At 56.2% G+C, this 70,166-nt stretch overlaps 2 protein-coding genes and 1 pseudogene across 2 annotated transcripts in view; all 3 read left to right on the top strand.

Annotated features, from left to right (window-relative positions):
• LOC142015010 (serine protease 27-like) overlaps positions 1-5,968 on the top strand; it is a 13,058-nt gene extending 7,090 nt beyond the window's left edge. The window contains exons 4-5 of the mRNA XM_074998350.1: positions 5,394-5,563; positions 5,777-5,968. Of these exons, the coding sequence (XP_074854451.1) occupies positions 5,394-5,563; positions 5,777-5,968 (362 nt within the window). The remainder of the gene's footprint in view (positions 1-5,393; positions 5,564-5,776) is intronic.
• A 36,516-nt stretch (positions 5,969-42,484) lies between these two features.
• LOC142015015 (serine protease 27-like) lies at positions 42,485-50,949 on the top strand (annotated as a pseudogene).
• A 2,770-nt stretch (positions 50,950-53,719) lies between these two features.
• Positions 53,720-67,843, top strand: MFAP4 (microfibril associated protein 4). The gene is made up of 6 exons (XM_074998349.1): positions 53,720-53,942; positions 64,632-64,707; positions 64,812-64,972; positions 65,519-65,615; positions 66,711-66,893; positions 67,544-67,843. Exons 1-6 carry the CDS (start codon positions 53,937-53,939, stop codon positions 67,789-67,791), a joined length of 771 nt encoding a protein of 256 aa, XP_074854450.1. The 5' UTR covers positions 53,720-53,936; the 3' UTR covers positions 67,792-67,843.
• Positions 67,844-70,166: the final 2,323 nt, after the last annotated feature.

Raw genomic sequence — 70,166 nt, 5'->3', positions numbered from 1 at the left:
TAGGGCTGTATGGCCAAAGAGCTCCAAACCAGCTGGGTCAACCAATAACATCATCATCCGTGGGCTCAGCGCCTGTCGGTGTCGGACGCCTCCCTCATTATATCCTTCCATCTTTCCCTGTCCAGTGCGGAGTGGCTTAGTTTCTGCAGACTAGCTCCACACCAATCTACTACATCATCCACCCGTTCTCTGTGGAGTCTGCCTCGCCTGTTTGAACCGTCCATTATGCCAAATACCAGGTTTTGCTTTTTTGTTTGTCGTTCATTCTTGAAATATACCTGAATAACCTGTAACTTGCATTGTATAACCTTCTGCAGTAGTACCAGAGAGGGAGCCGGGCTAGTCGATATACTATCAAAACCAAAAAGCAGTCAAGTAGCACTTTAAAGACTAACAAAATAATTTATTAGGTGATGAGCCTTCGTGGGACAGACCCACTTCTTCACACCATAGCCATACCAGAACAGCCTCAATATACAGAATCATAGAATGCCAGGACTGGAAGGGACCTTAGGTCATTGCATGCAGCCCCCTGCCCTCATGGCAGGACCAAGTTCTCTCTAAACCATCCCTGATAGACATTTCTCTCACCTGTTCTTAAATATCTCCAGAGATGGAAATTCCACAACCTCCCTGGGCAATTTATTCCACTGTTTGACCACCCTGACAGTTAGGAACTTTTTCCTAATGTCCAACCCAAACCTCCCTTGCTGCAGTTTTAATCCATTGCTTCTTGTTTTATCCTCAGATGCCAAAAAGAACAAGTTTTCTCCCTCCTCCTTATGACACCCTTTTAGATACCTGAAAACCGCTATCATGTCTCCCCTCAGTCTTCTCTTTTCCAAACTAAACAAGCCCAGTTCTTCCAGCCTTTCTTCATAGGTTATGTTCTCTAGACCTTTGATCGTTCTTGTTGCTCTTTTCTGGACCCTCTCCAATTTCTCCACATCCTTCTCGAACTGCAGCCCCCAGAACTGGACACAATACTCCAGCTGAGGCCGAACCAGCGCAGGGTAGAGCGGAAGAATGACTTCTTGGGTCTTGTCCACAACACAGCTGCTAATGCATCCCAGAATCATGTTTGCTTTTTTTTTTGCAACAGCATCACCCTGTTGACTCATATTTAACTTGTGATCCACTATAACCCCTAGATCCCTTTCTGCCATACTCCTTCCTAGACAAAGAACAGAGAACCAAAAACAGTTATCAAGGTTGAAAAATCAGAAAAATGTAATCAAGGTGGGCAAATCGGAAGAGCAGAGGGGCGGTAGGAGAGGGGGAAGTCAAGAGTCAGATAAAACAAAATATGTAAAAGAGTCCATATAATGACACAGGTAATAGGCCATCCGGTTCAAACAACATGTTAATGTGTCAAATTTGAATATAAGAGAGAGCTCGGCACTCTGTAGGCGATTCTTAAAGTTCCTTTCCAGTAAAACACAGGCTTTCAGGTCATTAACAGAATGGCGCGCTCCATTGAAGTGCTGGCTGACAGGCTTGTGAGTTAAGAGCTTTTTGATGTCTGTTTGTGTCCTTCTGCAGCAAGTTTTCTTTCGGCTGGATCCTCCTATATGATTCCTCATTGGTGACCTTCTGCATCCATCCTATTCGCAGGATCTTTCCATAACAACGCCTCTTGAATGCCAATATCCTTCTCTTCGAATCTTTCGTTATCACCCATGTCTTACATCGGTACAACATGCTGCTGAATACACACGTTTTCAAGATGCTCAGTTTCTTTCTTAAGCCAATCGCTTTGCTTTTCCAGATCTTATCCATCGCCTTCACACTCACTCTTGCTTTCATTATTCTAAATTCTATTTCCTTCTTAGGGTCTAAATCACACGTTATGTTGCTCCCCAGATATGTGAACTTCTCTACGTACTCTGGTTCAAACCCACCTACGCTGATCTTCCTTCCTCTTTCCTTATCTCCAAATATCATTTTTTGTTTTATCGATGTTCATAATCAGTCCGTACCACTTCCCTTCTTTGTTTAACACCTGCGCCGTTTTCACTAGCGTCTCCTCATCTTCCTCAATGATAACTCTATCATCTGCGAACCTCAAGTTGTTCATTCTTTTCCCATGCACAGAGATCCCTTCTACCTCTTCCTTGACCTTGCTCATCGCTCTCTCCAGATGTGTGAGGAAGATACTTGGTGATATTGGATCTCCTTGTCTTGGACCCTTACTCATTCTAAACCATCTTCCTCACTCTCCACCATGTCCACTTCCTACCGTCCTTTTGGTGGCATCCTATGTTGCAGGTCACCAGCTCTTTCTCGGCAGCAAACTCAAGTAGTTTCTCACCTTGTTCGGTTCTTTCTCCAAATCTAAACCTTCCCATGACTCTCTCCCAACTGTCGTTATCTGCTCCGACCTTCACATTCCAATCTCCTCCCATGAGCAGAACATCTTTCTTCAGTATCTCCTCCACCATCTTTGTCAAGTCTTTATAGAGTAGCTCGATCTCTTCCTCCGTGCTGTCCGACGTGGGTGCCTACGCCTGAATGACAAAGATGTTGAATGGTTTTGCTTCGGATCGTGCGACCATCATTCTTGCACTCACCAGTTTGTAGCTTAACAATGCTCCTCTCGCTCTTTTGCTAAAAAGGAATTCAGCTCCTGCCTTGCGCTTTCTCTCATTCCCTGACCAAATGACTTCACAACTGCACAGCTCTCTGGATGCCGTCCAATGCATCTGTGATGGGGTTCAGGGCTCCCCATGAACTGCACCCCGTCCGCAGGCAGGAGTGACTCTCACTCAGCAAGTAGAACAGGAGGTTTCTTAGGCGACAGAGACCCAGTTTCTTACAGAAGCGTCAGTGCAGCAGTCAGGGACAGTCTTTCCAACCCGTCCTGGGGAGAGGAGCCCGAGGGGTGCCCCTCTGGGGTGTAGCTTCTCCCCTGGCCAGGCCAGCTGCCTTCCAGCTCCCTCTCCCCCAGCCTCTAACTGCCGCCCCTGATTCAAAACCAGCTTGGATCCTCCCTCCTCTTTGTTCAGGGCAGAGGTGTTACCTGCCAGCCTAGGTTATAGCCCCAGGGTCATCCTTAGCCGCTGGGAGCTGCTCTACTTGTCTCACACATCCAGCCTGAGTCTCACACATGCACTCCCCCGACTCCATCACAGCATCTGCACCAGTCCAAGCACATTGCATCGGAATCTCACCAGCTTGTTTATCCGGGCGAAGTCCGAGCTGACTTCTTTTATTATTTAGTCGTATTGGCATCAGATTTCACTCGTATTGTTTTTGCATGGTCAGCGCATCAACATTCATCTGACCAACACTTCTGCTTTAGTCAGGCTAGGAGCTGGCATGGAACCTCCACGGGCTTCATGGCCGAGTTACAATCAATATAATATAATATAGTAGGCACCCTTCAGTCTGCATAGACTATGGATCGCGCCCTTTATAGTTTCAATTGAGGACTTCATTTACAGCATCTACTGTGACTATGAAGACCCACACGAGAGTGACAGACCTTGCTGCATCTCTTGCAGATGTGGCGGGTGTCTGGCAAGTCCTTAGTGTGCTTTCTGTGCGCTCGCTTCTCCTCTGCTAGCTGTCTGGTCCTCATCTCGCCCTTCTGAAGGCCCTTGTGTAACCCCTGCCTCCATCTGCTGCGGTCGTCTGCGAGTTCTTCCCAGTTGTCCAGCTCGATGTCTACCTCTCTGAGGTCTCTCTTGCAGACATCTTTGTAGCGCAACTGGGGGCGTCCGGGAGGTCTTTTGCCAGAGGCTAGCTCACCAGACAGGATGTCTTTTGGAATCCTTCCATCATTCATACTGTGGACGTGGCCAAGCCAGCGGAGCCGACGCTGCCTGAGGAGGGTGTGCATGGTTGGGATTCCAGCTTGCTCGAGTACGGCAGTGTTGGTCACTCTGTCCTTCCATGATATTCCAAGGATGCGCCTGAGGCAGCACAAGTGGAAGACATTCAGCCTCTTTTCCTGGCGGTCATACAGGGTCCAAGTCTCGCTGCCATAAAGGAGGGTGCTGAGGATGCAGGCTCTGAAAATATAATATAATATAATATAATATAATATATCTTCCCTTCCCCCACTTCACAGGGCTCTACTGAGGGGAGCCCTGTGTGATTCACATCTTACACAGCAGTGATGACCACCAAATACCCCCCCACAATAATTTCAAGCGTTTCAATTCCTACCTGTTCTGATAGCTTAATTTGTGACTTTACAACAACAATTTGTTTGCAATAGGCAAAACACCACTGCTTTTTCCTCCTGCCCAGCAGCTTTAGCAGAACGAGCAGTTCTTTACACACACACCCCGACATTTCCATTTACATATACACACCCACACAACTCTTCCCATTTGCATCTCTAAAGAACACTGTCCTCAAATTCCTTTAGCAGGATTATGCTCCTGCTGCCATGTGCCTTACATTTATAAAAGTCCTTTCCATGAAGCCTGATAAACAACACCTGAGAAATATAATGTGAAACCCAACAAACAAAGGCAAAAACAGAGGCATGGAAGCCAGAAACGAGATCCAGGAACAGCAACTCAAAATCAAACACCCAACAAAGGAAACATGGAACCCAACAAACCATACCGGACGAATGTATTGCAAACCCCAATAAAGTATAATGGGGAAACAAGGAACTCAGTGAACAATAGGCATTAATGGCAACATGAAACGAGTCAGTAATACCCGACAATGGGAACTGGTAAACGATACCCCAGAGCAGAAATATGAAACCCAATGAATACATGCAACGTGAAACCCGACACCAGTCTCGATGAAAGAAACCAATAGAAAATACCCGATAACGGAAACAAAAAAACCAACAAAAAATACCCACTCATCAGGGCCACATAACACCCAATAAGCAATACCTAAGAAATAAGACATGAAGCAACTCAAAGCCCGCGACACAAAATCCTTACAGGACATGTCAGACACAAGACCCACAGTCGACCGGCAAAGGCAAAACCGGAAGCGTGAAACCGGAAACGGAGGAAACGAAGGCCACTGCCCGAGAAAGGAAAGCCAAGGCGAGCAACCTGCAAACCCAACCAAAGAAATTCCGGTCGATAACCAGCAACCAAGGATGGCGGCAACCACCAAAACCCAAACACCCGACACCAGATCCCAGACTCACCTCCCGTCCCACCACAAGCCAGTCACGCAAGCCTCGATGGATGAAAACTTAAACCAGGTAAACAACTCAGATAACACACATCCCCCGGAGAGCCCAGAGGGGTCCCCTTGGCTGAACAAGGCCCATCGCAGGTACGCAGCCATTCCCTTGGGGCCTGCATGAGGCCCCACCACCACCTCCCGCACCCTCTCCGCCCTTTGGGGTCCATGGCTCTGCTGCCGAGCCCTTGGTGTCCCTTCCCACGGTCTCTGGGTCTCCTTTCCAGAGGACCTGCCCCATCCACAGACGCTGCAGAAGCTCCAGGTGCCCATCATAGACCAGAACACCTGCAAGCAGCTCTACAGCACAGCGTGGGGAAGCAGCTCGCAGCTCAAGGCCATCCAGGATGACATGATGTGTGCCGGCTACGCCGACGGCATGAAAGACACCTGCAAGGTGAGTGCCCCCCGGCCGGGGAAAGCAGAGTTCTGACACCCCCCCGGGCTGACCCGGAGGCCTATCTACCCCAGCGGCCCACCTCTCACCCTAGACTAGACCCCGGGCTCAAGTCCACGGGCCTACCTACCCCAGCACCACGTACGCACCCCTCCCGCCCCCAGTGCCTCTCTCACACCCCCTCCAGCCCCTCATCTCTGCCTCCGCCCTCAGGGGGACTCCGGTGGCCCGCTGGTCTGCAAGGTGTCCCTGGAGTGGCTCCTGGCTGGGATCATCAGCTGGGGCAAAGGCTGCGGCATCAGGAACCGACCCGGGGTCTACAGCCGCCTCACCTCCTACCGGGACTGGATCCACCAGCACATCCCTGAGGTGGAGTTCGTGCCGGCTGAGAAGGGGGGAACGTAAAGAGGAACGCCGGGGCTGGCAGAGCCGGGGGGACCCGTGCGGCCACGGCCCTGCGGCTGCTCCTGGGGCTGCTTCTTGGGGGGCACTAGAGAGGGCACAGCCCTTGGGGCGGGCTGCCCGGGGGACTGACCGGGGCACCTCAGTCAATGGGGCACCATGTGGCAGCCCACAGGCTCAAGGAACTGGGGGAGTCAGAAACTGCTCCTAGCTGGCATGGGAGCCTGGGGGCGATTTCTCCCTGCCCCCCGCTGCCTGGAGATGGGGGCTGCTGCTATCCAGCCCTGCCCTGCCCGGTCCTGTCCTGCCCAGTCCTGTCCTGCCTGGCCCGGCCCTGCTGGCCCACCCAGCACGGCTCTGCCCTCTCCGGCCTGGCCCTGCCCGGTCCTGCCCAGCCCAGCCCACCCTGGCCCTGCCCTCTCCAGCCCAGCCCAGCCCAGCCCAGCCCTGCTCTGCTCTGCCTGGTCCTGTCCTGCCCAGCCCAGCATTCGCACAGTCCAAGTGGGGCGGGCGAGTCTCTTTCAGGGAACCCTCACCTGGCTCCCCACCCCCAACCCCTTAGGGGTGCACACAGGAGACACATGGGGGGTGAGCAGCAAGGCCAGATCCACGCCCCACATGGGCCCAGCAGGGGTGTGTTGGGCGAGAGCTGGGCATGGGGGATGCAGGGCTGGAGGGGCTGGGGCACAGGGCGAGGGCTAGGGTGCAGGAGGGGTGCACAGCTGGGGGGTGTGGGCTGTCCGGGGGTTGGGGGGCAGGAATTAGGGGCAAAGAAAGTATAGTGCAGGGGTGAGGGGTGCAGAGGGGCAGGGTTGGGGTGCAGGAGGGGCACAGAGGTCAGGAGCTTGGGGCATGCAAGGGTTGGCATGCAGGAGGGTACAGGAACTGGGGGATGCAGGGGGGCGAGGGGCATAGGGGATGGAGGCGTGGGACATGCAGGGGTTGGGGTGCAGGAGCACACAGGAACTGCGGTGTGGGGGAGGCTGTGGGGCGAGGAGCGCAGGGGTGGGAGCGTGGGGCATGCAGGGGTTGGGGTGCAGGAGTCCCAGAGTGGGGGAGGGGCAGGCTAAGAACTGGGGGAGTCCACAGGGCCCCAGGAGGTGAAATTACAAGTGGCCCCTGGGACTGCCCTGGGCAAGGGCTGCCAGGAGGAGGAGGCCATGCGGGGGTGGGGGGATCTGTCAGTGCTACCTGCCACGCAGGACCCCCCCCATGCACACACCTCAGGGGCAGGGGTCCCCCTTGCTCCCTCACACTCACGGGGGGCGAGGGGGCAGTATGAGCAAATTCCGCAGCCGCCCTGCAGCTGCCCCCGGCCCAGGAGCTCGGCAGACTCATCCCGGCGCTAGGGAGGGAGTTTTCTCCAGCCCCATCTGCCAGCAGTAATGGCTTTCTGTGGAGTGCAGCTCTACCGCCGAGTCTGTCTGTCGAGCCACACGCAAACCCCTCCGGCCAGTCATCCCAAACCTGCACACGCCCCGTCCAGCCAGCCATCTGCCCCTCCGTCTCCACCCACCACCCTCTGTCCCCAAACCCCCCCACCCGTCCCACGCATGCCCCCCTCGCTCTGTCTGGCTATCCATCTACCCACCCTCGTGGGCCCCATGGGCCTGTCCCCATGCTGGCCCCTCCAGATACCTCTCGCCCCTCCCGAGCCAGGGCTCTGGGGCATTACAGCCAGTGTGGAAGACACACCATTCCCCCACGCTCGCATACACACACTTGGGAAGGTACTGCCTGGTTGTTCTTCCCGGCTCAGCGGGCTCCGGTGCAGCTCTGGGAAATGAAAAGCCAGGCCCTGGGAGTTCACAGTGAGCGGCTGATTCACATGGCCTCCAATGGTCCCACCCAGCTTCCCATCCATGGGTGGAATACATTTTGTTATGCGCACTGAGGCCTGCGCGATGTGCACCACCCGGAGACACACGCTGCCTGCTGTGGGCGTGTTGCTATCCGCTGGACAGCACCTGAATCTCCTGGCAGCTGCTCCAGCGCTCAGCTCCCAGGAATCCAGCCTGCCACTCCTGTGCCGAGACACGAGCCAGTCCGCGCGACAACCTCAGAAAGCAGCCATCCTCCAGCTGCGGTCACAGCCCCGCTTCGCTTTGCTGGGGCTCAGGGCTGAAACCAAAGCCTGAGTCCCTCCGCCTGGGGTCACGCAGGACTTTCTGTGGTCAGGCAGGGCTCAGCGCGGTGCAGGTTGAGAGCCTGGCACTTGTCAGTCCAGGGAGACTTACATCAAAAACAAGATCCACTCCAGCTAGACAGAGTTTTCGGATGGACTGCTTCGCCCTGGGGAAGTGCCAGTCCGTCGCCATTAACCCTCACCGCGAGCGTAAGCCTGCTGGCAGGAAATTCCCTTCCAAAACAAGCAGGCGAAACACCTCCACTGCCCAGTTCAAAGTTACATTGCACTTTGAAATGGGCTTGATTTTCAACCCCCTTGTAAACAACAAACAGACCAGAAAATCAAGACAGACGAGTGGAAATAACACGCAGTAAAACAGACAACGCCGAGATGACAAGACAAAGGAACGTTCTGCTGTTCCTCTCCAACGGGACCTTTCATTTGGAAAGGGATTTGATTTTTTACTCTATTGTAAATGAGACTGGAACGGAATAGACTGTCACAGATAAAATAAAACACATACTCGAGGGATGAAAAGTCAAACCCGTTTGAAACATTTTCATCGGGCTCAAACTCTCCAATGTTTGATGGCAACGAGATTTTTCATTTTGGGATCTATTAATCATACAGAAGGCAACAAAATGGAACACAAGAAAATGGAAGATCAAGAAAAGCGAAGCTGAAATTGAAAGGAAGTTTCCGATATTGTGTTGTGCCGTCGTGTTTTATAATCTACATAGGGCAGGCTAACAGATACCATACTGCGCACTGGCACCTTGCTTCTCTTGATCTTGTATTTTATTTGAAAATAAGGAGAGGAAAAGAAAAGTTGAGGTTGGATTTCCACCTTTTCAAAAGTCATTTTAGCATCAAATTACAAAATAAAAAGAGCAAATCACACACAGGAAAATAGAAATCAACGGCAAACGGGGTCAGAACAAGACATTCCATTTTCTAAATGTTGCAAGAGCAGCCGCCTGCTGTTTGGTTTCTACGCCGGAGGACAGGATGGGAAACACACTGTGAAAAGAGCCAGGCCAGAAACTGACGCTGAAAAACAATCACATTCAAAACTAGAATTTTTCACCAATGTTGTTTCAGGGAAAGGTTTAAAGCTTCAGGGACCGGATTGGTCTCAAAAAAATAACAAAGCTTCCTCTTAAGCACAGCCTCCTCCGGAAGCCACGTCCTGCGCATCACACTCATGAATTGCCCCGGGGCTTCCAGGGCCCCTGAATTTTCTGCTCTTTGCACTAGTTGAAATACTCTGCCTGTAACTTGTGCTGCCGTCAGTGTTTGCAGGAGCGAGTGGTGGGAGCACCACGTGTAGGGCGGAGCCTAGGGCAGGACTCCTGGGCTCGAGGCCAGTTCGTGGAGGGGGTTGGGTGTGGCGAGTAGCTCGGGAAGGCTGGGAGCCAGGACTCCTGGGTTGCAGCCCTAGCTCAGGGAAAGGAGTGGGTCTGACGGTGAGAGGGGTGAGGGATTTGCACTCTCCTTCCACCTCTGCCACCGGTTTGCAGCGTGACCTTGGGCCAGTCAGCTGGCTTTCCTCAGTGTCCCCCCACCCATCACGCAGGGACTGTAAGACTTTCCTACCTCACTGGGGATGCTGGGAGAAGTCACTCAGGGTGAGTGTCAGCCCCGGGGCTGCCCCTCCACCCTGCAGCATCAGACACACACGTACACGCCTGGGGCCGGGTCAGTTCTGCTCTCAACGTCATGGGACCTTCCATGTCGATTGTTAATAAAAAGCCTTTATTGCAAAAACTGGTCTGAGCTGAGCATCTGTGTCCATGAACAAGCTGGGGCGGGGCCAGGAAAATAAGGGACGTGGCTCTCTTTAGCTCCTCTCACAACATCCACTTGCAATTTCAAAGCATGCAGGTCCCTATGCAATGCAATTATTTTCCTAATCAGTCAGGAAATGGTACACGTTCTGCTGGGCAAACAGGTTGCTTTTTTTTTAAAAAAAAAATCAGAGTCTGCGGGTTCACGTTTAGATTTTTTTTTCCAGACTGAAAACCCCAGAAGGAAATTCATTTTGGGTCAGAGGAAATGTTTCATTGCAACAAAATTGAAACCCTTCACCAGGCTTTAAGCATCGGGCGGGAGGGTTAAGTTAAATTCTAAGAAAGCACAAAAAAAAGAAATTGCAAACTGAAAAAAAATGTTTTGACTGCTTTGGAAGGGTTTTAATTTGTTCTGCAGTTGAATGGAAGGAGCTCTCCACAGGCAATGGTATTTTGAGGTAAAAACCATCTGAATCCTGCAGCCACTTGGAACATTTCATAAAATCCAAGAAGATCAGGGTTGGAAGACACCTCAGGAGATCATAACGTCCAAAGCCCCTTTGCAAAGCCGCAATGAAACCATCCCAGCCAGGGTTTTGTCAAGCCCGGCCTTGAAAACCTCTAGACATGGAGATCCCACCACCTCTCTGGGTAACACCTTCCAGTGCGTCACCAGCCTCCTGGGGGAGTAGTTTTCCCTCATATCCAACCTACACCTCCCCCACTGCAACTTGAAACCATCGCTGCTTGTTCTGCCACCTGTCACCACTGAGAACAGCCTCTCGCTATCCCCCCCTCACCCTTCTGTTCTGCAGACTGAATAAGCCCATTTCCCTCAGCTTCTCCTTGTAGGTCATGTGCTCCAGCTCCCTAAGCATTTTCGTTGCCCTCCGCTGAACCCGCTCCAATGCATCCACATCCTCCCTGTACTGGGGGGGCCCAGAACTGGACACAATACTCCACGTGTGGTCTCACCAGTGCCAAGTAGAGGGGAGTAATGACTTCTCTAGAGCTGCTCAAAATGCTCCTCCTAATGCTCCCCAGTATGCCATTAGCCCTCTTGGCTCCAAGGGCTCACTCTTGACTCATATCCAGCCTCTCATCCACTGTAATCCCCAGGTCCTTTTCTGCTGCACTGCTACTTAGCCAGTTGGTCCCCAATCTATAACAGCGCTTGGGATTCTTCCATCTCAAGGGCACGACTCTGCACTTCTCCTTTTTCAACCTCATCAGATTTCTTTTGGCCCAATCGTCCAATTTGTCTAGGTCACTCTGGACCCTATCCCTGCCCTGCAATGTATCTACCTCTCCCCATCTTAGTGTCATCTGCAAACGGGCTGAAGGTCCAATCCATCCCCTCCTTCAGGTCATTAATGAAAATGTTGAAGAAAACCACAGCCAGGACTGACCCCTGGGGATACCAGCTAGATACCGGCTGTCAAGTGGATATCAAACCGTTGACCACCACCTGTTGAGCCTGACAACTCAGCCAGCTTTTTGGAAGTTTCTTTAAATAAAATGAAACAGTCCTCTTGGGAAAAAACTCCAAACTTTTCAATCTTTTAAATATTTTCCATGTCTTTTCTAGTAAAACAAAAGAAAATCCCCCATAGAAAAATTGAAATATTTTGCGCAGAAAGTGTCCAAGCAAAACACTTGATTTTTTCTGTCTTTGTTTGGATAAAAGTGATTGAGCAAAACAAACACAAAATCACAAAATATTTTTTGCGGTAACCAAACCTGTGTCAGTTTTGATTTTAAGACCATAAGAACAGCCAGGCTGGGTCGGCCTAAGGGTCTGTCCAGCCCAGCCTCCTGTCTTCCAACAGTGGCCATGGCCGGGTGCCCCAGAGGGAATGAACCAAACCGGAAATCATCAAGTGATCCCTTCTCTGTCGCCTGTTCCCAGCTTCTGCCCTGCTCATCCTGGCAAAGAGCCATTGATGGATTTATTCTCCATGAATTTACCTAATTCTTTTTTGACCCCTACTACAGTCCTGGCCCTCTGGCGAGGAGTTCCACCTGTGAACTGTGTGCCGTGTGAAGAAATACTTCCTACTGTTGGTTTTAAACCTGCTGCCTATTCATTTCATTGGGAGTCCCCTCGTTCTTGTGTTATGGGAACAAGTAAATAACTTTTCCTCATTCACCAGTTGGAGAAATGGTCTGAGGTAAACAGGATGAAGTTTAATAAGGACAAATGCAAAGTGCTCCACTTGGGAAGGAACAATCAGTTTCACACATACAGGATGGGGAGAGACTGTCTAGGAACGACTACAGCAGAAAGGGATCTAGGGGTTATAGTGGACCACAAGCTAAATATGAGTCAACAGTGTGATGCTGTTGCAAAAAAAGCAAACGTGATTCTGGGCTGCATTAACAGGTGTGTTGTGAACACGACACGAGAAGTCATTCTTCCGCTCTACTCTGCGCTGGTTAGGCCTCAGCTGGAGTATTGTGTCCAGTGCTGGGCACCGCAGGTCAAGAAAGAGGTGGAGAAATTAGAGAGGGTCCAGAAAAGAGCGACAAGAACGATTAAAGGTCTAGAGAATGTGACCTACGAAAAAAGGTTGAAAGAATTGGACTTGTTTAGTTTGGAAAAGAGAAGATTGAGGGGAGACATGATAGCGGTTTTCAGGTATCTAAAAGGGTGTCATAAGGAGGAGGGAGAAAACTTGTTCTTTTTGGCCTCTGAGGACAGGGCAAAGGCAATGGGCTTAAACTGCAGCAAGGGAGGGTTAGGTTGGACATTAGGAAAAAGTTCCTAACTGTCAGGGTGGTCAAACAGTGGAATAAGTTGCCTGGGGAGGTTGTGCAATCTCCATCTCTGGAGAGATTTAAGAAAAGGTTAGATAGATGTCTGTCAGGGATGGTCTAGACAGTACGTGACAAACTGAGTGATAGGGCAACAAAATGGCAAATGAAATTTAATGTGGGTAAGTGTAAGGTAATGCACATTGGGAAAAATAACCCAAATTATTCATGCAATGTGATGGGGGCAAATTTAGCTACAACAGATCAGGAAAGGGATCTTGGAATTATAGTGGATAGTTCTCTGAAGACATCCACACAGTGTGCAGCGGCAGTCAGTAAAGCAAATAGGACGTTAGGAATAATTAAAAAAGGGATAGAAGATAAGTCGAAGAATATCTTACTGCCCCTATATAAAACTATGGTACGCCCACATCTTGAGTACTGCGTGCAGGTGTGGTCTCCTCACCTCAAAAAAGATATATTGCTGTTAGAAAAGGTTCAGAAAAGGGCAACTAAAATGATTAAGGGTTTGGAACGGGTCCCATATGAGGATAGGCTGGAGAGACTGGGACTTTTCAGTCTAGAAAAGAGCAGACTGAGGGGCGATATGATAGAGGTATATAAAACCATGAATGGTGTGGAGAAAGTGCATACAGAAAAGTTATTTACGTGTTCCCATAACATAAGAACTAGAGGACACCAAATTAAATGAATGGGTAGCAGGTTCAAAACTAATAATAGAAAGTTTTTGTTCACACAGTGCACAGTCAACCTGTGGAACTCCTGACCAGAGGAGGCTGTGAAGGCCAGCACTCTAACAGAGGGTAAAAAAGAGCTCGATAAATATTTGGCAGTTAGGTCCCTAGATGGCTATTAGCAAGGGGTAAGGTACGGTGCCGAGCCTTTTGTGGAAGGCGGGAGACGGATGGCAGGAGACAAATCGCTTGATCATTGTCTTCAGTTCACCTCCTCTGGGGCACCTGGCATTGGCTACTGTCAGCAGACAGGATACTGGGCTAGATGGACCTTTGGTCTGACCCAGTACAGCCGTTCTTATGTTCTTATGTTCCAGTCATATTACTCTATGTTTCTATGATTCATTTTCTCCTCCCCGGTCACAATTTTATAGACCTCTCTCATACGCGCCCTCAGTCTCCTCTGTCCAAGCGGAAAAGTCCCAGTCTTTCTATTAAAACAAACCAGCAGCCCTGTAGCGGTTTAAAGACTAACAAAAGAATTAATGAGGTGATGAGCTTTCGTGATCTGCTCTGAAGAAGTAGCGCATCACCTAATCCTTTGTTTTGTCAGGCCGGCCTGGTTGGTTTGGGAAGACGCAGGCTAACGCGGCGATCCCGCAGAGTCTTTTTAACGTTGTTGTTGGCCTAACAGTTGTGGTTGAAAAGTTACCTTCAGCTCCAATTGTGCCATCATTAGACTTCAGAGTCAATGAGCACTCAGGAGACATGGTTAACAGGGCACAAGAAACTTGGGGCTGCCGTGTGAGGCTCCCTGCAGATTCAGGCAGATGCCCTTCCGTCACTTCAAACTCAGGCTGGATGGGCACACTCTGGGGAACAGAGATACCATTCCCCGAGCACGTCCCGTTCCCCCCAGAGCCGTCCGATTGCCAAGCGCCTGCAGCTCGCTCAGCTTCGGTTACTCGCAGGTCTGTAACGATCGCTATGGCAAAATTGCAGTAATTCGACCTGCAGCGCCCTGCCCTTCACTGGGGCGGACTGGTACAGGAGCACACCCAACACAAGACCAGGGCCTGGCACAACAGGACCCCGGTCACAGTCAGGGTCTGTGCAGCGCCTGGCGCAAGAGGCTACTATGCCGGAATCCCAGGTTTTTCAGCACCTGGACTTTGCAAATCTTGGCCTGCCATGCCCAGCTACTGCAGTGCAAAGGCATTTACAATCTCCCTCCAAAGCTTGGCAGCGAAAAGGACATATGGGAGGTGTTGCTGACGGCTGTGACAGTGGCTCATGTGTCACCCAGACTCAGCCGCAACCTGTGCCAATCGCGATGGGAGACAACTTCAGATCCACAGGTACCGGTTGGACGAGAATCTGTCACCAGCTTCTCGTTGTTCGTGCCATCTCCATCTTCAACAGCCCGGCTTCCCTCGCTGGCCTCAAACCTGGAGCCTCTTAAGGAGGAGCCGGGGCAGAGAGAGCTGAGAGGTGGGGATGGAGAACAAGTCGGTGGGGCCCCCCCAAGGCGACACGGAACCACCGCGTCTGCTTCTGCCAGGAAAATGTGGCAACAGCCATTACCAGACCCGGAGAGGGGCCACCGGAAAGGACAGACCAATGCGACGATTCAGAGCTAGGGAGGGTGGCCCCACTGGAGCGGCGCCTTGGTCAGGGCAGAGCAGGGACCCTCATGCACCCACGTGGGGGGCTCGGCACATACAAAGTCACCGCCCGTCCCTCCTTCCTTCCAGGCTGAGCTTGGCCAGACGTGGGGAAGGCCTGGCCCAGTTTGCTGGGGGACCCGCTTCCAGGGCAGCCAGGGGCCGGGTAAAGAGGTGACACGTTTGGGGTACATTTGTGCCCCCACATGTCAGCTGGGGATCCCCAAGGCTCCTCTTCATCCCCTGCCCACTGGGCTGCAGGCCAGGAGCGCTCAGAGCCCCCTGCACCCCCAGGTCTGGCAGCTCAGAGCCCCCTGCACCTCCGGGCCTGGCAGCTCAGAGCCTCCTGCACCCCCGGGCCTGGCAGCTCAGAGCCCCCTGCACCTCCAGTCCTGGCAGCTCAGAGCCCCTGGGCACTTCCAGGCCTAGCAGCTCAGAGCCTCCTGAACCTCCAGGCCTGGCAGCTCAGAGCCCCTGGGCACCTCCGGGCTTGAAGAACAGACTTGGCCATGTCCCTGCCCATCTTCAGTGTCCCCCTGCACATCGGTCCCCAGCTGGCGACAGCCCATGGGCTACTGCTCTGGGCAGAGACCCCCTGGGGCGCCTACATCCTACCGCCTGCCCGCAGAAGCCCTGTCTGACCCGGGCCCCCGGCCCTGTGCCCGAGCAGGCAGAGGTCACACGGGGATCGCCCATTAGCACAGCCCTGGCGAGCAGCGGCCGATGCCCCGTCTCCGTCAGCGTGCAGCCGGGGCCCCTCTGGGACGTGCCCAGTCCAGCGCAAGGGCCGGGGCTCAGCACACGGGGAGGTAGGAGCAGGCTGGCGCCAGGGCAACGTGCTCAGGCGGGAGGACCGATGGCTCCCCTTCGGGGCAGGGAGCTGGCCGACCTCGCACAGGCATCGCCCGGGCTGTAGAGTGCCGCGCCCAGCCGGGCCCTAGAGGGCACCACGCCACACCAGCCTCTCCCGGCTGCAGCTGAAGCTGGGGGAAGATGCCCTGGGTGGGCTGGAAACTCTTCAGGCAGGGCCCTGTGTTTGCCCCCACCGGGGACCAGGTTCACCAACCACACAGCATTTAAGGACAGGAGACCCTGGGGTGGGGGGATCCCGAGTGGCACCCCTCCATCTCAGGGTACAGCTGCTAAAGCTCTGCCTCCCCCACCCGAGGGCTGGTTTGCCCACCTGTAAGGGACACAGGACTCCAATCCCCTAATGGCCTGAAAGAGAGAACCCAGGAGTCCAGGCTCCCAGCACCCTGCTCTAACCACTAGACCCCCACACCCCTCCTGGAGACAAGGAGAGAACCCAGGAGTCCTGGCTCCCTGCCCCCTCTTCTAGTCAATAGACCCCAGGGCCGACCCCTGCTAGCCCGGTCTTACTAATGGGGCAGGGGACGATGTGCAGTCTGTAATCCCAGGCCACATTTTCCAGTCCAAAAACATGGCCCTGCAGCTTTCCCACCTGGACATCCTCAGGCATGAACTCTCGCTGCCCCAACTGCATTTACACACACACAGCCACTGCCCCAACTGCGCTTCCAGACACACAGCTGCTGATACAACTGCACTTCTGCATGCACACTGGCTGCTCCCACTGTGATTCCACACGCCCACCCATGGCCCCGACTGCACTTCCGCCCACACACCCGCTGCAATTCTGCCCGCACCTCCCACTGCATTTCCCAATTCTGCACACACACCCGCTGCTCCCCCTGCACTTGCTCATGCACAGCCATGGCCCTGACTGCACTTCCCACTTCCACACACACCCCCACTGCTCCAACTGCACTTCCACATGCACACCTGCTTCCCCAACTGCACATCTGCCCACACAACTGCTGCCCCAACTGGGCTTCTGCTTGCACAACCCTGATCCGACTGTGTCTTTGCACATGCAGCGCCGACAGACCGGGTTGCCAGCACCAGGGATAGAACCTGTGAGCATAGGGTCTAAAGCCCTGCGCTCTACCGCGTGAGCTGAAGGCCAGCTGGCTCTTGGCCAAGGCTGGAGAGCAGGGACTTTGCTCACCCCAGATGAGGTCTCAGTAACTCTGGGTACTACACACACACATTCCCGCTAACCTGACTGCACTTCCACGCTCACACCGGCTGCTCTGACTGCACTTCCCACTTCCACACACCCGCCCACTGCTCTCACTGCACTTCCATGCGCGGTCCCCCTCCTCCGGCTGCACTTCTGAGCACAATCCCTTCCTTTGCTCTCAGATCCCCTGTCAGACCTGCTCTTGGCTGCCTAGGTCCATTAATGGCTTGTAGCCTGGGGTAGGAATGCTGGCCCTGGCCTCTGTTTGTCAGAGGCTGGAGAACGATGGCAGGTAAGAGGTCGTTACCTGTTCAGTTCACTCCCTCTGGGGCCCCTGGGGCTCTCCTCTGTGAGCAGACGGGACACTGGGCTGGACAGACCTTTGCTCTGGCCCCATCTGGCCATTCATATGTCCGTGTGTCCGTGTTCTAGATCAGACAACCTTCCCTCCTGTAGCAGCATTTGCTCCGTAATTCTGGGCCTCGTCACCGCCCTTCTCTTGCCTTCCTCGGCCGTTTCTGAGCTGGGGTCGGTAGGCCTGAAGCCAGCAGTCCCCGGGCGGGCTGGCCAGCCTGCCAGGGCTTCGGACAGAGGCAGAGGGTCTTCTCTTGTCTCTCTCCCTTTCCACCCACACTGTTTTCTTTCTGACCTCACTTGCTCCAAAGCCTCTTGTTTGTTTCTTATTCTCAGCGACTTCAGAGGCAGGGACCCTGGCTGGCCGTCTCCGCTTATCGCCATCGCATCTCCCAGCTGGTGAGGCAGCTGAATTGCCCCATCTCCTGGGGTTTTCAGGTGGGTGGGGGGACGACTCGCTGGCAATTCCAAACAGCTGGGGGGGTTATTTTAAGGTGGGGCTGAAAAGGGTTATTTTTCAACTTGCAGCAGATCGGGGGGGAAGCTACAAGCCAAACGAAACGGTTCGTGTCCACCAGACCCCAAGGTGCTTGCAGACAGGCGGCTGGAAACGGCGTGATTGACGGGAAGGGAAAGGATGTTTGAAAAGCAAAGTGTCTGCCTGGGGTTTCCGAGCTCTGTCCCGGGCGCCGTGAGTGGAGAGGGCTGGAGCAGGGGAGCCGGGAGGCAGGACTCCTGGGTTCCCCTGGCTTTGGCAAAGGGGAGGGGCTCTGTGGCTCAGAGCAAGGGAGCCTGGGAGGCTGGGCTCCTGGGTTCTCAGCTCTGCCCTGGGAGGGAAAGTGGGTTCCCATGGGGGTTGCTGGGAGCCAGGACTCCAGAGTGGTATTCCCAGATCTCCACAGCCTCTTCTCTGCCTCAGTGCCGGCCTTTGGTGTGCACCCCAGGATGCAGGCGTACGGTGATCCTCTCTGGCCCGGCCACCCAAGGGCTTTCCCAGGCAGGCTGCGCGTGGGGAAGAGCATTGCAGCCACCAGCTCACGTGCCCCATTGTCCCTCGTCATCCTCCTGCCACATCGCTGGTTTCGCTGCCCGCCCAGAGCATTTCTGGCCAGCTGGCCCCGCCCTTCACACTCATCGCTCCAGGCCAGAGACACCAGCGCAGCTGGCACTGGGCTGGGCTGCCTTTCCTGGCGTGTCCTCCCAGAGCAGACGTGTCGGTCAGCCGGGCATTGGGCTCACCAGTGACTGCAGCACCAGCCTCCACCAACCAGAGGGTCAGAGGCGATGAAGGTTGGCAGAGACCTCAGGAGGTCATCTGGGCCAGCGCCCTCCTCCAGGCAGGGCCAGGCTCTGCAAGCGGCTGTGAATGCACAGACAGGGCTGTATTCTCCCATCTCACCAGAGCCTAAGAAGTCTCAAGCCACGGAGGGGGAGGGGGAGGGGGAGGTTGGATATTAGGAAAAACTCCTTCCCCAGGAGGGTGGTGAAGCACTGGGATGTGTTGCCTGGAGAGGTGGTGGAAGCTCCATCCCTGGAGGTTTTTAAGTCCCAGCTTGACAAGGTCCTGGCTGGGATGACTTATTGGGGGGTTGATCCTGCTTTGGGCAGGGGGCTGGACTCGATGACCTCCTGAGGTCCCTTCCGGCCCTGGGATTCTGTGATTCTAAGAACAACCAGATCAGGCCAGACCAGAGCCCAATGTGGCCAGTGTCCTGTCCTCAATAGCAGCCCAGACCACTGCTTCTGGAGGGGCACCCAGAAGAGGGCAGTGATGGGCTGATGCACCCCAACCTCCACGCCCAGCTTCTGGCAACCGGGGGGTGAGCTCGCCCCAAGAAAGGGGTTGGATCCCCAACCCCCTAATTGCGCATCACCACCGACGGGTCTTCTGAGCCTTGTTGGGGTGCAAAGTGCTCTTGTCCCCAACAACACAGCCCTTCCTGGGAGGATCTTTGGGGACAGACTCTGCAGGTCCCTAACGTGGACGGGTTTATGTCCGTTTTTCATCCCCGGCCCTTCCAGACATGTAGTTCCAAGACCGCAGCTTAGCTGCGGCTTCTTCCCCATTGGCCATTCCTGCCATCCCTTCTGGGGGCGCCCGACGACTCTGGTAAGTGTTTGTATGCGCACCCCAGGCGCTATGAAGAAAGTCGGGCTGGGCAAAGCCACCAATCTATCACACAACACACACATCTACCTCTTTGCTGACTTAGGCTAACTTACACAAGGCCTCGTGCTGTTACTTCTACCAGGCCACACCAAAGCCCAGCTGAAGCGATCGTTGTGGTCCATAGCGGTGCGTGCTCGCATTCCAGCTTTCATTGCCTTTGCGCTGGGTTGGCGTACGTCTGAACACTGTCTACGGTATAAACGATTAGTTGCCTGAGCTCCAGATCTCTGGCCACAGGCCAAGGCTCCTAGGCCTTGGGGGAGCTGCTCCCACGAGCCAGCCAGGCCAGCAGTTCATGTTGTGGGGCAACTTGAGCAAGTTTAAACTTGATGTAAGTTTAATTGAGGAACTGGCAGGCAGAGCTGGGAGAGGTTCTGGCCTGAGCTGGGCCACACTTTGGGTGTCGACCTTACTTGTAGCCTCATCACAAGTCAGACAGTATCACCCCATTGTGCTAGAACATAAGAACGTCCAGACAGGTCAGCCCGAAGGTCCAGATGGCCCAGTGTCCTGTCTTCTAACAGTAGCCACGGACGGGTGCCCCAGAGGGAGTGAACAGAACAGGGAACCATCGAGTGATCAATTCCCTGTCGCCTGTTCCCAGCAAACCTGACAAACCGAGGCTGGGACACCAAACCTGCCCAGCCCGGCTAACAACCATGGATGGACCTGTCCTCCATGAACTTACCTAACTCCTTCCTGTCTTGGGCTTCGCAATATCCTGTGGCGAGGAGTTCCACAGGCTGACTGTGCGTTGGGTGCAGAAAAACTTCCTTGTATGTGTTTTAAACCTTCAGCCTGTTCATTTCCTTTGGTGACTCCTAGTTCCTTTTGTACGGGAACAAGTAAATAACATTTCCATAGTCACTTTCTCCACAGGCCTCAATCATCTCCCCCCTTAGTCTCTGCATTTCTAACCTGAAAAGGGCCCCGTCTGTCGGTCTCTGCTCACAGGGCAGCCGTTCCAAACCCCTCACTGGTTTCGTTGCCCTTTTCTGAACGTTTTGCAATCCCAAGGTATCTTCGGGGAGATGAGGTGACCCAGCTGCACCAAGGCCTCCAGATCTGGATTTATAGACATGCAATAAGAGATTCTCTGTCTTACCCTCTATCCCTGCTCAGCAACATCTGACATCGCTCTCTGCTCTTCCAACCACTGCTGCTAGGAGCACCAGGCTCCAGGCAGGGGGGTTGGAGCTTCAGCTGGGTCTGTTGGCTATTGTTCCACTCTAAGGCTGTCCAATCTTTTCATCATTCTTGTGACTCTTCTGCCTCCCCAGCCTCTGTTCTTATGCCCACATGCACCCGTTCAGCCATTTAAACGGCCCGTGTTTGTGTGTGCCTGGAGTACCGACTGATCCAGGTTGCCCTGAGGTGAGGGATAGAGTTGTGTGTGTTAGGAAGTACGGGGAGATGCACATCTCACAGAGCTGGAAGGAACCTTGGAAGGTCCTTGAGTCGAGTCCCATCCATTTTTCTTTGTTCTGCTGCAGATCCCCCCCTCAAGGATGGACCTCACCACCCCAGGTTTAGCAGGCCAATGCTCAAACCACTGAGCTATCCCCTCCGCTACCCCCATCGTCTTCGTCTCACCTCCTTCCTCTGATATTTCTGTCGTCGGCCAATGGAATCAGGGTCGCTTCTGCAGCTCCCTCCGGGTCGCGCACGACCCTTGTGAGCCCCTTCGCCCGTAGCCGCAGCTCCACCCGCCGGGAGTGTTTGCTGCGGGTCCCCGCCCTGCACCCAACCCCCACAGCTTAGGTGTTGCTGGAACTCCTCGCTGCAGAGCCCGAAACCTGTTGCTCAAGCTGCAGCCTGGCAAGCCCTGGTTCTGGAAATCCCCAGTAGACTCCGTGGTGGCAGCCCTCCGTCGTACACCCGCTCGAGGACGATCCCCCAGCACGTTTGGAGACCTGGCGGGGAGCCGGCTGGGTTGAGCTCACGCGCTATGGATCAGCTTTGCACTCCCCAACCTGCCTCTGGGAGCATCACGCTGAGAGGGCTGTCGCGAACGCAACCTCGTTACCAGAGCTGCGCTAACGAGCCTGCTGTCAGCGAGACGTGCGAGGCAACTGGCTGAGGAGGCCTCAGCTGCAGGATCGAGTCCAAGGCTGAGTGATGAGCTTCCGGGGCAGGGAGACGGGCGTGTTAACCTGAAGCAGTGGGTCTGTCCCCTAAAGCCCCTCACCTAAGAAATTGTGGTGTTAGTCTTTCAAGGGCCACGTGACTGCTGGCTTGTTTTAATGAGCTTCGCGAGAGAGACGGCCACAGTGGAAAGAGGCTGGAGATGAGCCCTAACCCTGGTAAGAAGTTTAGAAAAGATGGCCGAGACAGGCCTGGAACTAGGCCGACAGGATGCCGGCTAACCACCACCGAACCACTTCCCAGCAGCCGCAGAAAGGCTGCTGCCATTCACACACGGACCCTACGGAGATAAACACCACAGGAAATTCCACTTCAAGGCTGGACTGGCAGCTTCCTGGCAGCCCCTGATTGGTCCAGGCTCCCTATTTAAGCCCAGGAGGAATTCCAGGAAGCGGCTGTAGTGATAGATCTGTCCCTTGGCTTAGCCTGGGACGTCTGACTCCTGCCTTTGCCAATTCCTGATCGTGACCCACACAAAGTATGAGGAAGAACAAAGCAAGAAGTCCTGCAGCACCGTAAAGACTAACAATTTTATTTATTAGGCCATGAGATTGTGTGAGAAAAACCCACTTCTTCAGATTCTGCAGCCGAACCTGGGATGGGTCTTTCCCACGGACACTCATGACCCAATAAATAAAATTGGTAGTCTTTAAGGCACCGCAGGCCTGCTTTGCTTTGCCTTGCGACGACACAGGCTAACCCGGTGACCCCTTTGAGAAGTGCAAGGAGAGGCTGAGAGATCGGGCACGTTTGGTCTGCAGGAGAGCATGCCAAGGAGGGAGCTGGTCGCAATCGTCGGCAACGTCTCAAGGCGTGAGGGGGCAAAATTTACAGATGATACAAAACCAAACAAACCAGCCGTCCTGTAGCACTTCAAAGACTAACGAAAGGATTTATTAGGCGCTGAGCTTTCGTGGGACAGACCCGCTTCTTCAGACCTACGGCATTTCCAGTTCAGACCCAAATATATAGCACAGAGGTCCAAAAAAAAAACAAGGATGCAAAATTACTCAAGACAGTAAAGTCCCAGGCAGACAGCTCAGAGCTACGAAAGGTTCTTGCTAAACTGGGTGGCTGGGCACCAAATGGCAGATGAAATGTAATGCTGAGAACTGCCCGGTAATGCACATGCTGCCCAAAGATCAGTACGTTACAGCCCCAGCCCTGGGAACTGCGAGCTGTGGACTACAAACTGCAGCGTGCTGGGAGAACTCCCTAGTTCCTGCCAGGATGTGCACCCTGCCCCCAGCAGGTCTCAGCAGAGACTGAGCTGAAGCAGCGCGCAGGCTGCAGGCGGAGGAGTGTGGCTGCCGAACTGTGATCCTGTTTTGTGGTTTTCTGCAGAATAACTCCCGTCCTTGGTGGTTTGGCTGAGTGGGTCTGGTCTGAGGTGCACACACACATTAACACACACCACAGAGCACAGCAAGGAGCCTCAGGCCGAGTCTCCCAAGTTCGCTACGTCTCCACCCGCACACTACGTCAAAGTCGCCTATTTCAAAGTAAGAACATCGAAATAGGCGACTTTGACGTGTATCGTCTACACGTCCTCCGGGGCTGGTGCCTTCGACGTTCAACGTCGAAGTAACGACTGGGAACATCAAAAGGAGCCGCCCCAGAAGGAAACACGGAGTGTCCACACACACACACACAAAGTGCTCCCCCTCGAAATAAGGGGCCAGCAAAGCCTGCGGATGGGGTCACGGGCTGGACTAAACTTTCTGGACAACAGCCCCTCCCAGACACACTCGGCCTGCACAGCACGAGGTCCGCACAGCCGACAACAGGTTGCAGACCCCATGCATGCAGCATAGACCCCCAGCTGCAGCAGCAGCCAGAAGCCCTGGGCTAAGGGCTGCTGCATGCGGCGACCATAGAGCCCTGCAGGGGCTGGACAGAGCGTCTCTCAACCCCTCAGCTGATGGCCACCATGGAGGACCCCACTATTTCGATGTAGCAAGATGCGGATTGTCTACACACGCCCTACTTCGACGTTCAACGTCGAAGTAGGGCGCTATTCCCATCTCCAGATAGGAATAGCGATTTTGACCTCTCGCCACCTAACGTCGATTTCAAAGTCGAAATAGCTCACGGTGTGTGTAGACGCGACACGTGCTATTTCGACGCTGTGCCGGCTGCTTCGAAGTAGCCGGCTAGTGCAGACGCACCCGTTGTGTAAGAAATTGCAAGACTTCCCCATTGCTGATTCACCTTACACTGGGCTAGTGAACAGGAGGGGTTATGCATATTAGAAAAACCAAGCCGTCCTGTGGCACCTGATAGACTAACAGGTGTTTGCAGCATGAGCTTTCGGGGCAAAGACCCACTTTGGCTGCGTCTGACGAAGTGGGTCTTTGCGCCATGAAATCTCATGATCCACAATATCTGCCAGCCTATCCGGTGCCACAGGACTGCTCATCGTTCTTGCAGATGCAGACTAGTGCCATTAGCACACCCACTCTGAGGGCAGCAGCAGCCAAAAGACACCAGGAAAACGTTGGGACTTGCTGAGAAAGGGGGGCTGATGCGGAAGGAGAGATGTGATCTGACCTGTCTGAGCAAATGATAGGTAACATTACACTGCCTCTCTGTAAATCCATCACACGCCCACATAGAATCACAGAACCCCAGGGCTGGAAGGGACCTCAGGACGTCATCTAGTCCAGCCCCCTACCTAAAGCAGAATCAACCCCGACTAACTCATCCCAGCCAGGACCTTGTCCAGCCGGGACTTAAAAACCTTAAGGGATGGAAAATCCACCACCCCTCTGAGTAACGCATTCCAGTGCTTCACCACCCTCCTGGGGAAATAGTTTTTCCTAATATCCAACCTACTCCTCCCCCTCTGCAACTTCAGACCATTGCTCCTTGTTCTGCCATCTGACACCACTGGGAGCAGTTTCTCACCCTCCTCTTTAGAGCTCCCCTTCAGGAGGTTGAAGGCTGCTATTAAATCACCCCTCAGTCTTCTCTTCTGTAAACTAAACAAAGACCAAATCCCTCAGCCTCTCCTCATCGGTCTTGTGCTCCAGACCCTGAGTCACATGGGGAATACTGCATGCAGCTGTGGTCGCTCCGTCTCAAAAACGATATCTTGGGACTAGGGAAGGGTCAGGAAAGGGCGGAGGCGTATGGAGCAGGTGGTGTACAAAGACAGATTACCAACGGGGGCTTTCCAGCATGGAAAAGAGCCGGCTAAGGGAGGGTATGCGAGAGATCGACAGAATCCTGACCGGCGTGGAGAAGGTAGTTGAGGAAGAGCTGTTTCCTCCTTCCTGCATCACAAGAACTAGGGGGCAGCACATGAAATTACAGGACCAGGACTATAACAAGGTTCAAAAAAGAGCTAGATGAAGCTGCAGAGGAAAGGACCATCAGTGGCTATGAGCCTGGCTGGGCAGGGAGGGGTCCCTAGCCCAGCGGTTCCCAGCCTTTTCCAGACGGGGACTCATTCTGCCAATTCAGGATGATTTGGTGACCCCCAGCAATTCCAAACCGGGAGGAGGGGCAGAGCCATAAGTAACTAAGTTTGTGCCTAAGGCAGGAATATAAAATTGTGCCCCTTTGTGTCCATATATTCATAGAAAAAGGGAAAATACATTATTAATAGTAGAATAACAACACTGTTTGTTATAGTTTATTGTTGTATTATTATAGTTGACCTGAGTTGGGGTGGGGGAAAGCCCTCATCCCCAAACTGCTCCCCACAATCCCCCAGCTCAAACCCCACACTCAGGGCTGGGGGAGTCACACTCAGGGGCTGGAGGGAGATACAAACAAAACAATGAAAACTGACAGATTAGCTACACAAAACAGAAGTGGGGGGACCAAAAGGGGGAAAAGTAGAGGGGGGCAAAAATTACTTCCTGCAAGATTCTGTAAAGTGGCTTGCCTGGGATGGCTACAAATATCAAAGGCGGAGAAGCTTTTCACCACATGTAATTGCTTCTCTATTGCTAGAGAGAGCTGGTGGATGTGACAGCATTAAGGAGCTGCAAATGGCTCCTTTAAAGAGCCACATCAAGCGCCGAGCTGCTGGTGACCCTTAACAAATCTAACTGCGACCCATGTTTGGGTCCTGACCCGTAGTTTGGAAATCCCTGCCCTAGATGTTAAATTTATGTCAGCATGGAAGCAAAAGGAAGACTAAGGATAGGGTTGGCCCATTGCTCAGTGAGGAGGGAGAAACAGTAGCAGGAAACTTGGAAATGACAGAGATGCTTAATAACTTCTTCGTTTCGGTCTTCACCGAGAAGTGTAAAGAAGGAACGCCTAACATTGTGGATGCTAGTATGAAGTGGGTAGGGTTGGAAGATAAAATGAAAAAAGAACAAGTTAAAATCACTTAGAAAAATTAGATGTCTGCGAGTCACCAGGGCCTGATGAAGTGCATCCTAGAATACTCAAGGAGCTGGTAGAGGAGATATCTGAGCCATTAGCTATCATCTTTGGAAAATCATGGGAGACAGGAGAGATTCCAGAAGACTGGAAAAAGGCAAATATAGTGCCCATCTGAAAAAAAAAAGGGGAATAAGAACAACACAGGAAACTGCATCGAGTCAGTTTAACTTCTGTGCCAGGAAAGATAATGGAGCAAGTAATTAAGGAAATAATCTACAAACAATTGGAAGGTGGTAAGGTGATAGGGAACAGCCAGCATGGATTTGCAAAGAACAAATCCTGTCAAACCAATCTGATAGCTTTCTTTCATAGGATAATGAGCCTTGTGGATATGGGAGAAGCAGTGGATGTGGCATACCTAGACTTTAGTAAAGCATTTGATATGGTTTTGCATGATATTCTTATCAATAAACTAGGCAAATACAACTTAGATGGGGCTACTATAAGGTGGGTGCAAAACTGGCTGGATAACCGTACTCAGAGAGTAGTTCTTCATGGTTCTCAATCCTGCTGGAAAAGCATAACAAGTGGGGTTCCGCAGGGGCTCTGTGTTAGTCCTGGTTCTGTTCAATATCTTCATCAACAATTTAGATATTGGCTTGGAAAGTACGCTTATTATGTTTGCAGATGTTACCAAGCTGGGAGGGGTTGCAACTGCTTTGGAAGATGGGGGCATAATTCAAAATGATCTGGATAAATTGGAGAAATGGTCTGAGATAAACAGGACTAAGTTTAATAAAGACAAATGCAAAGTGCTCCACTTGGGAAGGAACAATCAGTTTCACACATACAGAATGGGAAGCAGCTGTCTTGGAAGGAGTACGGCAGAAAGGGATCTAGGGGTTATAGTGGACCGCAAGCTAAATATGAGTCAACAGTGTGTTGCTGTTGCAAAAAAAGCAAATATGATTCTGGGATGCATTAACAGGTGTGCTGTGAACAAGACACGAGAAGTCATTCTTCCGCTCTACTCTGCACTGGTTAGGCCTCAGCTGGAATATTGTGTCCGGTTCTGGGCACCGCAGTTCAAGAAAGATGTGGAGAAACTAGAGAGGGTCCAGAGAAGAGCGACAGGAATGATTAAAGGTCTAGAGAATGTGACCTATGAAGAGAGGCTGAAAGAATTGGGCTTATTTAGTTTGGAAAAGAGAAGATTGAGGGGGACATGACAGCGGTTTTCAGGTATCTAAAATGGTGTCATATGGAGGAGGGAGAAAACTTGTTCCTCTTGCCTTCTGAGGATAGAACAAGAGGCAATGGACTTAAACTGCAGCAAGGGAGGTTTAAGGTCATCATCATCATCATCATCAATAACCGGGGGCTCAGCGCCCATTGGTGTCTGATGCCTCTCTCACTATTTCCTTCCATCTTTCCCTGCCCGGTGCGGAGGGGCTCAGTTTCTGTAGACTAGCTCCACACCAATCTACTGCATCATCTGTCCATGCTCTGTGGGGTCGGCCTCCCCTATTCAAACCGTCCATTATGCCAAATACCAGGCTCTTGATTTTTTGTTCATTGTTCATTCTGCAAATATGCCCAAATAGTTGTAACTTCCATTTTATAACCTTCCGCAGCAGGTTCTCTTTCGGCTGTATCTTCCTGTAGAATTCCCCATTGGTGACCTTCTGCCTCCGTCCTGTTCTCAGGATCTTTCTGTAACAACTCCTTACGAACGCCAATATTCTTCTCTTCGAATCTTTCCTTACCACCCATGTGTCACATCTGTACGACATGCTGCTGAATACACGTTTTCAAGGTGCTCAGCTTCGTTCTTAAGCTAATTGCTTTGCTTTTCCAGATCTTACCCATCGCCTTCAAACTCGCTCTTGCTTTTGCTATTGTAGTCGCTATTTCCTTCTTACAGTCTAGATCATATGTTATGTTGCTCCCCAGATATGAGAGCTTCTCTACGGTTTCTAGTTCGATACCATCCACACTGATCTTCCTTCCTACTTCCTTATCTCCAGAGATCATTGTTTGTTTTATCGATGTTCATAATCAGTCCGTACCGCTTCCCTTCTTCAATTAACACCTGCACCGTTTTCACTAGCATCTCCTCATCTTCCTCAATGATAACTGTATCATCCGCGAACCTCACGTTGTTAACTCTTTTCCATGCACAGATACCCCCTTCTACCTCTTCCTTGATTTTGTCCATCGCTCTCTCCAGATGTCTGATGAAGATACTTGGTGATATTGGATCTCCTTGTCTCCTACCTCTACTTGTTTTAAACCAACTTCCCAACCCCCCACATTCTCATCGCTGCCTCCGCATTATCACCGATATCCCTCAGCAGCCGTATCACTCTGCTTTCCACTCCGTATGACTCCAACACCGCCCAGGTCACTTTCTGATCTACACTGTCAAATGCCTTTTGAAAATCAGTGAAGCAAGTGTATACGGTTTTGTTCGTTTGTCGAGCTTTCTCCGCTATCAGTCTTAGTGCCAATATCTGCTATATGGTACGTCTGTCTTTTCACAACCCCGCTCGCTCATCTGCTAGATGATGTTCTATCTGCGATCTTAATCTCTCAGTCAGTATCATCATCAGCGCCTTGCCTAGATGACTCTTTAGGGCAATCGTTCTGTAGCTCTTGCACTCCAGTGGATTTCCTTTCTTGGGTATTGCCACTAGCACAGATCTTGTCCATTCCTTAGGTGCCTTCCCTTCTTTCCACGCTATATTACACAGTCGGTGTATTTCCTGAATCATGCTTTCTCCTCTGTATTTGATCATCTGTCACGTGATCTTATCATTTCCAGGGCTTTTGTTGTTCTTTAGTCGTTTCACTGCTTTTTCTACTTCCTCCTTTGAAATATTGGTCTCGCTCTCAATGCTCAGGGGAGATATCTCTTTCAGTTCTTCAATCAGTCTCTCTGAGACACTTGGGTCCAACTGTGCTCTGTATAGATTGGTGCAATATCTCGTCTGTTGCTGCAAAATCTTCTCCCTGTTCATGAGCACTTCTTCGTTCTCATCTTTGATCGCCATCTGCTTCGGTTTCGAAGTCATTTGGTCAGGAAACGAAATGAAGCATGAAGCAGGAATGTGATTGCTTCTTAGCAAAACAGCTAGAAGAGCATTATTAGGATACAAACCGGTGAGTGCAAGAATGATGGTCGCGCCATTCGAAGCAAAATCATTCAACATCTCAGTCACTCAGGTGTATGCACCCACGTCGGACAGTACAGAGGAAGGGGTTGAGCTATTCTATAAAGACTTGACAAAGACGGTGGAGGAGATACCGAAGAAACATGTGTTGATCATTGGAGGAGATTGGAATGCAAAAGTTGGAACAGATAATGAAGGTTGGGAGAGAGTCATGGGAAGGGTTGGATATGGAGAAAGAAATGAACAAGGTGAGAAACTGTTAGAGTTTGCTACAGAGCATGAGATGGTGATCTGCAACATGAGATTCCAGCAAAAGGACTGTAGGAAGTGGACATGGTGATCAAATGACGGAAAGTCCAAGAACATGATAGATATGATTTTGGTAAGAAGAAGATGGGTAACATCAGTACAGCAGTGCCGAACTTTCCAAGGAGCGGATATAGACTCAGACCACAGTCCAGTGATCACAAACATCAAGATAAAACTCAAAAGAAAATGTACAACACAGTTTAAGAAAAGAAGAGATGTGGCGAGGCTGTGTGAGGAGGGAACAGGGAATGCGTACAGAACAGCACTCGAGGAGAAGATTAATATTGCCACAGAGAAAGACCTAGATAAGAGAGTTGCAGGGATAGCCATCTCCATAGAAGAGGCAATTGAGCAGACTGTTCCAGAAGAAAAAAAGATCGATAAGAAGTGGATTACCCAGAAGACACTGAAGTTGGCTCAAGAGAAGAGAGCACTGAAGATCAGAAGAGATGTTTCTGAGACGGCAGAACAGCAATATAGGGTGAAATGCAATGGGGTAAGGAAAACAGCCAGAAAGGATAAGGAGAAATGGTTAGAAGAGCAAAGTGAAGGTTGAGGTTGGACATTAGGAAAAAGCTCCTAACTGTCAGGGTAGTCAAACAGTGGAATAAATTGCCAAGGGAGGTTGTGGAATCTCCATCGCTGGAGATATTTAAGAGCAGGTTAGATAGATGTCTACCAGGGATGGTTTAGACAGTACTTGGTCCTGCCATTGGGGCAGGGGGCTGGACTCGATGGCCTCTCGAGGTCCCTTCCAGTCCTAGTGTTCTGTGAGTCTATGGAGGGGCTGGATTAAATGACCTGCTTACGTCCCTTCCCGACGGGCTACTCCATAGCTGATTTCACCTTCCCTTGACCCCAGTGTTTGGCAGGACTGTTTGTCTTCGGATCCAGGAGCTGGGGTGGATGCCTTGCTGCATAACAGAGCCGTGATGAGTCCCTTCCAGAGAAAAACAAGCTGATAAGAATCTTCCCCGTGGCACGCCTGTCCCTCACCCAGGAGCGCACAGCCTCCTTGTCTGACCCCGCAGGGTGACAGCAGGTGTGGGTGTTAATTACAGCCCCTGCCCGCTGTGCAGAAATTAGTGACGCTAGCCTTGCACCACCCTGGGACGGGTAGATTAAGTTCATTAGCCAGACAGAAGATGAGATACTGACTTGCCAGAGGTCATACCAGGCAGAGGTGGGAGGGAACCCAGGAGGCCTGACGCCCAGCCCCCTTCCTTACTCTAACCACTAGACCCCACATCTCCCAGTCCTGGGGCATCAGTGAGGGCCTGGTCATCGTGCAGGTCTGGGCCGCGTTCTCCACAATTCGGGGACCAAACCCGCTCCTGGCCTGCGCAGTGCCTGGCGCAAGTCGGGGACCCTGCCTCAGCCTGGGGACACTCCCAGTCCCAGACACTGGGGGCAGTACGAGCCTCTGGACACCAATGGGCAGGGATGGCCGATCTCCCCCATGGCTTCCCGGCCAGACGCCTGGCCCCAGTTTGCTGGTAACTTGAAAGCTCTTGAAGGCCAATAGGAGCCTGTGGTGGGGGAGGCGCCCCAGATGCCAGCCCAGCCGGAGCGCTGGCCGGCCCCACGCCTTCCCCAGGGCTGGCACAGTGAGCTGGGGGTGGCCTGTGTCCCGGTGTTACAGCAGGGGACAGCGCACAGGTGTGAGCTCACCAGCCAGCCCAGGTCACCAGCCCAACAGGGCTTGTGAGAGGAGAGAGGCAAACCGAGGCACACGAGGCAGCCGGGCAGGAGGAAAGACACCCAGCAACAGCAGGCAAAATGTCTCGGCTGCTTTTACACCCATGGCAGCCCCAGGCGACCCCACCACACTAGTGGTGTCAGGGCCAGATTTGGATCTCGGTGACTATGGTGTAAAACCGGAGTGACCCCACTGGTGCTAGTCCAGTGAGGGCCAGATTCTGATCTCCATGAACGCGGTGTAAATCCAAACTGACCCCACTGGTGCCAGTGGAGTGAGGGCCAGATTCTGATCTCAGTGACTGTGGTGTAAATCTGGATCGACCCTCGCTGACCCCCTGTGCTGACTCTGCTTCTCTTTCAGCCCTGGGGTGGTGCTGTGTAGCTTGGATAGTCCAACCTTCACTGTATTTGCCCTAGAAGTTCCCAAGATACAGGCCACCACCTCTACCCCAAAACCCTCCCACCTTATTCCTCGGGCAGCTCTCCCCTCCGCCCTCCCGGCTGAGAGGCAGGCCAGGTGGGCCTCTTCCAGGAGGCCCAGCCCATAATTAACTGCCCCGGGGCTGCCCAGCAGCTAATCTGCTAACATGTTCCCAAGCCAAAGCGCTGGGGCCCCTCCGGAGAACTGGGGTCCGTGCTGCGGAAGGGATGTCCCAGGGATGTCCCAGGCTGGGGCAGGAGGCACAGCCAGAGGAGCAGGGCTGCTGTAACAGGATGAGCCCAGCTCATGGAGGGGACCGAACTGTGGGGTGCCCTGGGTGTGGTACTGCAAGACACAGGTGCACTCTGTGCCCACAGCAGGGGAAGGAGTTGGCCTCTGCCTCTGTCATACGTTCTGCCCATGAAGCAGGCCTGCCAAAGGGACGGGGCTGTTTGACACGTGTCATTTCCACTGTTGTGGGAGCCTGTCCCCAAAGGGGCCCAACTCCCATTGCGCTAGGGGCTGTACGTTATTTATTGGGTGTATTACGGTAGTGCCTAAGAGTCCAGTCATGGACCAGGAACCCCTGATGCCAGGCACTGCATGATATTTATTAGGTGTATTACGGTACTGCCAAGAAGCCCAGGTATGGACCAGGATCCCTAGTGCCAGATGCTGTACTTTATTTAGGGGATATATTACGGTACAGCTCGGAGCAGTGCTCAACCCAGCGCTCCATCTGTTTGGCTTTGTCAGCAATGACTTCACCAGATTTGGATTTCAGAGGTGCCATCTTGTTCTGGGTGGGTCCTAATGCCTTCCTCATACCCTCGTACATTCCTCTGAGATTACCAAAGTCGGCACAGGTCTGGATGCTGCTGCATAGCTGGAGCCAGTGGTTGTTGGCACAGCGCCTGGCTGTCTGCTGTACTGTTCTTCTGGCCTCTCTAAGTGCTTGCTGGGTACTCTGGCTAGGTGAGCGTTTGTACTCCAGGAGTGCAGCGCACTTCTTTTCAATGACTGGAATCATCTCATCGGAGTTAGCTTCGAACCAGTCGTTCGTGTTTCTAGCTCTTCTTCCAAACACCGACAAGGCCGTGTTGTAAACTGTATCCCTCAGATGTTGTCATTTGGATGTCACATCGGCGCCCCCAGGGCCGCTGCGCAGATTTTCCTGGAGGGTCTCTCTGAACTTTTCAGCTTTCTCCGAGTTTGCCGTCTTTCTGGCATCAATGCGGGGCCTTCCAGCAGGTTTAGAGCGATACAGCTTCTTGGGTCTTAGCTTGAGCTTGGAGCAAACTAGCGAGTGATCTGTATCACAGTCAGCACTATGATAGCTGCGTGTCAGAAGGACTTTTTTGAGGTTGTTACGCCTAGTGATGACCACGTCTAGTTGATGCCAGTGCTTCGAGCGTGGGTGTCTCGACGACATTCTGTGCTGTGGCTTCGTTCGGAAGAATGTGTTTGTGATGCACAGATTGTGGTACGTGCACAGTTCAAGGAGACGCTGTCCATTGTCTTTCATTTTTCCCACACCGAAGTGTCCTAAGCAGGAAGGCCACGAGGCCCAATCAGCTCCAACTCTTGCATTGAAGTCACCCAAGATGTACAGTTGTTCACGAGCAGGTATTTGCGCTACAGCAGCACTAAGCATGTCATAGAACTTGTCTTTTACTTCTGGTGTGGCGTACAGGGTTGGAGCATAAGCGCTGATCAGGTGGATGGGACCGGCGCAAGTTTGAAGCGTGATCCGAAAAAGTCTTTCTGATCCGCCCATGACTAAATCCACCATTTGTAGAAGGGTGTTTCTGACAGCAAAGCCAACACGATGCTCTCTGGGTTCTTCTTGGGCTTTACCCTGCCAGAAAAAGGTGTAGTCCTTTTCCTTTAGAGATCCCGAATCTGCGAGCTGCGTCTCTTGCAGTGCAGTGATATCAACTCGGAGCCTCTTCAGTTCCTCGTCGATGACAGCGGTCTTGCAGGTGTCACTGATGGCCTGAAGATCTTCAGTCAAGCCGGTCAGCATGGTCCGCACATTCCAGCAAGCAAGCTTGAATTGTTGATGTTTCTCATTTCTTGTTGATTTTCTTATTGGTTTGCCTGGTGCCCAAATTTCAGTCACTTGTCAGGTTCAGGAACCTTAAGCCTCACGCACCCAGCGAGGCAGGTGAACTGTGGCGGGACAGTACCCTATTGGCTGGGGGCTGCCCAGCTTGAGGCGGGCGGTGACTGTCCAGTGAGATGCGAGGATCTCTCCCACCATCGAAGGCAACCCCTGGTGCTCGTTCTCTACGCCAATCGAGCAAGAGCTTATAACCGGTATCTGTTGCCTCCCGTGTTGACGCAACGCTGTTCAGCGATGCCGGAGTACCTCTCCAGGCGTGAGCCTGGGCACTTATTACGGAGACTCTGGGCTGCCCAGACACCAGTGTCCCCCTCTCGGCTTTACTGATATAATCCAAAGGAGAGGATAACCTCCACGTCTGGTACCAGCTCAGCTGCAGGAGTTGCCGGGACAGTGCCAGAAGTTGACACCGAACCGCCTTCGGACTCCACTCCGGATTTTCTGTCAGGGTTTACTCCCTTAGCCTTGCTCCTTCCCAGGATAACCCACAAGGCAGTGGGGTGTGGAGAATGTGGTTAAGGATCCCACTACTTCATACCTCCCTGCCACCACGAGTCACCATAGCTCCCCGTGGAGCAATGACCTCATATCCCCAGGACCCTCCTCCCCACCTTTCACCGCCCCTCCCCACAGCTACCATCACCATAGGACCCTCCCCAACCCACTACCCCCATCTGCTCCCATGTCCGCCCTCCTCACTGCACTGGCCCCTCTCCCCCCAGCTGCTCTCAGTGCCCCCAGGTCCACCTTCCCCCATCGCTCTTCAGGCTCTTTTCTTCAGAGACTCCTTCTCCTGGTAGTGCTGCCTTGCAGGGCACAGGTGGAACACCATACCTGAAAAGGACAACAAACACGGGGCTCCTCCCTCGGCAAACTCCCAGAGGCAAACTCCCTTCCCTGTTAGCTGCTGCCCCCTGTTTGCTGGGAGCTCCCTTCTTACAGAAAGAGCTGCTAGCTGGTCAGGCCTGGCTCAAAGCCTTGCCTCCAGTCTAGTCAGCCTTGAAGGCTCACCTGGCAGGGAACTCCCCCAATTCACACCTTGCAAACTGCTCTTCTCTGAGCGCTGGGTTGAGCACTACTCCGAGCTGTACTCACGCGAGAACGTTGTGCTTGATGCAGCCCTCGATGCCATCGAGCTCCTACCAGTAATGGACGACCTGGATCAAGAACCGACTGTGGATGAACTGAAGAGAGCCATCGACAGCATTGCAGCAGGAAAGGCCCCAGGCCAGGATGGTGAACCACCAGAGGTAATCAAGTGTGCTGCGGACACACTCCTGGAACCCCTACATGAGCTTCTGTGCCTGTGCTGGAAAGAGGATGAGGTTGCACAGGACATGCGCGACGCTAACATTGTAAAGTTGTATAAGAACAAAGGAGACAGAAGCGACTGCAACAACTACCGTGGAATCTCCCTCCTAAGCGTCACTGGTAAACTGTTCTCTCGCGTCATCCTTGGCAGACTCCAGAAGATTGCTGAGAGGGTGTACCCCGAATCGCAGTGCGGATTCCGCGCAGAGAGGTCTACCGTTGACATGGTCTTCTCTCTAAGGCAGCTGCAGGAGAAGTGCAGGGAGCAGAGAAAGCCACTCTACATAGCCTTCATCGACCTGACCAAGGCCTTTGACTTGGTCAGCAGGGATGGTCTGTTCAAACTGCTCCACAAGATAGGCTGTCCTCCACGGTTACTCACGATGATCCAGTCGTTCCACGAAGACATGAGAGGAACCATCCAATATGACGGCGCATTATCGGATGCTTTCAGAATCAGGAGCGGCGTCAAACAAGGATGCGTTCTTGCTCCGACATTGTTCGGGATCTTCTTCGCACTCCTCCTGAAGCATGCCTTTGGATCTTCAACAGAGGGCATCTTGCTGCACGCAAGATCTGATGGGAAACTGTTTAACCTTGCAAGGCTGAAAGCTAAGTCTAAGGTGCGGGAAGTTCTCATCAGAGACATGCTGTTCGCAGACGATGCTGCTGTAGTGTCTCACACAGAAGACCAGCTTCAAAAACTGCTGGATCGGTTCTCCAAAGCGTGCAAGGACTTTGGGCTTACCATCAGCCTAAAGAAGACAAACGTACTCGGTCAGGATGTTGCTGAATCCCCATCAATCAGCATTGACAGCTATATGTTAGAGGTCATCCACGAGTTCGTTTGCCTCGGGTCCACCATCACTGACACCCTGTCATTGGACACTGAGCTAAATAGGAGGATCGGAAAAGCAGCCACAACTCTGTCCAGACTCAGCAAGAGAGTGTGGAGTAACAACAAGCTGTACACTCACACCAAAATGCAAGTCTACAGAGCCTGCATCCTCAGCACCCTCCTTTATGGCAGCGAGACTTGGAGCCTGTATGCCCGCCAGGAAGAGAGGCTGAACATCTTCCACTTGCGCTGCCTCAGGCGCATCCTTGGAATATCATGGAAGGACAGAGTGACCAACACCGCCGTCCTCGAGCAAGCTGGAATCCCAACCATGCACACCCTCCTCAGGCAGCATCTATTCCGCGGGCTTGGCCACATCCACAGGATGAATGGTGGAAGGATTCCAAAAGACATCCTGTATGGTGAGCTAGCCTCTGGCAAAAGACCTCCCGCACGCCCCCAGCTGCACTACAAAGATGTCTGCAAGAGAGACCTCAGAGAGGTAGACATCGAGCTGGACAACTGGGAAGAACTAGCAGACAACCGCAGCAGATGGAGGCAGGGGTTACACAAGGGCCTTCAGAAGGGCGAGATGAGGACCAGACAGCTAGCAGAGGAGAAGCGAGCGCACAGAAAGCACACTAAGGACTTGCCAGACACCCACTACATCTGCAAGAGATGCAGCAAGGACTGTCACTCTCATGTGGGTCTTCATAGTCACAATAGACACTGTAAATGAAGTCCTCAATTGAAACTTTAAAGGGCGCGATCCATAGTCTGTGCAGACTGAAGGATGCCTACCTATATTATGGTAGCACCTGGATACCCAGCATGGACCAGGACCCCATGGTGTTGGGTGCTGCATGTTAGTTATTAGGTGTACTACGGTAATACCTAGGTACCCAGCACCGACCAGGACCCCCTTCCACCCCTGCCCAGGCTCAGCCTTCCGCCTGCCCTCTTCGAGCCAGGCCCCGGTGTGCCCAAGACACGCAGCCATCAGCAGCCGGACCAATTGGGCAGGAGCCTGTTTCCACTGAGAATCCAGATCCGCCCACCCAGCAGTTTCACCAACTTGTATCAGAATCTGTTGGACCCGTAACACACAGTCGTGGGTGGAGATACAGATGACTAGACAGCTGTGGATAGGCCAGAGGGGAGCCTGGGGTGGATAGATAGATGGGGAGTGGGCTAGGGTAAATGGGGCAGTTGGGAGCCCAGACTCCTGGGTTTCGTCCCCAGCTCTGAGGGGGGCAGTGGAGTCTAGTGGTCAGAGTGGGAGGGGGCGGGCTGAGCGCCCAGACTCCAAGGTTTATCTGGCTGTGGGAAAAGGCTCAGAAATGAGCAATACAGGTGCTAAGAGGTTTGGAAGCGGGTGCCACGTGGCGAGAGATGTAGATGGGGACGTGTCAGCCTGAGAAAGGAGGCGCCCCAGGGGGATATGGGCGAGGGCTGTAAAGGGTGGTGAGGAGAAGGTGACTGAGGAAAATTATTTCTTCGGTATCGTAACACAAGAGCTGGGGGCAGCCGGTGAAAGGAACCAGCAGCGGGTTTAGAACAAAGAGAAGTTTTTCTTCTCCCAACCCGCGTCAGCCTGTGGGACTCCTGCCAGGGGCTTCTGCGCTGGCCAGAGAAGAGCTGGAGAAGTCCGAGGAGGACAGGCCCCTCCGTGGCTGACCACCAAGCTGGACAGGGAGGGGGCCCTGGCCTCAGTTTGTCAGGGGCTGGGAATGGGCGACCAGGGAGGGATCGCTTGGTGATTCCCTGCTCTGTTTGCTCCCTCAGAGGCACCTGGCAGTGGCCAGGGCTGGCACACGGGCCCCGGGCTAGATGGGCCTTTGTGCTGCCGCGGCCTGGCCCTTCTTGTCTTGTTCTGGCTCTGAGGCGGTTTAGGAGTCAGGACTTGAGCGGAGCATTTGCCCCAGCGAAGGGCTGCTGGATGAGAAGATTACCCTGCTAATTGGGTGCCTCACCCCACTAATTACAGCCTTCCCAGGCACTGTCCTTCCAGGAGCGGTTGAGCAAGCCAGACCTGCCTGCCAGGGTGCCAGTGCCTAGGCCGATCCCCGGGGGAGGCCCTCCCGAAAACCAGCCCCTGGATCCTCTGCTCCCAGCACCTGTGAGTGGGGCACTAGCCCGGGGCCTGGCCGAGTTCATTGAGAGCCCTGGCAGTGCCTTGGGAAGGTGGGTCACAGAGGGTTCCTGGGGTTTGGCTCCTCTGGGCCTCAGGCCAGGACATGGCAATAGAACCTAGGAGTCCGGGCTCCCCCCAGCAGGCCGCACGTCCCTCCTGGAACCAGGGATAAAACGCAGCAGCCTTGACTCAAAGCCCCACCACACCATATGCCCCTCCCTTCCCAGAGCTGGGGATAGAACCCAGGAGTCCTGGCTCCCAGCCCCTCCCCCACCCCAACCCAACCCACCAGACCTCCACTGCCCAGACCTGGAGCCTTGCTTTAAAACTCCTCTTCCAGCGTTTGCCAGCTGGCAGCTTGGCTGTCCCGGTGATGCACATTAAGCAGCCGTCCATAAAACCAACTGAGCGATTTCCTCCATCTGAAGAATCCAGCTCCCCTGTCTGCTACCGCGAGCGCCCAGCCCGGAGACAGCGCCGCGGAGGTGTCCGGAGGAGCTTGGGCTGCTCAGAGCAGCTGACCACACCGCAATAACACGCTCCTCGGCCATAGTAATCCCAGGGCCACTTAATAATACAGGGAGAGCGGCAGGGCCGAGAGAAAGTCCTGTGGGCTCATGCAGAAGCTCATTACCTAATAAATAAAGTGGTTAGTCTGCAGGCCGGCTCGGTGCTTCGTCAGGGCGAGGGGATTCGGTGGGAAGCAGAAGCCACTGCTGTAAGGACGGGCACTTCCCCGGGGGCCCCCTGGCGTGGGGAAGCGCTCGCCCCCCTGGAACCCGAGTGCTCCTTCAAACTGCCGGGGCCTTCGCGGTCCCCTAGGCAGAGAACCCCAGTGCCGGAGGTTTGCCGGACTTCGGCCGAATCTGTGGCCTCTGCCACAAGTGCATCAGCACTGGCGCCCTTCTGTTTCCAAGCACGGCTCAGCACGGAGCTGGGGGGAGTGTTTCCTGCAGGGTATCCACTGTAGGACACAACACAGGGGTGGTCCCTGTCTGCCAAGTCCTGGGGCGGCTGCCAGGAGAGAGTCAGGTGCTGCTCAGCTGACAACAGAGCCCCCAGCCGGCAGCGTGTGTATCTGGGTGGTGCACATCCATGCAGGCCTTGGTGCACACCACAAAACTTATTCCACCCAGGATAGGAAAAAATAGTGAGCCCGTTGCTCAGAAGGGGTATGTCACTGCCCTGTTGGGAGGTTAATTATCATAGACCAGCACCTTTGCCCCCACCACTAGTAATGGATTTGAGCATTTTTCACCGATACTAAGGCGGTTTCTGTGGGGATTGCTCCTGTTCCCACTCCTCCTGCAGGAAGAGCACTGCAGCCTCCCTGGCATTGATTATCATGCCAGGCTGTGGCACGGTAGAGCATATTTGAAAAGCCCTGCCATGCCTGTGGGCCTGCTGGAGCACTGGGGGAAATCCCAGCGGGGCAGCACCCGCCAGCTTGCTGGGTGTGATGTAGTGGGGGATAGGGGCGTGGGGCTCACAGAGTTTGTGGGGGTCCTGCTGAGGGTGACCCAGGTGACACCTCTGTGCTGCAGACAAAGGAGGAGGTGGAGCCTGAGGGGTTTGAATTGGAACTGGGAGTTGGGAGCAGTGAGTCTGGGCTGGGAGGGAGAGAGACAAAGGAGGGGGCCAGGCCCCGGCTCTGGGGGCCCCTCGCAGCCTCCTCTCCCCTGCATGGATTGGAGTGGCTGTCCCTGCCGGCTATAGTGACTCTTCTGTAAGACGCTGTGTCCTGTGGGCTAATAAACCCGCCATTCTCCTGCTGAGTGAGTCACTCCTGCCTGCAGATGGGGTGCAGAGCCTGGGGACCCCTGAACCCCATCACACTGGGGTATGGCCGTCCAAGCCGCAAGTACCACCACAGTCCCGGGGCTCAGCCAATGGTGCTCCTGGAGGGCCCCAGAGACGCGGCTGGGTGTTGTTCTCCCAGGGCGACCGCTGACCTGGCTGGCTGAGGGCCCAACCAGCGAGAAGGCCTGTGGCACCTGAGAGCCTAACAGGCCCATGGGCACGCAAGATGCATCTGCCAAGGCGGGTCTGTGCCCACGGAAGTGGAGGCTCCGAGAAATCCGTTAGGCTCTCAGGTGCTGCAGGACATCTCGCTGTGGTGGGGCTGCAGACAGCTCAGGGACCCCTCTGACACTCAGTATTCCCTGAGAACAACAAGAAGTCCTGTGGCACCTTGTAGACTAACAGACATTTTGGAGCATGAGCTTTCGTGGTGTGATGGGGTTCGGGATCCCCCAAGCTCTGCACCCCGTCTGCAGGCAGGAGTGACTCTCACTCAGCAAGAGAACAGAGACAAAGTCAAGACAAAGTCGAGAATCTCCCTGCACACTCAGTAGCAGATTTAAGGGTGACAGTTCTGAAACAAAGAAATTTCAAAAATCAAATGGAGAGAGAAATCTCTGAGCTGCAATTTATTTGCAAGTTTGACTCCATTAACTAAGGATTAACCAGAGGCTGGGAGTGGCTGGCCCCTTACAAAAGGAGCTTCTCTGCTCTGGGGGTTCACACTTCCACATTAGACTGTCAATGGGCCATATCCCCCCATCTGATCTGACCTGCTTTTTCCTCTCTTCATACAGACTACTGATAATGGGCCTTTTCCACCTTGCTGAACAGACCTTGTCAGCTCTGGCCCTCCCTCTTACTGGGACCCCACTCTTTAAATACCCCTCTGAAACCACCCCTTCCCCCACTCATGCATCTAATGAAGCAGGTCTTTGCCCACAAAAGCTCATGCTCCAGAATATCTGTTAGTCTATAAGGTTCCCCAGGATTTCTTGTTGTTCTCGAAGATACAGACTAATACGGCTCCCTCTCTGAAACTTGATATTCCCAGGTACCCTTCCTAGCTCTGTTCAGAGGCTCGGCTCCCCAGTAGCCTGTTGGACTGTTACTTAAAACAGCACCACACCTGCCGGACCTCCCTCCTCCGGACCTGACTCGTCCCAACTGAGGAAACTTGCTGGACTGCAGAAGCCCCCTGCAGGGCTCCCCTTCTCCAGCCAGGGCGGAATGCATTTTAGTGTGCACAGGGAGCCCTATGGGATGTGTACCACCAGCAGACACACAGGCTGCCAGCTGCAGGCGTGGGCTAACAAGCTGGTGGCACCTTGGTCTCACCTGCACAGCCGCCCAAGCGCTCAGCCTGCAGGGAACACTGCTCCCGTCATCACCCCCTCATCCCAGCACAAGTCCCAACTCCAGCCCCAGCTGGGCCCCCTACCGCCGGCCCCAGCCCCACTGCCTCCCGGCCCAGCTCTCGCCCAGCCCTGCGCTCTCCAGTCCAGGAACATCCAAGCTGGTTTTTAGCACAACCTGGATGTCACAGCCCAGTACCCGGTGCAAACAGCAATGATCTCTACTGGCGCGTGCTCACGGCCTATGGGGGCATCTTCCAGCACACCTGCCTAGAACTGCTCTGCCTTAGGACTCTAGTGTGGGGCGCGTCTGGGTGTCTGTGTCTCTGTCTGTGTGTGGGCATGTCTTGGGGGGGTGTCTGTGTGTGTATGAGACTGAGGGAGGGTGGGTGGGGGTCTCTGTGTGTGTATGAATCGGTGTATGAGTGGGTGGGTGGGTCTGTGTCTGTGTGTGTATGTGGGTGTGTCTGACCCTGTATGTGTGTGTGGGCGGGTCAGTGTGGGTGTGCATTATTTCATAGGGCTCATTGCCATAGCGGGGGGTTTGCTGGGGTATTCCCACCGAATGTCCGGTACTCGCCGAGGCCCTCTCAGGCTGACAGTACCGGGGGGCGATTAACTAACGCGCGTCGCTGTAGCAGCCCCGAATTCCCAGCCCCGCGCCCCTCAGCAGGCAGCAGCTCCGGCTACCTCCCCTCCCCCCCACGCCGCTTCCCGGGGTCCGGTTCGAACCCAGCCCCACAGGTTTGCCCGCTGGAAATACCGGAGTCCCCCGCGCCCTCCCCAGCCCGTGCGGAGCGTGGACACGCCCCAGGGTCCAGTCCCCGCCAGCGCCAGCGCCAGCTCCGTCCGCACGGCCCAGCCTCAGCGGCTCGCACCCTGCACGGCCCCTGCTGCGTCCGCCCTGTGCACTGGGCAAGCGGGCCCGTCCCCGCGCCGGACGGGGCCAGGACACAAATCCGGGGCGCTGCAGCGAGGGGCCGCCAGGAGCCGCCCTGGTGTAGACGGGTGTCTGCAGCGGGAGCGCGCGCGCGCGCGTTTGACACCTTTAACCCGGGCTCAGCGGCCCGGCCCCCTCCCCCGGGCCTGGCGTCCTCTGCTCGCTGCCCCCCGGCACTCGGGCCTAAGCGGTGACATGGGCCATCTCCAGCGGGGCCCGGGCCGGGACGCGCCCGCCCTGCAGAGCAGGAGCGCAGCGGCCGGGCTGGGCCGGGCCGGGCCGGGCCGGGGAGGAGGGCGCCGTGTGCCATCCGCAGCCAAACCCGTAGGGCGACATTCTCGGCCGCCGCCGCAGCGGGTGCTATATAGCCGCGCCGCGTGCACGCCCTGGCCAGGCTGTGCGCGTCGCCCGGTGCCTCGCCGGCCCCCGTGGACTGAGCGCGCTGATGCGCAGCGGGGGCGCGCGGCGGAGAGCCCCGGCCAGCGGGCGGAGCCGGACGGGGAGAATGGAGGGCCTGGTCCTGCTCCTTGTGCTCCTAGGTGAGAGCCCAGCGGGCTGAGCCCCTCTGCCGGCCTGCAGAGAGGGAGCGGGGGGACCGGGAGCCAGGACTGCTGGGTTCTCCGCACGGGGAGTGGGGTGTAGTGGTTAGAGCAGGAGGAGCTGAGAGTCAGGACTCCTGGGTTCTCTGCACGGGGAGTGGGGTGCAGTGGTTAGAGCACGGGGCCTGGAAACCAGGACTGCTGGGTTCTCTCCCTGGCTCTGCACCGGGAGTGGGGTGTAGTGAGCACGGGGCCTGGGAGCCAGGACTCCTGGGTTCTCTGCACGGGGAGTGGGGTGCACTGGTTAGAGCACGGGGCCTGGAAACCAGGACTGCTGGGTTCTCTGCATGGGGAGTGGGTTGTAGTGGTTAGAGGGGGTACCGGGAGCCAGGACGCCTAGGTTCTCTCCCCGGCTCTGCACGGGAAGTAGAGTGTAATGCGTCCAGCGTATTCCCGCTGTGATGCAAACGTGCAGCCGCCTGAGAGTTGGTGTTTCTGGGGCGGGCAGCCTAGCTCGGGTGCTGTCACGGAGTGTCTCAAGCGCCAGGGCCCTGCGGAGTCTGCCACCCCGGCCCTGCCTCTGGGCGGGCGTGGGGCCCCGAGCGCAAAACGGGGCAGTGAAAAGGCGCGAGTCCAACTCCTGGGGGAGAGACACGTCCCTTGAAAACCCCGTGTGTCTGCACCCCGGCACCGGCGCAGGAACCAGAGCCAGCTCCGAGCAAACCGCACAGCTCTGGGGGGACGGACAGCTGCCGCTGAAGGGGCCCGCTCCCGGTGAAAGCTGCAGCCAAACACGGCGGGCTGCCAAGGTGCCCGAGCTGGGCGCAGCCCCCCCGGCCCGGCCTCGAACCCGGGTCCCCTGGGGGAGAAGCCGCGCCAGGCCGAACGGCGGCGCCTGATCACGTGGCGCGACCCCGGCCGAGTCCATTCCGCCCCCCGGCGCTGGGGGGTTCGGGCGCGGTAGAGCCCGCGCGGGGCTGTTCCACCTTCGGGGGCCGCAGACTCCGCCCTGTCGCGCGCCTGCCCCCGGGAGCGCGGCGCGTGCCCAGCTCCCCCCGGTTGCGTGCGCCCGCCCGCCCCCGCCCCTTGCGCTTTCAGCCTCTGCCCTAAGGATCGGGCCCGGGCCCGGGCGCGCCAGGCTCAGGCAGGGGGAAGCGGCCGGTGCGAATGGGATCAGTCCAGAGCAAAGCACAGACCGCAACAGGGAACCACCGGCGCGGCGGGGAGCTGACCCCACAGGGCTCCCCGGCCAACCCCTGCAGCTCGGACCCCCCAGTGCCGGGCGCGGAGCCCCGGGCTCATGGGGCTGGGGAAAGGGCCCAGGTTCCTACCTCCCCGCAGTCCTGAGCTGTTCCAGAATTAGGTGGGAACGTTACCTCTGGCATCTCCTCCAGGTTCTCGGCCAATGCCCAGCCTGCCCCACACCAGAGCTGAGAGGTGGAAAGCAGCCAGTCCTGCCCGCCGGCAGCACCATGCCTCTGGGAAGGGGCAGCAAGGGGAGAACCGACCTCCCAGGCGCTCCTGCTCCGGCCCGGGGTGCAGCTGATGGCGGAACTCCATGCCTCAGCAGGAACTCTGCAGCGGGGCAGTTCAATTGGCTAATGAGGGACAGCTGTAATTCTTAACGAGCTACTGCCTGGGCAGGCTGGCAAAGGGAAACCTCCGGAACGTGCCATGTGGCCGGTATAATTGGGGCTTGGGGCACTGGCTGGTGGCTTACGCAATGGGAAGAGGTGGGAAGGAGGCCTGATACCAGGGTAGATGGGCCCATGGGTTTGACCTGGGGTAGTAGGGATGGGCGCCTGATCTGGGCCCATGGATCTGACCTGACCTGACCTGACCTGACCTGAGCTGTGTCTACATGTGCACGCTACTTCGAAGTAGCGGCACTAACTTCGAAATAGCACCCGTCGCGGCTACACGCGTCGGGCGCTATTTCGAAGTTAACTTCGACGTTAGGCGGCGAGACGTCGAAGTCGCTAACCTCATGAGGGGATCGGAATAGCGCCCTACTTCGACGTTCAACGTTGAAGTAGGGACCGTGTAGATGATCCGCATCCCACAACGTCGAAATTGCCGGGTCCTCCATGGCAGCCATCAGCTGGGGGGTTGAGAGATGCTCTCTCTCCAGCCCCTGCGGGGCTCTATGGTCACCGTGGGCAGCAGCCCTTAGCCCAGGGCTTCTGGCTGCTGCTGCGGCAGCTGGGGATCCATGCTGCGGGCACAGGGTCTGCAACCAGTTGTCGGCTCTGTGTATCTTGTGTTGTTTAGTGCAACTGTGTCTGGAAGGGGCCCTTTAAGGGAGCCGCTTGCTGTTGAGTCCGCCCTGTGACCCTGTCTGCAGCTGTGCCTGGTACCCTTATTTCGATGTGTGCTACTTTGGCGTGTAGACGTTCCCTCGCAGCGCCTATTTCGATGTGGTGCCGCGCAACGTCGAAGTTGAACATCGACGTTGCCAGCCCTGGAGGACGTGTAGACGTTATTCATCGAAATAGCCTATTTCGATGTTGCTACTGGCTTCACGTGTAGACGTAGCCCTGGAGACCTGATACAAGGGTAGATGGGACCATTGGCCTGACCTGGGGTGATAGGGATGGAGGCCTGATACCAGGGTAGATGGGCCCATGGGTCTGACCTGGGTTGGAGGCCTGGTACCAGCGTAGATGGGCCCATAGGTCTGACCCCGCATGGCAAGACAGATTAAGGACACAGGGTGAGGCAGGCCAGAGACACTAGGCCCAGCCTGTGGCCAGATCTGTTCCAACATGAAAAGCAGAGCCACATTCCACAGGGCTGGCCTCTCTCCTTCACTTCCTTCTCCCTAATCTCGGGTAATTGCCACCCTGCAATTAACTATGTGGCCCTGAAGCCAGCTGGGCTGCACCTGCTCTGATCCCTGGAATGTGGCTCTGCCTCCAGGAGCTGCCGGGAGCAGCCCGAGCCATGGGACCCTCTGGGGGGTCACTCTGAAGCCGGGAGACAGGGAGCTGCCTGCGTCCGCACAGGCGCTCAGCAATTGCTCCGGGGAGCCCCAAGCAGAGCTGGCTTGTCTCTTTCTTTCCCCAGCTGGAACCAGCTCTGCCAGGAAACCCGACAGCACCAGGGAGCCGGAAAACACTTTCCCCATCTTGGGTCATTCGAAGGGTTGATTTTCAAGCTCCATCTTTTTCTTTCCTTCGTCTAATCAGCTCCTCAGCCTGCGAAACGCCTCTTTCGCAGCAGGGAATTTCCAGCCCCGCGTTGCTCAAACCAACTTTTCGGTGGGCTCAGACCACCCTATGTCCTTCTCGATGTGTTCCTCGGACAAGGCGACAGGCCCGAGTCACCCCAAAGGGGCAGAGCTAGTTCCCAAAACCAACCTGCCAAAGTCGGCCGGGAAATGCAAAGGCTCCCCAGCACCAGGGTCCCATTTCTGAGTGTGAGAAGCTTAGCCTCAGGCTCCCGCTGTGCAGTTTTGCGCTTGAGCACGGTTTGATTGAATGGGGTGGCTCAGGAAGGCAGAAGCAAGGAGGGAAAGAATTCCCGGCCCTGAGATGCAGCCAGCTCTGGGGTGGAAGTGGGTAGCAGAGCTGGTTTCTCTGCTGCCTCCTGGTGCCGGCCGGGAGAAAGGAGCCTGTGTTTGGGTGGCTGTGGCTCCGCCTCTGACCCCGTCTCTTTGCATTGCAGGGGCCCGGCAGAGCCAGGCCATCCAAGGTGAGTGGAGCGCCCCCGATGCTGGAACCCATCTCCCCGACTCCCAGGAGCCCCCAGCCTGAGCCGGGCTCCAACCTGGTGTCCCTCTCCTCTGCAGAGTGCGGGCAGCGCCTTGCAAACATGAACCGGATCGTGGAGGGGAAGGACACGGTGGAGGGGGAGTTCCCCTGGCAGGCCAGCGTCCAGTGGAAAGACGTCCACTTGTGCGGGGCGTCCCTCATCAGCAGGGAGTGGGTGGTCACAGCAGCTCATTGCTTCCACCAGTGAGTGCAGGGGGTCTACAGCCCCAGCCCTGCCGGTGCCCCTCACTCCCCGCCAGCAGCTCCTGCCAGCCCAGCCCTAACGGTGCCCCCCACCCACAGCTCCTGCCAGCCTGGCCCTGGGCTCCCCCCACCCTACCAGTGCCCCTCACCCCCGACCCGCAGCTCCTGCCAGCCCAGCCCTGCCGGTGCCCCTCACTCCCTGCTAGCAGCTCCTGCCAGCCTGGCCCTGGGCTCCCCCAGCCCTGCTGGTGCCCCTCACTCCCCACCCACAGCTCCTGCCAGCCTGGCCCTGGGCTCCCCCCACCCTACCAGTGCCCCTCACCCCCCACCCGCAGCCCCTGCCAGCCTGGCTCTGGGCTCCCCCAGCCCTGCCGGTGCCCCTCACCCCCCACCCGCAGCCGTGCCGCCCCTGGGCTACCTCTGTCCCACCCGAGCTCTGCCAGTGGCTCTGCCCCCTGACCCGCCCTTGATGCGTTTCTGTCCTGCCCCCTCAGGACGCGGAACCTGACCCAGTACCGGGTGGTGCTGGGCGCCCACCAGCTGCTCAAACTAGGCCCTAACGCACGCTCCCGCCGGGTCCGGCGCATCATCCCCAACCCCCGCTACGCAAGGCTGACCACCAGCGGGGACATCGCCCTGATGCAGCTGGAAACGCCGGTGAATTACACCAACTTCATCCAGCCCATCTGCCTGCCCGACGTCTCCGTCACCTTCCCACCCGGCAAAGTCTGCTGGGTGACCGGCTGGGGCAACCTGCGCCCCTGGGGTAGGTGGAGGGGGAGGGGGACCCACACTGGGGGGGAGGGGAGGAGGAGGGGGGGGAGGAGAACCCGCACTGGGGGGAGGGGAGAAGGAGGAGGGGGAGGAGAACCCACACTGGGGGGGAGGGGAGGAGGGGGAGGGGGAGGGGGACCCGCACTGGCGGGAGGGGAGAAAGGGGGGGGGAGAAGGAGGAGGGGGAGGAGAACCCACACTGGGGGGGAGGGGGACCCACACTGGGGGGGAGGGGAGAAGGAGGAGGGGGAGGAGAACCCGCACTGGGGGGAGGGGAGAAGGAGGAGGGGGAGGGGGACCCGCACTGGGGGGAGGGGAGAAGGAGGAGGGGGAGGGGGACCCGCACTGGGGGGGGGGGAGAAGGAGGAGGGGGAGGAGAACCCACACTGGGGGGGAGGGGGACCCACACTGGGGGGGAGGGGAGAAGGAGGAGGGGGAGGAGAACCCGCACTGGGGGGAGGGGAGAAGGAGGAGGGGGAGGGGGACCCGCACTGGGGGGAGGGGAGAAGGAGGAGGGGGAGGGGGACCCGCACTGGGGGGGGGGGAGAAGGAGGAGGGGGAGGAGAACCCACACTGGGGGGGAGGGGAGAAGGAGGAGGGGGAGGGGGACCCACACTGGAGGGAGGGGAGAAAGGGAGGGGGAGAAGGAGGAGGGGGAGGAGAACCCACACTGGGGGGGAGGGGGAGGAGGAGGAGGGGGAGGAGAACCCGCACTGGGGGGAGGGGAGGAGGAGGAGGGGGAGGAGAACCCGCACTGGGGGGAGGGGAGAAGGAGGAGGGGGAGGAGAACCCACACTGGGGAGGAGGGGGAGGGGGAGGGGGACCCGCACTGGAGGGAGGGGAGAAAGGGGGGGGGGAGAAGGAGGAGGGGGAGGAGAACCCGCACTGGGGGGAGGGGAGAAAGGGGGGGGAGAAGGAGGAGGGGGAGGAGAACCCACACTGGGGGGGAGGGGGACCCACACTGGGGGGAGGGGAGAAGGAGGAGGGGGAGGAGAACCCGCACTGGGGGGAGGGGAGAAGGAGGAGGGGGAGGGGGACCCGCACTGGGGGAGGGGAGAAAGGGGGGGGGAGAAGGAGGAGGGGGAGGAGAACCCACACTGGGGGGGAGGGGGACCCACACTGGGGGGGAGGGGAGAAGGAGGAGGGGGAGGAGAACCCACACTGGGGGGAGGGAGAAGGAGGAGAGGGGGAGGGGGACCCACACTGGAGGGAGGGGAGAAAGGGAGGGGGAAGGAGGAGGGGGAGGAGAACCCACACTGGGGGGGAGGGGAGGGGGAGGAGAACCCGCACTGGGGGGGAGGAGGACCCACACTGGGGGGGAGGGGAGGAGGAGGAGGGGGAGGAGAACCCGCACTGGGGGGAGGGGAGAAGGAGGAGGGGGAGGAGAACCCGCACTGGGGGGAGGGGAGAAGGAGGAGGGGAGGGGGCCCTGCACTGGGGGGGAGGGGGGGAGGGGGAGGGGGACCCGCACTGGGGGGAGGGGAGAAGGAGGAGGGGGAGGAGAACCCACACTGGAGGGGAGGGGGACCCACACTTGGGGGAGGGGAGAAGGAGGAGGGGGAGGAGAACCCGCACTGGGGGGAGGGGAGAAAGGGGGGGGAGAAGGAGGAGGGGAGGAGAACCGCACTGGGGAGAGGGGAGGAGGAGGAGGAGGGGGAGGAGAACCCGCACTGGGGAGAGGGGAGGGAGGAGGAGGGGGAGGGGGACCCGCACTGGGGGGAGGGGGCCCTGCACTGGGAGGTGGCGGAGGCAGGCCGAGCAGGTGAGGGCCAGGGGGACTGGGGGCAGGCGGGGGGGCCGGGGGGGGCTGGGGGTAGGCGGCGAAGGCTGGGGGGGGCTGGGGGTTGGTGGGGGGATCGGGCCGGCAGGGAGGACCATTCAGCACTGCCCCCAGAGGCCGGGGCCAAGCCCCCCTCACCCGCCCTCGGTGGCCCTGCAGTGGACCTGCCGTTCCCGCAGACGCTGCAGAAGCTGCAGGTGCCCATCATCGACACGCAGACCTGCAGGTCCCTGTACCACACCAACATGCCCGACCAGAAGCCTTCCGGGACATCCAGCAGGACATGATCTGCGCCGGCTACGCCGAGGGCGTGAAGGACGCTGCAACGTGAGAACCCAGGCACCCCCCACCCCCCACTCCCCCCCGAGCCAGGGAGAGAACCCAGGAGCCCCCCAATATGCCCCATTGCCCCTCTGAGTCAGGGAGAGAACCCAGGCGTCCCTCCGCTGCTCCCCACTGCCCTCCCTGAGTCCAGGAGAGAACCCAGGAGCCCCCCGCTGCGCCCTACTGCCCCCCCCAGGTTTAACTAACCCAGGCGTTCTAGTTCTCATGCCTGGGAGCCAGCTTGGGGTGCGAGTAACAGGCCCAGGCTCCCGTCCAGCCACCAGACAAGGCCTGGGTTCTGTGAACGTAATCCCTTTGCAGCACCCCAGCGCAACTGTTAGTGACCTGCCATGCCCCACCCCAGAGGTGGGCTGCATTTTAGTACAGGGGGAGCCAGCTCCTTGAAGCACAGCTGTGTGCATCCAGCCCCACCCCCAAGGGACCCGCACCTCAGAGCTCCCATGTGCGCTGGTGATGGGGGGGCCCGGCTGGGCCTGGTGCTGCACAGACCCCAGCTGGAAGCAAGGCCGCCTCGTGGCGACGGAGGTCCATGGCACAGCCCAGCACAGATCCCAGTAATCCCCTCCCTCTTCCTAGGGAGACTCCGGGGGCCCCATGGCCTGCTCCATGGGGAACATCTGGGTGCTGACCGGTGTCGTCAGCTGGGGCATAGGCTGCGCCGTCAAAAAACCGGCCTGGCGTCTACAGCCGCCTCACCTCCTACCAGAACTGGATCCAGGAGTATATCCCCGACATGGAGTTCGTCAAGGAGCCCAGCAGCCGGGAATCTCGTGACCTGGCAAACGTCCAGGGGCCTGTCACAGCTGGGACCAGCCAGGCAGCCTCAGCCGCGGCCAGCACACTGCTCCTCCTGGCGCGCGTGCTGTACCTGATCAAAACCGAGGGATGGCGAAAGAGCACAGGTCTGCCCGCTTCCACCCAGCTGGACAGAGAAGGAGAGGAATCTCTCGCTGGCCCCATCTTCCCGGGGCTGGCTACTAAAAAGCTCTGGATTCTTGCATTCCCGTTGGGGACATATTTTAAACGTTTAAAAACTAAGGAAATTCTCTGACAAAAAGCTTTGTGTAACACCGTAACCCTGCGCCAGCCCCTTTGCAAGGACAGCCAGAGCTCCGTAGTCCTGGGACAGAGCTGAACATGCAGCTCTAGGTTCCACAGCGTCTCGATAGGCAGAGCAGGGAGTTTAAGCTGGAACAAAACAACCTTTGTTTCCTGAGGAGGGATCATTTTGGAAGTTACAATCTACTGGGCACAGCAATCTGCGTCTGTTTTTGCAGGTGGATGGGGCCTCTTGGGAGCAGGCCAGGAGGATTGGCTCAGGGTGAAGTTAATCCAAATATTTTGAACGTTGCTAATTTGTTGACACATGTCAACATTTCTGGTTTTGACTGGAAATGATTGGGAATATTATTGCCGTCGGACTAGGGCCTCATCTGGAGCCTTGTGCTCAGTTCTGGGCCCTGGTGCCGCGCAAAAGGAAGTGGGATTTTTCATTGGGTGGGATAGAAAAGGTGTTCTAGGACGATCTAGGCCTGGGATCACACTTACGAGATGAGACCTGGGGAGACTGGCTTTCTTAGCCTAGGAAAACGAAGGCTGCGAGTGAAATTGAGTTTGGAGAAAGTTTGACATTTTAAAAAATTGCCAATTTTGAGTTTTTTGAAAATTGCGGTTTGAGTTTTGAAAACAGAAAATTTTGAAATGTTGGAAAGCACAGATTTAGGTGAGGAAAAGAACAGGAAGGCAGAGAGAGAGAATGTGTTCAACTGTCATCTCCCATCACCACCATCTTTTTGAATCACAAATCTGAGTTCCAACGCATAAGATTTTTATTTGCTGTTATAGACAACCCAATGTGAAGTGGAAGCTGCTCTCCTGGCTTGAATACTCCCCTTTGCGTTGAGAGGATAACTGTGGGCTGCTTTTCCTTACCATGATTAACTGATGGCATTTCTCACACAAACGAGCTCTAAAAGTCATAAAGCACGGCTATTTAAGAACTGAGAAACTCTCCGAAGCTTACTGGTGTTTCCACGTGAAGCACACGCTGTGTATGAGAGAGCTCAGGGGGTCGGTGGGCACTGGAGACAGAATTATGAGTATTTGTGGAAACGGACTAATGAGCCTGGAATTTCAAACACTGAACTTTCTGGTAACTTTCAATATTTCACGCCTGCAGATGTTTCGCCAGTGAACAGCTTCTGGCCTCTACAAAACTCTTTTGTCTGGGAATTTCCGTAGTTTACGTGAGCGACAGAAAGACTCAATGCCAGTAGTCGTTATTTTCCTTCTGATGGAGTGTGTCTTTAGCTGTCCTGGATACGGCAGCTGGTTTCGGTCACACGAGGCAATGGGGGATTCCAGTACTTCACCACCAGAGCATCGGACTCATTTGGCCCACAGGTGTTCAATGGACAGAGGTTGCCAACTCCGCCAGCTGTGCCACCGGGGAAATGTGACCTTCTCAACCGCCGCTGGGCGCCTCCTTCACCCTTGCTGCCTGACCAGGCCTTGGCGAGTCTGCTGCCCAGATGCATGGGCCCCCAGGGCCAGAGTGATAAGTCTCAGGGAGTCAGCATTCTTGAATGAAGTTTCACAAACTCTGCGCCCTGGGCTCAAAGTTCTCAGACGTTTTCTTTACGTGGCAGAAGATACTGGGGACAAACGAGCTCCCCTTGGTGAACGGGAGTCCTGAATGCTCCCACCGCCTCCTAACGACGGTCTAGATCATCAAGGGAGCTCAATTCCCCTGGGAGCTGGACACCTTTCCAGGATCTGGGCCTAGCCACATGAGCTGAACCCTACAGAAGCCAGTGGTTGGTTACCGTTGACTGAGTCTCCCCCGGGGCGCCCAAAGGAATGAGCTGCATTCGCAGCAAGGGGTGGCTAGGTGGGAAGACTTTCCGGGTCGAGGGTTGGTTCAGGGCTGGACCAGGTCTCTGGGGAGGCTGTGGAAGTCCAGTGCTGGAGGTTTCTGAGAAGAAGCTGGGCAAACACCTGTCAGGCCGAGTCTGGCTCGGCGTAGCCCAACCGCAGGAAGGGGAAATGAATGACAAGACCTCTTGTGACTCCGTCCCGCCCGACACTTCCCAGGCAGGCCCGGCGCCCGAGCGGTTCGTGGAGAGACGTGTTGTTCTCCGCCGGCCGGGCCCACCTCCGAGCCGCCAGCTGGCCCCCCCGGGCGTTGCTGAACGTTTCCAGCGGGAAGTCTGGAGACGCTCCAGCCTGGATTCTTCTTTCGAAGCCAATAAAGTCCTTTCTTCCTGACTGCGGCCTGTGCGAGCCGGGCGCCAGGGGACGAGCGGCCCTGGGACGCGCCGTTCCAGCTGCTCGGGGCAGGGGTGGGGCTCCTCACGGCCTTTGCAGGGGGGGCTGCCCTAGGCTGGGTCTGGTTCGCACAGCAGCGCCGGGCCGGGGTGGAGGTGGGCCCAGATGGGGTGTCTCCACGGCAACGGGGGGCCACACTCCAGGCCCTGGTCTGGGGCTGGCGGGACGCCCCCTCCCTGGGGAAGGAAGTCCAGGGTGCCTGGAGCCGGGCCCGATTCCCACAGCCGCTGGGGGGCGCCGGGGGACGGGACGGGAATGCAGGCAGCTGTTCCCAGCTGGATGGGAGCCGCACCAGGCGCACACGCCGCCTCCCCCACCCCCCCACCGCAAGGCCTGGCGGGGCCACTTCCAGCCCCGGGAGCGTGGGGGGGGGGGGGCACGCCAGATGCTGCCTGCTCCCACCACGGCGCTGGCGGCTGGATGGAAACCAGACAGGAATTTAACCCACTAGGGCCCGTGCTCAGGACGCTGTCTTGGCAGATGGAACCCAGGAGTCCTGCCCTTCCGTTCCCCCCGCCCGAAGCACTAGGCGCCGCACCCCTCCTAGAGCTGGGGAGGGAACCCAGGCGTCCTGGCTCCCAGCCCTCCCCCGCTCTAACCACTAGACTCTGCACCCATCCTAAAGCTGGGACCAGACCCCAGGAGCACTAACTTCCAGCCTCTGCACTGCTCTAACCACCAGCCCCCCACTGCCCTCTGCAGACCCAGGAGTCCGGCTCCCGGCTGACCCTGGGAATCCCCACGCGGTGCCTCTGTCTCCCCGCTGGCCCCGGCCTGGCCACACGTGAGCCGTGTTTCCCCGCCAACTGCCTGGAGGGCGGGGATGTCCTCGGCTCGGCCATGGCCGTGATCCCCCCCGGTCATTTCCTGCCAGATGTTGTCTTTCCGCGCAGCCGGGCCGGGATTCAGAGCCTGTCCCTTTGAGGGGCCGCAGGGCGGGAGCCGAGCTGCCGAGCCATAAACACGGCAGGCCGGGAGCAGAGCGAGCCGGGAGCCAGGCAGGTCGGCCAGACAGGCGGGCTCCGGCCGGGGACAGAGCAACGGGCGCACGCGGCACCATGCAGGTAACCTGCCCCGCGCAGGGCGCTGAGCCAGGCCTGAGCTGGGGCTGGGCTCTGCCCCCGTAGAGGGCCGGCCTCAGCAAGGCCTGCAGCACGCACGACCAGGGCACGCTCGCCAGCCAGCTGCCTCCCTGCAAGGCTCCCCCCGCTGCCCCCAGGCCCCTGGCACCGAGCCCAGCCACCCCACGCACCCGCTTCTGCCTGCCCACCTGTCCTGCAACCCGCTTCGCGCCGGCTGGCTGCAAACCCTTTCTTCTGGCTCTCCAGCAACCCCTTCCGGCCGCCTGTCCTGCAACCCTCCTCACTCCGCCTGTCCCACAACCCCCTACCCTACACCTGTCCCATGACCCCCTTCCCTCCCTCTGTCCAACAACCCCTTCCCTCCGCCTGTCCTGCAACCCTCCTCACTCCGCCTGTCCTGCAAACCCCTTCCCTCCGCCTGTCCTGCAACCCTCCTCACTCCGCCTGTCCTGCAAACCCCTTCCCTCCGCCTGTCCTGCAAACCCCTTCCTTCCACCTGTCCTGCAACCCTCCTCACTCCACCTGTCCTGCAACCCTCCTCACTCCGCCTGTCCTGCAGACCCCTTCCTTCCACCTGTCCTGCAACCCTCCTCACTCCGCCTGTCCTGCAAACCCCTTCCCTCCGCCTGTCCTGCAACCCTCCTCACTCCGCCTGTCCTGCAACCCTCCTCACTCCACCTGTCCTGCAACCCTCCTCACTCCGCCTGTCCTGCAGACCCCTTCCTTCCACCTGTCCCGCAATCCTCCTCACTCCGCCTGTCCTGCAACCCCTCCTCACTCCATCTGTCCCGCAACCCCTTCCCTCCCCCTGTCCTGCAACCCTCCTCACTCCACCTGTCCTGCAAACCCCTTCCTTCCACCTGTCCTGCAACCCTCCTCACTCCACCTGTCCTGCAACCCTCCTCACTCCGCCTGTCCTGCAGACCCCTTCCTTCCACCTGTACCGCAACCCTCCTCACTCCATCTGTCCCGCAACCCCTTCCCTCCCCCTGTCCTGCAATCCTCCTCACTCCGCCTGTCCCGCAACCCCTCCTCACTCCACCTGTCCCACAACCCCTTCCCTCCACCTGTCCTGCAAACCTCCTCACTCCGCCTGTCCCACAACCCCCTTCCCTCCCTCTGTCCCACGATCCCCTTCCCTCCCTCTGTCCAACAACCCCTTCCCTCTGCCTGTCCTGCAACCCTCCTCACTCTGCCTGTCCCACAACCCTCCTCACTCTGCCTGTCCCACGATCCCCTTCCCTCCCTCTGTCCAACAACCCCTTCCCTCCGCCTGTCCCACAACCCTCCACACACCGCCTGTCCCACAACCCCTTCCCTCCGCCTGTCCCACAAACCTCCTCACTCTGCCTGTCCCGCGACCCCCTTCCCTCCGCCTGTCCCACGACCCCCTTCCCTCCGCCTCTCCCGCAACCCCTCCTCACTCCGCCTGTCCCGCGACCCCCTTCCCTCCGCCTGTCCCACAACCTTCCCTCCACCTGTCCCGCAACCTTCCTCACTCCGCCTGTCCCACAACCCCTTCCCTCCGCCTGTCCCGCAACCCTCCTCACTCTGCCTGTCCCACAACCCCTTCCCTCCGCCTGTCCTGCAGCCCTCCTCACTCCGCCTGTCCCGCAACCCTCCTCACTCTGCCTGTCTCGCAACCCCTTCCCTCTGCCTGTCCTGCAACCCTCCTCACTCCGCCTGTCCCACAACCCCTTCCCTCCACCTGTCCTGCAACCCTCCTCACTCTGCCTGTCCCACAACCCCCTTCCCTCCCTCTGTCCAACAACCCCTTCCCTCTGCCTGTCCTGCAACCTTCCTCACTCCGCCTGTCCCACAACCCCCTTCCCTCCCCCTGTCCTGCAACCCTCCTCACGCCGCCTGTCCCACAACCCCCTTCCCTCCCCCTGTCCTGCAACCCTCCTCATGCCGCCTGTCCCACAACCCCCTTCCCTCCCCCTGTCCTGCAACCCTCCTCACTCCGCCTGTCCCACAACCCCCTTCCCTCCCTCTGTCCAACAACCCCTTCCCTCTGCCTGTCCCGCAACCCTCCTCACTCCGCCTGTCCCACGACCCCCTTCCCTCCCTCTGTCCAACAACCCCTTCCCTCCTCCTGTCCCGCAACCCTCCTCAATCAGCCTGTCCCACAACCCCTTCCCTCCTCCTGTCCTGCAACCCTCCTCACTCTGCCTGTCCCACAACCCTTTCCCTCCACCTGTCCCGCAACCCTCCTCACTCTGCCTGTCCCACAACCCCTTCCTTCCGCCTGTCCCGCAACCCTCCTCCCTCTGCCTCTCCCACAACCCCTTCCCTCCACCTGTCCTGCAACCCTCCTCATGCCGCCTGTCCCATGACCTCCTTCCCTACCTCTGTCCAACAACCCCTTCCGTCCTCCTGTCCTGCAACCCTCCTCACTCCGCCTGTCCCACGACCCCCTTCCCTCCCTCTATCCAACTACCCCTTCCGGCTGCCTGTCCTGCAACCCTCCTCACTGCACCTGTCCCACAAGCCCTTCCCTGCCTCTGTCCAACAACCCCTTCCGTCCACCTGTCCTGCAACACTCCTCACTCCACCTGTCCCACCATCCCCTTCCCTACACCTGTCCCACGACCCCCTTCCCTCCCTCTATCCAACTACCCCTTCCGTCTGCCTGTCCTGCACCCCTCCTCACTCCGCCTGTCCCACAACCTTCCCTCCACCTGTCCTGCAACCCTCTTCACTGTGCCTGTCCCACGACCCCCTTCCCTACACCTGTCCCACAAGCCCTTCCATCTGCCTGTCCCAAAAACCCCTTCCCTCAGCCAGTCCCACAACCCCTTCCCTCCACCTGTCCTGCAACCCCCTTCCCTCCACTTGCCCAACAACCCCGTTCCCTCCATCTGTCCTGCAACCCTCTTCATTCTGCCCGTCCTGCAACCCCCTTCCCTCCGCCTGTCCAAACATCCCTTCCCTCCACCTGTCCAACAACCCCTTTCCCTCCGCCTGTTCCACAACCCCTTCTGTCCGCCTGTCCTGCAACCCTCCTCACTCTGCCTGTCCCAAAAACCCCTTCCCTCAGCCAGTCCCACAACCCCTTCCCTCCTCCACTACAACAACCCTCTTCCCTCCACCTGTCCTGCAACCCTCTTCACTCTGCCTGTCCCACATCCCCTTTCCCTCCGCCTGTCCAACGACCCTCTTCCCTCCACCTGTCCCACAGCCCCCTTCCCTCCACCTGTCCAACAAACCCTTCCCTCTGCCTGTCCCAAAGTCTCTTCCCTCCACCTGTCGCACAACCCCCTTCCCTCCACCTGCCCAACAACCCCTTCCCACCACCTGTCCCGCAGCCCCCTTTTCCTCTGCCTGTCCCACAAACCCCTCTTCCACCTGCTCCTTGTTTACAGTGGCTCCTGAACGTGAGAACAGGTGTTCACGTGGCACTGTTTTGTCGGGCATCACGAGGTATTTACATCCCACGGGTCCCTTCATTTTCACTTCCTCTTCACTCTGCCTGTCCCACGACCCCCTTCCCTACACCTGTCCCACAAGCCCTTCCATCCGCCTGTCCCAAAAACCCCTTCCCTCAGCCAGTCCCACAACCCCTTCCCTCCACCTGTCCTGCAACCCCCTTCCCTCTGCGTGTCCCGCAACCCCCTTCCCTCCACTTGCCCAACAACCCCATTCCCTCCATCTGTCCTGCAATCCCCTTCCCTCCGCCAGTCCTGCAACCCTCTTTACTCTGCCTATCCCGCAACCCCTTTCCCTCCGCCTGTCCCACAGCCCCTTCTGTCCGCCTGTCCTGCAACCTTCCTCACTCCACCTGTCCCAAAACCCCCTTCCCTCAGCCAGTCCCACAACCCCTTCCCTCCTCCACTACAACAACCCCCTTCCCTCCAACTGTCCTGCAACCCTCTTCACTCTGCCTGTCCCACATCCCCTTTCCCTCCGCCTGTCCAACGACCCTCTTCCCTCCACCTGTCTTACAACCTCTTCCTTCTGCCTGTCCCACAACCCTCTTCCCTCCACCTGTCCAACAACCCCCTTCCCTCTGCCTGTCCCAAAGTCTCTTCCCTCCACCTGTCACGCAACCCCCTTCCCTCCACCTGTCATGCAACCCCCTTCCCGCCGCCTGTCCCGCAGCCCCCTTTTCCTCTGCCTGTCCCACAAACCCCTCTTCCACCTGTCCCATATTTGTTAGTTCACCCCGTACAAGTGCAGTCTCTTTGTCGTGAAAGCAGAACTTAGGAAGGTTGAATTATGTAGTAAAAAGAATTGCATTTAAAATAACGTCCTAGAATCCCACTCAGTCCTACTTCTTGTACTGCCAATTGCTCAGACAAACGTTTGGTCTCCGTGGGTGGGAGATATTGGTGCCTGCTCCTTGTTTACAGTGGCTCCTGAACATGAGAACAGGCGTTCACGTGGCACTGTTTTGTCGGGCATCACAAGGTATTTACATCCCACGGGTCCCTTCATTTTCAACCACCTTTCCAGAGGACGTGTGTCCATGCTCATGACAGGTTATGCTTGGTAACAATCCAAAGCAGTGTGGCCCAAGGTATGGTCATATTCATCTCTGAGTCACATGCCTCTGGCAGAGGGCTGGCGTTGTTTTCTGATGGCTCAGGCTCTGCCGCTTCCTTCCTGGAGTGTGGCTCTTACACAGCTTCCAAAGTCCATTCTGCACTTTGCCCGTCTCAGACTTGGGAAGGATGTTCAGATTCTTAAACCCCAGGCTGAGCGTAGCAGCTATCTTTAGAAATCTCGCATGGGTTCCTGCCTTGTGTTTTGTTAAATCTGCAGCACAAGTGTTCTTAAAACAAACAGCTTGTGCTGGGACCTCATCCAAGACTGTGAAGCCATGAGCTATATGGCAGAAACAGAACAGGAGACACACAGCTCTCCCCCAACGAGCTCACTCCTAGAATCATAGAACAATAGAGCTGGAAGAGACCTAAAAAAGCCATCGAGTCCAGCCCCCTGCTCTAAGCAGGACCAAACCCATCAGATCAGCCCCGCCAGGGCTTTGTCGAGGTGAGACTTAAACACCTCCAGGGATGGAGACTCCACTGCTCCCCTGGGTAGAACATTCCAATGCTTCACCACCCTCCTAGCAAAAAAGTTTTTCCTCATGTTCAACCTGGACCTTCCCAACCGCAACTTGAGACCATTGTTCCATGTTTTGCCATCCGTGACCACTGTGAACAGCCTCTCTCCAGCCTCTTCGAAGCCTCCCTTCAGTAAGTTGAAGGCTGTTATCAAGTGCCCCCTCAGCCTTCTCTTCTGCAGACTACACAGACCCAGGTCCCTCAACCTTTCTTCATAGGTCATATGCTCCTGCCCCCTAATTATTTTGGTCACCCTCTGCTGGACCCCTCCAGTGTGTCCACATCCTTCCTATAATTGGGGGCCCAGAACTGGACACAGTACTCCAGATGCAGCCTCACCAAAGCCGTATAAAGAGGAATAATCACTTCTCTGGATCTACTGGCAACGTTCCTCTTGATGCAACCTAATATGCCATTAGCCTTCTTGCCTACAATGTCACACTGTTGACTCATGTCCAGCTTCTCGTCCACAACTTCCAGGTCCTTTTCTGCAGAACTACTACCGAGCCAGTCGGACCCCAACCTGTAACAATGCTTGGGATTCTTCCAGCCCAAGTGCAGGTCTCCACACTTGCCCTTATTGAACCTCATCAGTCTTCCAATTTGTCTAAGTCACTCTGGACCCTGTCCCTACCCTCCAGCGTATCTACCTCTCCTGCTAGCTTTGTGCCATCCGCAAACTTGCTGAGGGTGCAATCCAACCCCTCATCCAGGTCATTGATAAATATGTTGAACAGAACAGGACCCAGAACCGAACCTTGGGGCTCTCCACTAGAAACCAACTGCCATCCCGACATCGAGCCATTGATCACTACCCTGTGGGCCCGACCTTCTGGCCAGCTTTCTATCTATCTTACCATCCATTTATCCAATCCACATTCCTTTAACTTGCTGACAAGAATATTGTGGGCGACTGTATCAAAAGCTTTGCTGAAGTCAAGATAAATCACATCCATTGATTTTCCCCTATCCACAGAGCCAGTTATCTCATTGTAGAAACTAATCAGATTGGTCAGGCACGACTTGCCCTTCATGAATCCATGCTGACGATTCCTGATCACTCTCCCCTCCTCCAAGTGCCTCAAAATGACTTCCTTGAGGAGCCCCTCCATGATTTTTCCAGGGACTGATGTAAGACTGACCCGCCTATAGTTCCCTGGATCATCCTTCTTCCCTTTTTTAAAGATGGGCACTACATTTGCCTTTTTCCAATCATCTGGGATCTCTCCTGATCTCCACGACTATTCAAAGTTAATGGCCAAGGGCTCGTCAACAACATACGCCAACTCCCTCAGGACACTTCGATGAATTAGGTCTGGGCCCATCGATTTATGGACATTTAGCTTTTTTAGAGAGCTCCTAACCTGTTCTTTCCCCACCAAAGGCTGCCCACCTTCATCCCACAGTGCGTCACTTATCGCGTTAGTCCGGGAGCTGTCCTTGTCCGTGCAGACAGAGGCAAAGAAAAGCATTAAGTACTTCAGCTCTCCCTACATCATCTGTCACTGGGTTACCTCCCTCATCCAGTTGGGGTCCCCACACCCTCTCTGATCACCTTCTTCTTGCTAACATGCCTGGAGAAACTTTTCTTGTTATCCTTCATGCTCCTCATGAGTCACAATTCCAGCTGCGCTTTCACCTTCCTGATAACCACCCTACGGTCTCAAGCTGTACGTTTATACCCCTCCCTAGATATCTGTCCCAGTTTCCACTTTCTGTAAGCTCCCTTTTTGTGCTTAAGTTTTCCAAGGATTTCTCCATTAAGCCAGTCTGGTCTCCTACCATATTTACTTCTCTTGCTGCGCATTGGGACAGTTTGTTTCTGCTCTTTCACTAGGGCTTCCTTAAAATACTGCCAGTTTTCCTGGACTCCTTTTCCCTTCATGGCAGCATCCCAGGGGATTCTGCCCATCAGGCTCCCGAAGGAGTCAAAGTCTGCTTTTCTGAAGTCCAAGGTGTGTAATTTGCTGCCCTCTTTCCTTCCTTTGATCAGGATCCTGAAGTCTCCCATCTCATGATCACTGCTTCCCAGGTTGTCCCCCACCTCTACCTTCCCTGTTAGTTCCTCCCTGTTTGTAAGCAGCAGGTCGAGCCGCGCACGACCTCTGGTCGGGTCCTTCAGCACTTGTACCAAGAAGTGATCCCCAACATTCTCCAGAAACTTCCTGCATTGCTTGTGTACTGTCATACTGGTCTCCCAACAGACATCAGGGTAATTGAAGTCCCCCACGATAATGAGAGCCTGCGATCCAGAAACTTCTCTCAGTTGTCTAAAAACAGCCTCATCTACCTCATCATCCTGATTTGGTGGCGTGTAGCAGACACCAACCACCCCATCTCCAGTGCTGCCTACACCACTAAGCTTGACCCACAGATTCTCAACAGGCTTTTCTCCCTTTATGTGCTGGAGTTCCAAGCAGTCGTAGTGCTCCCTTACATACAGTGCAACCCCTCCTCCTTCTCTCCCTCGCCTGTTCTTCCTCAACAGTTTAGACCCTTTCACGGCAGCGCTCCAGTCACGTGAGTCATCCCACCAAGTCTCTGTTATCCCAATCAACTCATAGTTCTGGACTGAGCCAGGGCTTCTAATTCCTCCTGCTTGTTACCCAGGCTTGTGGCATTGGTGTACAAACACCTTAGATAACCAGTCGATCTCCCCGCCCTCACTACTCGAACCAGGGGTCCACTTTTGTTGTACATTCCTCTTTGCATTTCTTCCTGGCCTCCAAGTTCCTTTCTCCCCTCAGGGTTTTGGTCACCGCCCCCCAGTGAACCTAGTTTAAAGCTCTCCTCACTAAGTTTGCAAGCCTACCTGTGAAAATGCTCCTTCCTCTCTTGGTTAGGTGGACCCCATCTCTGCCCAATAAACCTTGTGCCCGGAACAGTGTCCCATGATGGAAGAATCCAAAGCCCTCTCTCCGACACCACCTGCGTAGCCATGCGTTTACTTCCTCAGTTCAACGGTCCCTACCTCGCCCTTTCCCTCGACAGGAAGGATGGACGAGAACACCACTTGCGCTCCAGATTCTTTGACCCTTCTTCCCAGCGCCACATAATCCGCCATAACTCGCTCAAGGTCATTCTCGGCCGTATTGTTAGTTCCCACATGCAGAAGTAGGAAGGGGCAGTATTCCGAAGGCTGGAGCAGGTTTGTAAGGCTCTCAGCCACATCCTGAATTCCAGCTCCCAGTAAACAGCACACCTCACGAGACTGCAGGTCCGGTCGGCAGATGGAAGGTTCAGTCCCTCTTAGGAGGGAGTCCCCAACCACCACCACCCGCCTTTTCCTTCTGGGAGTGGTGGTCATTGAACCCCCACCCCAGGACTACACATCCTATGTCTTGCAGTAGAAGCAGTGCCCTTCTGATTTTTTCCCTGTGAGGCTCCTTCCAAAGCATTCAGCACCGCACAACCAGTGGAGAGAGTCTGAAAGTGATTACTTATCTCTATATTGATGGGGGACGCGTGTACTGGTCTTCTTTTTCTTCTCAAAGTTACATGCTGCCAGTTCTCTGCTTCATCCCTTACCGCCCTCCCCGGTTCTTCCGCCTGCCGTGCTTGCAAGATTAAACGCTCCCTTCTGTCAAAGAAATCTTCATCCTTCCTGATTGAGCGTACAAATTGAATTAACAAATTCTAATTTTTAATGAGCATCAACAGCAGGGATGCTCGTCCTCTGGGATGGTAGTGGGAGCATGAAGGGACCTGTAAATGTTTAGCACACCTAGCATACAAACATGCCATGCGCCTGTGCTCGCTTTGCAGTGACACCAGAAATAAGATGCGGCAGTATTATCCCGCTCAAAGAGAAACAAACTCTTTTGTCTGAGCAATGGGCTGAACAAGAAGTAGGACTGAGTAGACTTTTGGGCTTCAAATGTTTATATTTTTTAGTGCAGTGAGGTACCAAAAGAAAACCCCTACCTGGGTAAATTGCTGTTGCCCAGTAAGAGAGTCCACTGCAAGGCATGTATGAGATGAACTGAAAATTACTCTCTCTTTTTTCCAGTGCAAACTTTTGCAATTGAAAATAGCACTGTAAAGTGAGCGCTGTGTATTGTGTGTTCTGGCTGAATTCAATATACTTGCAAATGGAGGAAAACATCCCAAAATATTGCCTATGTTTCAATTGTTCTAGTGCTGAACAGTGCGATTGAAAGGGGAATTTATCACAATTCGTTTCTTTAATGGCAGTTCATTTTGGAGTTAACTGTGGAAGTGAACTGCACTTCACTGACAGCCTTAAGTATTTGACTGCTTTATTGGCCCTCGTGTGAGACCCTTGTCCAGTTCTGGTGCCCACAACCCGAGAAGGGTGTTGAGAAACTGGAGAAGGAAGAGAGGACCCATGTGAATGATGACTAGATTAGAAAGCAATGCTTATGGCTGGGAAAATGGAAGAATATGTTATCAGAAATGAAAGTGGCTGTTTCAAAACATAGCAAAGGTGAAGAGTTTATAGTGGTGATGAAAAAACACACTTGATGAAATTCCCATTTTTAAATATTTACTACAAAAAATTAAATGGACATATTTTAATAATCATTTTTTTTAAGAAACCTGAAATACAAATTAATTTCCTCAAAATAACGCTGTATTTTAGAAAAAAGACACTCGGGCTGTGGCCACACTTGGTCAAAATGTCAAAAGGGCCATGCAAACGGCCAAATCGGAGATACTAATGAGGAGCTGGAATGAATATTCAGTGCCTCATTAGCATGCCGCCAGCCGTGGCACTTTAAAAGGGACACGTTTCGCTTGCGCATGGCTCCTCTGCGCAGGGGCGGACCCTGCAAATGGCGAAATCCCCTTATTCCTGATAGGAGTAAGGAATAAGGAATCAGCTGATAGGAACAGGGGGCTTTCGATGTCTGCAGGGTCCTTTCAAAAAGGACCCCTGTGCAGACAAGCCATGCGCGAGTGAAACGTGCCCCTTTGCAAATACTCATTCCAGCACCTCATTAGTATTGTCCAATTTGGCCACTAGCATGGCCCTTTCGAAACCTTGGCCAAGTGTGGCCACAGCCCAGGTGTAATAATGCTTGGGCATGTTCCTTTTATCTTCGAGAGCCGAACTGTCCTAGCATGATGGGCTGAGGCAGCACTGGGTGAATCAGCTAGTATTTAACATGGGCCCTTCGAGCGCCATCGAGCACCACCCACTGGCTGGGGGTTGGCGCTAGAACAAATTTGGACAGGAAACAAGGTGTCGGGTTTTTGCATGTGGAAGTCGGGGTCCAGCCGGTGATGAATTTGACACAACAGCCACAGACGTCCTGGAGGCTCCTACGTGCTGGGCAGGACAGGGCGGTGCTTTGCGTGGCCACAGCCCTGCCACATGAGTTCAGGGGCCGTGGGACTACCCTTGTAGGGCTGGCTGCCGAACAGTGACAACACTCCAAGCGGACTGAGACCTTGGGGGAGATGGACCAGCGGGAAACAGCCCCAGGGTCCTGCAGGTTTGGGTGACCCTCAAAACACCCCCCATTCCATGGCGAAAAGCTTAGTGGGCCTGGCCATTAAACCCATGCGCAGGGTTAGCCTGGGGATCGGCGCCTAAGGCTCCAAGACCCTTCCTCACTCAGCCCCTCTCTCTCTCCAGCCATTGGCCCTTTTCCCGCTGCTGCTCCTCCTGGCGGAGGCCCCCGTGACCACTGGCCAGGCCATCACCATTCAAGGTAAATCCCACCCCCAGCCCCTTGCCAGCTGGGCATGTCCTGCCCGGGGCGGAGGCGGCACTGCTCTGGGGGCCAGGCCGGGCTGACGCGCTCTCCCTGGACAGGCGGGCAGAAGCTGTGTGCCGATGAAGCCCTTCCCCTGGACTGCGAGGACGTCTACGACCAGGGATCAGAGACGGACGGCATCTACCTGATCTACCCGGCCGGCCCCAACAGCCCCGTGCCGGTCTACTGCGACATGACCACGGACGACGGGAAATGGACAGTGCGTAGCGCCCCCGGGGTGGTGGGGCTGCGCCCCCATCCCACAGCCGGGAGAGAACCCAGGAGTCCTGGCTCCCAGCCCCTCCCCAGCTCCAACTACTAGCCCCCCCACCCCTCCCCCACAGCTGAGAGAGAACCCAGGACTCCTGGGTGGGTCCCTGCCCCGAGCCACACTGGGGAGCGCTGTCCCTGATTGGCTCAGTCCATGGATCCAGTAGCCCTAAAGGTTTTCTCAGGCTAGGTGTGAGCAAAGCCCCTTCCCAGGGAGTCTGACCCCCCCCCGGGGAATTTTATCCTCCCCCTGCAGGTGTTAGCAGGGCTCCTCCCCCTTGCTTCTGCCCTGCCCCCATTCAGGTATGAGCAGAGCCCCTCCCCTGGGCGTCTGACCCTGCCCCCGGCCAGGTATGAGCAGAGCCCCTCCCCCATGTGTCTGACCCCGCCCCCGGCCAGGTATGAGCAGAGCCCCTCCCCCATGTGTCTGACCCCGCCCCCGGCCAGGTATGAGCAGAGCCCCTCCCCCATGTGTCTGACCTCGCCCTCTCTCCAGGTCTTCCAGAAGCGGTTCAATGGCTCGGTCAGCTTCTTCCGGGGCTGGAACGACTACCGGTTCGGGTTCGGCCGGGCCGACGGGGAGTACTGGCTGGGTAGGTGAGGGGACAGAGCGCTGGCCTGCGCCGCACCCTCCGACTGGCCTCTGGGCCTGGCCCCCAGTTAACCTGGCCCACCGCAGCCAGCCAGCCCGCCCGCCTGTCTGTCCGCTCACCCCGCTCTGTCTGTCCTTCTGTCCACCCACACGCGTCCATTTGCCCTTCTGTCCACCCACATCTGCCCCATCCATCCCTCTGTCCACCCGTCTGTCTGTCCGCCCACCCTCCTCTGTCTGTCCATCTGTCCACCCACACGCGTCCATCTGCCCTTCTGTCCACCCACATCTGCCCCATCCATCCCTCTGTCCACCCGCCCGCCCGTCCGTCTGTCCGCCCACCGCTCACCCCGCTCTGTCTATCTGTCCACCCGCATGCGTCCGTCTGTCCTTCTGTCCACCCACATCTGCCCCATCCATCCCTCTGTCCACCCGCCCGCCTGTCCGTCTGTCCGCCCACCGCCCACCCTCCTGTCTGTCCATCTGTCCACCTGCATGCGTCCATCTGTCCACCCACAGCTGTCCTATCCATCCCTCTGTCCACCCGCCCACCTGTCCGTCTGTCCGCCCACCCTGCTCTGTCTGTCCATCTGTCCACCCGCATGCGTCCGTCTGTCCTTCTGTCCACCCACAGCTGCCCTGTCCACCCCCACGTGTTCATCTGTCCTTCCGTCCGCACATGCCACTGTCCCTCTGTCCACCCGCCACACACCCATCTGTCCTTCTGCCCGCACACGCGACTGTCTGTCTGTCCTTCCATCCGTACCTGCTGCTGTCCCTCTGTCCACCCGCCACACACCCATCTGTCCTTCTGCCCGCACACGAGACTGTCTGTCTGTCCTTCCATCCGTACCTGCTGCTGTCCCTCTGTCCACCCGCACGCGTCCATCTGTCCCTCTGTTCACCCACATTTGCCCTGTCTGTCCCTCCATCCACACACGCCCCGTCCGTCTGTCCATCCACCCCGCCTTCCCGTCACGCCAGCCTCACCCCTCCCCTCCCGCCATGCGGCGTCCACCCGGCCCCTTTTCTCTCCCCTGCCACCCCAGAGCTCCTCCTCCCCCAGCATTAACCCCTCGCCTGCCGCCCCCCCCAGGGCTGCAGAACATCCAGCTGCTGACCCTGAAGCGGAAGTACGAGCTGCGGGTGGACCTGGAGGACTTCGAGAACAACACGGCCTGGGCCAAGTACACCGACTTCTCCCTCTCGCCCCACGCCATCAGCGCCGAGGAGGACGGCTACACCCTGCATGTGGGCGGCTTCACCGACGGCGGGGCCGGTGAGAGACCCTGGAGCCCCAGCCAGCAGTGACCGAGCCCGGGGCTCCTTCTTCCGCCCGCTGCTCTGGCCCTGCCCACCCCACTGCCCTCCCAGGGCCAGGCAGAGAACCCAGGAGTCCAGCTCCCAGCCCCCTGCTGTAACCACCAGCCCCACTGCCCTCCCGGGGCCGGGCAGAGAACCCAGGAGTCCGGCTCCCAGCCGCTGCTGTATCCACCAGCCCCCCCCCGCCCTCCCGGGGCCGGGCAGAGAACCCACGAGTCCTGAGGCCAATGAGGAAGTCAGTATTAGTCTCCTCCGAGTCAAACCCTCAGCTGCCCTGGCCCAGAGGCAGCTGCATCTTCGGGCCGAGTCCGTCATCCTGCCCCCCACCCCCGGCACAGGCCCCGCGGACACTGATGCTGTCACTTGGCAGCCCTGAGCCCCCAATGCCAGTGCCCCAGTGGCCTCCCCAGGGCCACCCGGAGCATCCCACTCACCAGCCCGGGGGAGCCAGAGGGGAAGGTGCAGCCCCTCCGGGCTGGCCTGCTCCCGGGTGCCCTGTAGCGGGGCACTGGGGGGGGACTCGCCGGCAGCGTCTGGTGCCTCGGGGAGCCAGCAGGAGCCGGTCGGCGCCCCAGCCGAGCGACTGGCCATCTCCCTCTCCCCCAGGCGACTCCTTGTCCTACCACAATGGGCAGAAGTTCTCCACCTTCGACCGCGACCAGGACCAGTACGTGCAGAACTGCGCCGCCCTCTCCTCCGGGGCCTGGTGGTTTAAGAGCTGCCACTTCTCCAACCTGAACGGCTTCTACCTGGGCGGCGCCCACCTCTCCTACGCCAACGGCATCAACTGGGCCCAGTGGAAGGGCTTCTACTACTCCCTCCGCAGGAGCCAGATGATGATCCGGCGCATCTGAGCGGCCAGCACCACCTGCCTCCCCCAGGATTGGGGCCATGGGGCAGGGAAGGGGTGTGGGGGAGGGGGCGGGGGCATCAGGAGAGAGCCTCGTGCATGGGACGGGGGCCATGAGTCTGGTTCCTGGGTTGGGGGCCCTGCTGCAACAACACCGGTCCTGTCTCAGGGGGCTGTGAGTCGGGAGTGAGGGGTACCAGCTGGGTGGGGGGCCAGGGTTGGGCTGGCAGGGGCTGTGGGTCGGGAGTGAGGGGCACTGGCTGGGTGGGGGGCCAGGGCTGGGCTGGCAGGGGCTGCAGGCTGGGAGTGAGGGGCAGCAGCTGGACGGGGGCCAGGGCTGGGCTGGCAGGGGCTGCAGGCTGGGAGTGAGGGGCACCGGCTGAGTGGGGGGCCAGGGCTGGGCTGGCAGGGGCTGCAGGCTGGGAGTGAGGGGCACTGGCTGAGTGGGGGGCCAGGGCTGGGCTGGCAGGGGCTGTGGGTCGGGAGTGAGGGGCACCCCCTGAGAGACTGGCTCCTGCCCTGTGCCCCACGCTGGGTTCCCCTAATAAAACTCCGTTCCTCGAGGCTCTTCTCTGGCTCTGTGCAGGGAGAGGGTCACAGCCCCAGTCCCTGCCCCATCCATGTTCCCAACTGTAATAGGACGGGGTTGCCGGGCACAGCTAGAGAACTCAACCCAGGTACCTCTGCTTAAAATCCAGGCCACTTACGGCCCCAGGCTGGGATTTCCTTCTCACTACGGCAAATCCAACCAGCCACCACAGCACCTCGGCCAGCCCCACTGGCCAACCAGACGCCTCACAAGCAACCCACAGACTTCCCAGCTGCTCTATCAGCCCAGACCAACAACCCCAGATTCGGGTGAGACGTTGTTACACCTGTTTCACCCAACGCCACACCGATTCTTCCAACCCAAAGGGCCCAGCCCAGACTCGGGTCAATATAGACTTCGGTCTGACTCAAACAACCACGCAAAAGCCAGATCCTTCAGCCTAACACCTAAGAGTTTATTAATACCAGAGAAAGAACAGGGCTGAATATAAGAATAGCCATACTGGGTCAGACCAAAGGTCCATCTAGCCCAGTATCCTATTTGCTGACAGTAGCCAATGCCACGTGTCCCAGAGGAGGTGAACCGAAGACAATGATCAAACGATTTGTCTCCTACCATCCATCTCCCGCCTTCGACAAACGGCTCGGCACCATGCCTTACCCCTTGCTAATAGCCATCTATGGACCTAACCTCCAAACATTTATCGAGCTGTTTTTTTAAACTCTGTCAGAGTCCTGGCCTTCACAGCGTCCTCTGGTCAGGAGTTCCACAGGTTGACCACGCTGTGTGAAGAAAAACTTTCTTTTATTAGTTTTGAACCTGCTACCCATTAATCTCATTTGGGCTACGTCTACACGTGCAGCCAACATCGAAATAGCTTATTTCGATGTTGCGACATCGAAATAGGCTATTTCGATGAATAACGTCTACACGTCCTCCAGGGCCGGCAACGTCGATGTTCAACTTCGACGTTGCTCAGCCCAACATCGAAATAGGCGCAGCGAGGGAACGTCTACACGTCAAAGTAGCACACATCGAAATAGGGATGCCAGGCACAGCTGCAGACAGGGTCACAGGGCGGACTCAACAGCCAGCCGCTCCCTTAAAGGGCCCCTCCCAGACACAGTTGCACTAAACAACACAAGATACACAGAGCTGACAACTGGTTGCAGACCCTGTGCCTGCAGCATAGATCCCCAGCTGCCGCAGAAGCAGCCAGAAGCCCTGGGCTAAGGGCTGCTGCCCACGGTGACCATAGAGCCCCGCAGGGGCTGGAGAGAGAGCATCTCTCAACCCCCCAGCTGATGGCCGCCATGGAGGACCCAGCAATTTCGACGTTGCGGGACGCGGATCGTCTACATGGTCCCTACTTCGACGTTGAACGTCGAAGTAGGGCGCTATTCCTATCTCCTCATGAGGTTAGCGACTTCGACGTCTCGCCGCCTAATGTCGAAGTTAACTTCGAAATAGCGCCCGACGCGTGTAGACGTGACGGGCGCTATTTCGAAGTTGGTGCCGCTACTTCGAAGTAGCGTGCACGTGTAGATGCAGCTTTGGTGTCCTCTAGTTCTTATATTATGGGAACAAGTAAATAACTTTTCTGCATTCACTTTCTCCACACCATTCACGATTTTATATACCTCTATCATATTGCCCCTCAGTCTCCTCTTTTCTAGACTGAAAAGTCCCAGTCTCTCTAGCCTCTCCTCATATGGGACCCCTTCCAAACCCTTAATCATTTTAGTTGCCTTTTTCTGAACTTTTTCTAATGCCAATATATCTTTTTTGAGGTGAGGAGACCACATCTGCACACAGTACTCAAGATGTGG

This window comes from Carettochelys insculpta, chromosome 6 (assembly GCF_033958435.1).
Source record: "Carettochelys insculpta isolate YL-2023 chromosome 6, ASM3395843v1, whole genome shotgun sequence".
Taxonomy (NCBI): domain Eukaryota; kingdom Metazoa; phylum Chordata; order Testudines; family Carettochelyidae; genus Carettochelys; species Carettochelys insculpta.
The sequence above is the reverse complement of the archived record's forward strand: the minus strand, read 5'-3'. Positions and strand labels throughout refer to the sequence as shown.

Coding starts and splice junctions, on each gene's coding strand:
- MFAP4 (XM_074998349.1), top strand. Junction 64,708..64,811: donor CCAGGCCATCACCATTCAAG/GTAAATCCCACC, acceptor CTCCCTGGACAG/GCGGGCAGAAGCTGTGTGCC. Junction 64,973..65,518: donor CGGACGACGGGAAATGGACA/GTGCGTAGCGCC, acceptor CCCTCTCTCCAG/GTCTTCCAGAAGCGGTTCAA.